Source organism: Sturnira hondurensis, unplaced genomic scaffold, assembly GCF_014824575.4.
Source record: "Sturnira hondurensis isolate 20B ecotype Veracruz unplaced genomic scaffold, ASM1482457v3 Scaffold0004091, whole genome shotgun sequence".
Classification (NCBI taxonomy): domain Eukaryota; kingdom Metazoa; phylum Chordata; class Mammalia; order Chiroptera; family Phyllostomidae; genus Sturnira; species Sturnira hondurensis.
Window position 1 is genome coordinate 154,971 of NW_028076722.1, and position 60,948 is coordinate 215,918.

The 60,948-nt window shown below is 38.4% G+C and overlaps 1 protein-coding gene across 1 annotated transcript; it reads right to left on the reverse strand.

The window, feature by feature from the left end:
• Positions 1-27,129: 27,129 nt before the first annotated feature.
• On the reverse strand, positions 27,130-57,070 carry TMEM47 (transmembrane protein 47). Its single transcript, XM_037043457.1, has 3 exons — positions 56,582-57,070; positions 40,034-40,174; positions 27,130-30,480 (listed from the first exon to the last, which is right to left on the reverse strand). Exons 1-3 carry the CDS (start codon positions 56,805-56,807, stop codon positions 30,302-30,304), a joined length of 546 nt encoding a protein of 181 aa, XP_036899352.1. The 5' UTR covers positions 56,808-57,070; the 3' UTR covers positions 27,130-30,301.
• Positions 57,071-60,948: the final 3,878 nt, after the last annotated feature.

The following is a 60,948-nucleotide window of genomic DNA, read 5'->3' on the forward strand; positions in this document are numbered from 1 at the left end:
AATAGAAGTGGTGAAAGTGGACAACGTTGTCTTGTTCCTGATCTTAGTGGAAAAGCTTTTAATTTTTGCCCATTGAGTATGATGTTGGCTGTAGGTCTTTCATATATGGCCTTTATTTTATTGAGGAATGCTCCCTCTATTCCCACTTTGCTGAGTACCTTTATCATAAATGGGTGTTGTACCTTATCAAAAGCTTTTTCCTTATCTATTGATATGACCATGTGGTTTTTGTGTTTACTTTTGTTTATGTGATGTATTACATTTACTGATTTGCCAATATTTAACCATCCTTGCATCCCTGGGATGAATCCCACTTGGTTGTGGTGTATGATCTTTTTGATGTGTTGTTGGATGCGATTTGCCAATATTTTGTTGAGGATTTTAGCATTTATGTTCATCAGGGATACTGGCCTGAAGTTTTCTTTCTTTGTTGTTTCTCTATCTGGTTTTGGAATTAGGATGATGCTGGCTTCCTAAAAAGAGTTTGGGACTTTTCCATCATTTTGGATTTTTTGGAATAGTCTGTGAAGAATAGGGGTTAGCTCTTCCTTAAAAGCTTTGTAGAGTTCTCCTGTGAAACCATCTGGTCCAGGGCTTTTGTGTGATGGGAGTTTTTTGATTACTGCTTCAATTTCATCTGCTGTTTCTGGTCTGTTCAGGCTTTCTAATTTTTCTTCATTGAGTTTTGGAAGATTATATTTTTGTAGAAATTTGTGCATTTCACCTAGGTTTTCAAATTTCTTGGCATGCAGTTCTTCATAGTAATTTCTTGCAATCCTTTCTATTTCTGTGGTATCAGTTGTAATTTCTCCTCTTTCATTTCTGATTGTGTTTATTTGGGTCCTATCTCTTCTTTTCTTAATGACCCTACTTAAAGGCTTGTCTATTTTATCTCTTCAGAAAACCAACTCTTGGATTCATTGATCCTTAGAATTGTGCTTTTAGTCTCTATGTCATTTAATTCTGCTCTGATCTTGGTTATTTCCTTCCTTCTACTTGCTCTGGGCTGTCTTTGTTGTTGTTCTTCGAGTTCTTGCAGGCATCGGGTTAGGTTGTTTGTTTGAAATGTTTCTTTTTTCTTTAGGTAAGCCTGTATTGCTATGAACTTCTCTCTCGGGGCTGCCTTGGCCATGTCCCATAAGTTTTGGGTTGTTGTGAGTTCATTTTCATTTGTTTCCAGAAACTTTCTGATTTCTTCCCTAATTTGAATCTTGACCCATTCGTTGTTTAATACCCTACCATTCAGCCTCCATGATTTTGGGTGTTATGGGTTTTTTCCTGTGGGGTTGGTTTCCAATTTCAGTCGCTTGTGGTCAGAGAAAATGCTTGGTATGATTTCTATTTTCTTGAATTTGTTGAGGCTCATTTTGTGTCCTATCATGTGATCTATCTTGGAAAATGTTCCATGTGCATTTGAAAAGCATGTGTATTTAGCTTCTTTGGGATGAAGGGCTCTATATATATCAGTCAAGTCCATTTTATCTAGGGTGTTGTTTAGGGCAGCTATATCTTTGTTAATATGTTGTTTGGAACATCTGTCCATTTTTGACAGTGGGATGTTAAAATCCTTTACTATGATTGTGTTGCTGTCAATATCTTTCTTGAAGTTTTCTAGGATTTTTCTTATATATTTGGGTGCTCCTATGTTGGGTGCATATATATTTATGATGTTAATGTCTTCTTGGTGGATTCTTCCCTTGAGTATTATGAAGTGACCTCTGGGTCTCTCTTTATGGCCCTTTTTTAAAAATCTATTTTGTCTGATATTAGAATTGCTACCCGGCTTTTTTTTTTCTTGACCATTTGCTTGGAAAATTTGTTTCCAGCCTTTTACTTTTATTCTGTGGTGGTCTTTTGACCTGATGTGGGTCTCCTGTAGGCAGAATATGTGTAGGTCATGCTTTCTTATCCATTCAGCTATTCTATGTCTTTTGATTGGTGCATTTAATCCATTTACATTTAAGGTTATTATTGATAGGTACTTATTCATTGCCATTTTTGTACCACAGTTCCTCTCTGTCTCTCTCTTTTCCTTCCTTTCCTTAAAGCAGTCCTTTTAGTATTTCTTGTAGAGCTGGTTTGGCGAAGGCGTATTCGTTTAGACTTCTTTTGTCTTGGAAGCTCTTTATTTGGCCTTCTATCTTGATTGAGAGCCTTGCTGGGTAAAGTAGCATTGGTTGNGGTCATGCTTTCTTATCCATTCAGCTATTCTATGTCTTTTGATTGGTGCATTTAATCCATTTACATTTAAGGTTATTATTGATAGGTACTTATTCATTGCCATTTTTGTACCACAGTTCCTCTCTGTCTCTCTCTTTTCCTTCCTTTCCTTAAAGCAGTCCTTTTAGTATTTCTTGTAGAGCTGGTTTGGCGAAGGCGTATTCGTTTAGACTTCTTTTGTCTTGGAAGCTCTTTATTTGGCCTTCTATCTTGATTGAGAGCCTTGCTGGGTAAAGTAGCATTGGTTGTAGGCCTCTGGTTCTCATTACTTGAAATATTTCTTGCCATTCTCTTCTTGCTTGGAGTGTTTCCTTGGAGAAGTCAGTAGCTAACCTTATTGGGGCTCCCTTGTACGTTACTTCCTTTTTCTCCCTTGCTGCCTTTAAGATTCTCTCTTTGTCTTGGAATTTTGGCATTTTAATGATGATGTGTCTTGAAGTGGGCCTCTTTGGGTTCCTCTTGAATGGGACTCTCCGTGATTCCTGGATTCGTGTAACTTTTTCTCTCATCAAATTAGGAAAATTTTCCATCATTACTCTTTCAAATAGGTTTTCTATCCCTCGTTCTTCTTCTTCTCCTTCTGGTATTCCTATTATTTGGATATTTTACGTTTCGTATTATCTTGCATTTCTCTTAGTCCCTCTTCATTCTTTTTGAGCCTCTTTTCCCTTTCTTGCTCTTTCTGGGAGATTCTTTCTACTGTGTCTGTCCTCCAACTCGCTGATCTGATCTTCTGCCTCATCGATCCTGCTTTTCATTCCTTCTACTGTGTTCTTCAGTTCCGAAATTGTATTCTTCATTTCCTCTTGGCCTTTGCCCATAGCTTCTATTTTCTTTTTCATGTTGATATAGTTTGCGGAGAGCTCATTGTAGCTCCCCTCTAGTTTCTGGTAGCTCATTGTGAGCTGTTTGAATTTCCTGATAACTAGTGCTTTGAAATCAGTATCTGATAGCTGACTTGCCTCTCTTTCATCTGACATTATTTCTGAGACTTCCACCTTTTCTTTCACTTGAGCATTGTTTTTTTGTCTTCCCATTGCTTATGAGACTCTTCTTGTTAGCTTCAGCTTCTTAAATTGATCTGTTCTGTTACTCTGGGTTTATGGTGTTAACTTCTGTGGTAGAATACCTGTGAAATTCAGTGGTGATCTCCTGCAGGTATCTTGATGTTCTCCGCTTCCACCTACTCCTTTCTTTGTGTGTGTGTGATCAGTTGGAGCAGGAGGCAAAATGGTTTATGACAGCAGGAGAGTACTTTATGATATTTACAGTCACAGCCGGTAGAGAAGAGATAGAAGATCTTTAGCCTCTATATAGTGTTAACTGTAATCTTCAACCCAATTTGTCACTTTTAAGAAAGGATAGACCAAAGATAAATCTCTTGTTGGGGAGGGAAGGCCTGTGAGTTGTATCTAGAAAGCAGTGAGTTTGCCAGTGGTCAGATTTTGAGGTAAGGTGAGAGTAAAGAATAGTAAATAGACGTAGCATGTTAGCAAGTAGAGTTAATCACTACAGTAATAGAATTCAGGAACCTGTAAAGTGGCTTACGACCCAAGAGATGTGTTGTGAAGTATTTTCAGTGGTATAGAAAGCAACAAACAAACAAACAAACACACAAAAAAAGGGCAAGAGAAGTGAGGAAAAAGCAGTAAGTTTGGGGTGAAAGGAAGAAGGACTAAAACAGGAAAAAAGAAAGGAGAGGAACAGAGTACTGAAAGATACAGCAACAATAAATTTGACAATATATGATTACTGAAAAAAAGTTTTAAAAAAAGTTAAAAAAAACACAAAACTCCTCCCTTGTTGGTTTCAAACTGTCCAATCCAGTTTTTCTGGTTTCGGCAGGACCCCTCTGTGGGCTGGCTTGTAGGCCCAGGCGCACACCGGCCCGCCAACCAGGCCACCAAACTGGGGTGCAGGCGCCCGCCCACCCGATAGGCTGCCTGGGTCCCACGGGATCTGGTACTGGTCCTTCCCAGTCCTGTCGCTGGGTGAGAAGCAAGTCAAGCTGCCTTCACAGGAGAACACCTCAGTCCACTTTCCAGTAAAAACTTCTCCAGAAAGCGTGCCTCTCAGCCCAGCCCAGTCCCCAACCTGACTGTTTAAGACAATGCTCCTCTCAAATTTCCTGGGCTGGCAGGCTGGTGGGCTTGTGACCACAGAGATCGCAACTGAACATGGCCCGCTGTCCTTGCCACCCTCCCTGTACATCTAGGCAGACAGGTCTCTGCCACCCAACCCCACCTAGATGGTGAAGGAGGGAGCCAGCTCTTCTAAGGACCCCACAGCCGGCCCAATGCTCCACTGGGTGCTGGGCTCCCTATGAGTCCTCCGTGGCACTGGCCGCATACGGAAGCCTCTATACCCTTAACATTGCGGCTCTGAGGTGTTACGGGCTGGCCAAGGGCAGCCGGCCTTGCCGCTGCCGCTTTTGTCTTTACTCACAGGTGCTGGGCACCGGATGAGTCCTCTGTGATAGACTCCTTGACGCTAGCAGTAGACAGAAGCCCCTGTGTCCTGGAACCTGGGGCAGCAGCAGCTCCGATGTCTTTATGCGCCGGCCAATGGCTGCTGGTCCCGCCTCTGCTGCTTTTGACTTTAATCTGGGGTGCCTGGCTCCTGAGGGCAGCCGGCCCTGCCACTGCTGCTTTTGTCTTTACTCACAGGTGCCAGGCTCCCAATGAGTCCTCTGTGGCAGACTCCCCTGTCGCTGGGCGCAGGGGGAAGCCTCTGGGCCCTGACTGCTATGGCAGCCTTGGCTCCAAGGCCATTATGCGCCATCCAAGGGCTGCCTCCGGCCTGGACGCCTCCATCCTTACTTGCGTCCCTGAGACCCCAACAACCTGTAGCTGTGTGGTTCGTCACTATCTCTGGTCTCTTATTTTCATAAATGCTGGGGAATTGTTGGTTGGGGAATTTTTTAAATATATTTTATTGATTATACCATTACAGTTGTTCTATTCCCCCCTTCATTCTCCTCCCCCCATGCACTCCGTCCCCCACCATTCTACCCCCTCAGTTTATAGCCACGTGTCTCAAGTTCTTTAGATTCTATATTTCCCCCACTATTCTTGCCCTCCCCCCTATTTTCTACCTACTGTCTATGCTATTTTCTGTACCTTCTCCCCCCTCTTCCTCATCCAACTCCCCTGTTGCTAACCCTCCATGTGTTCTTCATTTCTACGGTTCCACTCCTCATCTAGCTGTTCTCTTGGTTTGCTTTTGTTTTAGGTATGGTTGTTAATAACTGTGAGTTTGCTGTCCTTTCACTGTTCATATTTTTCATCTTCTTTTTCTTAGATAAGTCCCTTTAGCATTTCATATAATAAGGGCTTGGTGATGATGAACTCCTTGAACTTGACCCTATCTGAGAAGCACTTTATCTGTCCTTCCACTGTAAATGAAAGCTTTGCTGAATAGAGCAATCTTGACTGTAGGTCTTTGGATTTCATGACATGGAATACTTCTTTCCAGCCCCTTCTTGCCTGTAGGGTCTCTTTTGAGAAATCCGCCGACAGTCTGATGGGAACTCCTTTGTAGATGACTGTCCCCTTAGCTCTTCTTCAGTAAATCTGCCAGGATTTTCTCCCAGGGGTACGAGAACCAGAGTTGCTCCGTCCTACTCCACCGCCATTTTTTTACGTAATGAATTGTTGATATACACCCCAACATATATGAATCTCAGACATAATGTTGACTGAAAGATGATAGACTCAAAGCATTCCATGTTTTGATTTCAGTTAGATGAAGTGCTAGAACATACCAATCTAGCCCATGGCTACATAAATCAGAACACTGATTGCATAATAGGGGGTGGGATGTGATTAAAATATGAAGCCACCAGGGTCTTTTGATTTTTATCTTGAGTGGCTGTAGATTACGTGTATACACACTACACGTGAGTGTTTGTGTGTATACAATCAAATATCATTGGAGTGTATACTTCAAATATTGTTTATTTCACTATATTCAAATTTAACTTCAGGAATAAAAAATTTTCAAGTTAATTCTTTGAGATAAGATGTTTAGGATGAATAATGCTCAGGGAACTTTTTCCAGCATCCAAGTAATCACTTTTCTTTCATGATCTAGTTTGTTTGACCTACAAATATTTTATGATATGTGTTTGTGAAACTGGTGAAAATAGCTTTCTGTTCTGCAGCTATATTCTTAAAAGTTATTCAAAGTCACCAAAACACACATATCAATTTCATAGTCAACATTAACTAAAATATATATAACTGTCCTGGCTGGTGTGGCTCAGTAGATTGAGTGCCGGCCTGCAAAGCAAAGGATTGCCAGTTCGATTCCCAGTTGGGGCACATGCCTGGGTTGTAGGCCAGGTCTCCAGTGGGGGGGCACATTGGAGGTAACCACACATTGATCTTCTCTTCCTCTCTTTTTCCTTCCCTTTCCCTCTGTCTAAAAATAAGTAAAATCTTAAAAAAAATAAAATATACATAAACCATATAATTACTATTATTCCTGTCAATCTAAGCTATTGGGGTTTTGGGGGGTGGAATTCTTTCTTTTACTTAGAAATATTAAAGAATAAACTAGGAAGATTATTTAATAAGTGTTCCCTAAGATACCTTGTAATCTGTAGTGTTGGATAAAGATCAGAGAGAAATTCCTGAAGTACATTAGTGATTTGAGTAAAATAAATTCAAACTTACTTTTAAACTACGTGGTGTAGAATTACCACATTCCCCTACATTACCTGTCCTGATGGAAATATGATAATTTGCAAATGTGGCATTCACTGAAGGAAATATCAACTATTCACAACTATTTGCAGTACTTAGATACAGCAGATAAGAGGATTCTTGACACAAATAGTATAACCAGCATAACATCAATAATTCAGGATGGCAGGTTGCTAACAAGTTAAAGGGGGTAGCCTTTTTTGTCCTGATTAGAATGCCATCATTCATCTATTCTAGCTAATATCCACAAGGAAAGGTATGAGGAAATTCAAGTATCTATAGCTTTCAGAAATTGGTTCATCTCTTTCCAGGCTAAGTGAATTATTTATCAGTGACTCAGCACATCTGTGGTGTTTGAAGGCATATTGCATAAATTTAAAAAGAGTTTTTATTTATTTCTGTAGCCAACAAACATTCCAATTAAAATAAACAATTTGGAAAGATTTTTTATTTCTGAAAGTTATGGATAGTTTCTTCAATATAAAAATTCAGTGTCTGCATTTTATAAAGCACTTTGTACTTAGATGCCAATGCATTTTCAGTGCTTACCTGCTCACATGTTAAATGACATGAACTGCTATGAAATGTTCTTGTGCTGTAACTAAGATTTCAGGGATATTAGAGCACAAAATAAAACACAAAGGAAAACAGCTGAAGTGACACTTTCTCTTTCTTAACAGAACCTCAATTATGTCTAGGTATATATACTCTATTTCCAATTCCACAGAGAGTTTTCCTATTTGCCAGTCGAATAAGAGCATAGAATTCTCTTCGTTATTCCTTTTGTTCCACATAGGTTGTGTGACCTAAGTTGGTCAAAAGAGAATGAATTTCATTCTATGTTCTGCAGAGAAGTTACTCTATTTTGTCTTAGTGACCAAAAAGTTAAGCACTCCTAGTTGTGATTGACATTCTATTGAAAAGAAGTTATTGTTAAGGAGAGCAAGTAGAGAGGGTTGCATATTTCATTGAATCACTCAATCACTGATGTTCCTGTACTTGACCCTGCACTACTTCTAGTCTTCATGGTATGCAAGGAAATGCATTTTGTTATTGTCTAGGAAAGTTTAATTTAGTTTTTCTTATCAAAAATTATTTTCTAAGCAATATGGAGGCATGTCATCATTATCTATATTCAGGCCTTGATTCATAGTAAAACATTTTATTGTTAGACTGAGTGTTAGGCTAAAATAAGATACTCATGATAGTTCATGGTTCTTGTCTATAATGCAAGCAACAGAAAATAAGTGAATGTATTTTGATTCTTATGCTGCAATCCAATTTTGAAGGAGTTTACTAGACTATCTCCAGGAATACCAGCAGATAGCATTGTTGGTAGCTGAGAGACTCCAAAATACTCTAAATTATCGAAAACCTAAGGACTGACAAAAAGCCTCAAGTATAGAAATACAGAGACAAACAATAATGAATGAAACCCAAGAGTATTGGACTGATGTATAATGATTTTAGAATATTGAGATTCAAGGAGAAGTAATTTCCATTCTATCTGCTCTCTGACTATTGAATCGTCATAAATGGCAATAGCCTTATTGAAACTTTCTGGACTGTTGGAGAATTGTGGTTCAAGTTCATTGCAGATCATAAGATACTGATGAAAAGCAGGATGAAGATTATTTCTCTTAAATGTGAGAGGTAGAAAATATATGACCTGTGCTTAAACTATTGCCCATACAGAGATAATTTTACAATGTGAACTTAACCTTCACAAGTCAGGAAAATGAAAATCAATCATTATTAAATAGTAAAGGATTCAGAGTCCTAAGAGATAATCAGAAGAAAAAAATGGGAAATAAACAAAATTTTTAGACAAGCACAATCTTTATGATCCATGTAGCAGAATATCACTGTTATTGTTAAAGCCATAAGAAGGGTTCCAGTACAAGATGGTAACATAGGAGGCTTCTGAAGTCACCTCTTCCCATTGACACACTGAATCTACAGCTACACAAAAAGCAATCTCTCTGAAGGAAATTTAGAGACTTCCTGAGCAACTCTGACACTTGGGGTGAACGAGAAAATACGCACATTGCCCACATGGACATGGGTAGGAAAGGCTGACACCTTCTCACAATAAACCCCTCCCTCCACACAGAGCCCTACAATCTGGAGGGACCTCCCAGCTTTTTCCAAATCCAAGGGTGTGGATCCCACATCCAGCACCACGACTTTTAAGACTCCCACCTGTGAAATGGGCCTCCAAAACATCTAGCTCTGAAATCCGATGGGGCTTGCATCCACGAGATCCACAAGCCTACAGCAAACAAAAACAGTTCTTGACAGGTTTCTGAGGACTTACCATTGCTTAGGGCTCAGCACAGAGGGAGTCAGCAAAAAAATGTCCATTTCCAAGTCTTTCCCTCTAAGAGGCCTATTTTCATACTTTAACAACCGCTCGCTGAAGAGAGTTAGGCTTCTGATTTAGTAAACGCTAGTGGCTGGCTGTAATCCTTCAGTAAAGCTGACTAGAAATTGGCAATATCTCCTTGCAAAGAGCTTGAACACATCTGGTACCAAGTTTTTGTGCCTGCTGCCCAAGGAACAGACACCTGGATCACCTGGCCCTGATAGCCAAAGGTACTTTCATTCATGAATTCCAGAGAACTGTAGCAAACAAAGATACACTTATTAATGGGCGGCAGGGCGGGAGGGTGGGGGAGAACCCGCCTCCCACAGCTATATACCCATGCCTAGCACAGAGGGAGCAGGCAAAAAATGCCCATCTCCCAGTTTTTCCATGGACTTCACAATGGAGAACCCTGACAAACCCTAGCTCAGGGTGCAGCCAAGAGGGGGGGCCCCAAATAATGATTTGTAATGAGGTCCAGAAGAGCTTGGAGATGATTGGCTCCACACCACAGGGCCACACCTGCCTGGAATGCTGGCAGCTGTGACCAATTGTGGGAGGAGCCGGAAATGAGCCTGCAGAGGAAGATTGACATTGGGATTTAAACCCTGGTGTGGCAACCATTTGGTGTCTTTTGGGAGCCACGCAGCTTTGGTGTCTTTTCCGGGACCATGGGACTTTGGAATTGCTCCCTTTTTTCTCACGTGGATGGTGCGGGGAGCCTGAATCATGGACTTCTACTTCTTTCCTGAGATATGGTACCCCAGACTGGGCAGAGGGAGAAGGAAGGACTGTGTGTGTTTGTGGATATTCTGAAGAACTTTAGTCTGTATAACTTCAAGATAAATAATAATTCTTTTTCTTTTTACCAATCTCTGGCATTGAGAGACGTCTTTCCTCTGGTGGCAGGCAAAGCAAACCTTGTGCGGGGGAGGAACCCCTGGAGAAGAAGGGGGATCCTTTTAGTAATAGTATATTGTTCAGCTCCTGCACCCCGATCTGTGCTGTAACAGTAGGGGAGTAAGGTTAACACCAGCAGTGGTTAAATCATGTTGACAGTATGTCCCCTGAATATGATATGATGAGAATGACACTACCTCTGTGGTTTTTCTTGCAAAAACACAACCCCAGTCTAATCATAAGAAACATACAATAACAAAAATGTGCTACATTATCCTTTTATTTTTAAAGACATTTGAACTTAAATGAGTTTAGGTATCAAAAACCATGTTATTTTTAAAAACTTAACCTCTAAATCATGCATTCGTTATCAGCTATTTTCTTCACTTCTTTAAACATCTATGTTCCTCTCGTACTCACACTCTTAAAAACCTTGAAAGGCCTACTTAGGGATGCCTTCTCTTTCCTTTGCCTTCCAGTTGTTATTTCCACTATTTTACATTGTTTTCTTTTAACACTCTCCCAGCAACATGATCATCATCCCATCCTTTCTGCATTTAAGATGCTTTGCTGTCACCTATTATCTTTACTCTCATCCACAGATAATCATTTTCCTGCAGGCCAAGTCTAACTTAAGAGTTGGGCCACACATACTTTAAAATATAAGACAGAAAACTGGACTTGAACAAGAGTTAAATAAAAAAATTTGTTTAAATAATAAATTGAATATAATTCCACTGAGCAATGCAAACTAACAAACTACTGGTGAATGTAACAACATGGATGAATGTCAAAAATGTTACATTGACCAAAATGAACCAAGCCCAAATTGTCTGTCATTCCACTTATATTAAGTTCTAGAAAAGGCCTCTGTGGGTAGGGAATTTTCTGGGACTGAGAATAAGGGACATTTGGGGGGTAAAGGAAACATTCTATAATTTGTAGTAAAGAGCCTATGAATATGTACATTTGTCAAAATTTATTATACATTGTATTTTTAAAAGATTTTATATATTCTAGAGAGAGGGGAAGGATGGGAGAAAGAGGGAAACTTCAATGTGTGGTTGCCTCTTGAATGCCCCCTACTGGGGACCTGGCCCACAACCCAGGCACATGCCCTGACTGGGAATCAAACCAGCGACCCTTTGGTTCCCAGGCCAGCACTCAATCCACTGAGCCACACTAGCCAGGGCTAAATTATATATTTAAATCTACATGATTTATTTTATGTAAATTATGCCTAAAAATGGGAAGAATGAGAACTCCAAGGTAAAAAACTAACAAAAGTTATTATAAGTTAATATTTGGGTCATTTTCTAAATAGGTGCTATCATTTTCAATGTAGAAATCTGTTTCTGACATTTTATAGAAAATGTGAAGACCTGGAAACATTGAAACCACGTTTTCACATAAGCCTAGCAGTTGGGCTTTACACCAAATAAATCCTTCCATCTAAGCTGGACATAGACCCAACTACTCTCCAATGTATATTGCATCCAAGCAATTTCATTTATTTATGTTATCTCTAGTTATTTCTCTGGTTAGATAGATACCTTTCATCCATTTAGGGCTTCTTTTGTTTGGTCCTTTGGTCTAAATTCTAGTCCTTACTCCTTATGTCACTGTTGCCCTTATATTTGGGCAAACTGGGAACATCCTTAGATAACACATACATATAAACAGCATATTCATATTCTCATTGAAATGAGAGGCCTGGCCCTGGCTGGTGTAGCTCAGTGGATTGGTACATCTGAACCAAATCGGACGATTGTGGTTCGATTCCCAGTCAGGGCACATGCCTGGGTTGTAGGCCAGTTTTCAGCAGGGAACACACAAGAGGCAACCATACATTGATATTTCTCTCCCTCTCTCCTTCCCTTCCCCTCTAAAAATAAATGAATGAAATCTTTTTTAAAAAAAGAAACGAGAGACCTATAACTTTACCTGATCGAATATGCAGTGGACCTTAGCAGAGGCAGATCTTTACCATTGACCCAGATTTTCCAGAGCTAGACACTTTTTATAAAGGTACAGAGATGCAAGAAAATAATTTCTAAAAATTATAGAATGCCTATCCTCAGTGAAGACACAACTTTATGAATGATTAATTTTTCCTTTTTTTCTCCCTGAGTTTGAATTTATAACAATTTCAAATTCTGAAGCCTATATCATTAAAATCACTGAGTTTATCTCAGTGCACAGTGGCATTTTCCCCCGAAGGGCTTGCAGTTTAATGCAGAGTGAATAAGTGATTTTGTTAATGAAATTTCCTGTTAGCTTAAAGTTACTTCATTTTTAACACTGTCTGAACATTTTATAGGTCACAAAAATATTTTTAAAGATTTCTTAATGGAAAAGAGACTGAAATAGGTTAGATTAAAATAAACTTCACCTTCCATCAGAGACTAGGCATGAGACATTTCCATTCAGAAGGAGGATTTTTTGGCTTAGATTCACCTGCTGAATGGGGCATGAAGATCAGATTTCTAGCTTAGCTAGGGAACTTTATTCAGGAGACCATATTCTCAGTTTCATTCAGTGCCACATCCAGTGAAACACAAACACTGCAATTAAGTAATCATCCAGTTTCCTTGTAAAAACACATTATGTTTCACCCCTTGCTGGTGTTGGTTAGTGGATTGAGCACCTATGATTGGATTCCCAGTCAGGGCACATGCCTGGGTTGCAGGCAGGTCCCCAGTAGGGGGTGTGTGAGAGGCAACCACACATTGATGTTTCTCTCTTTTTTTCCTTCCTTTCCCTCTCTCTAACAATAAATACAAATTTTAAAGACAAAAAACCACACATATGTTCCAGATGATATCAAGAGGGTGTGATAAGCAATCCATAGGACATAGAAATGTAACATATTAGCAAAATGTTTTGAAAACCATTGTGAACAGTATTTACTAATCAGGGCAACAGAGGGTTGAGAAAAAAACTAATGACAGAAAAGCCCTGTTAGTGAACACCTGTAGATTGCAATTGGAAAAGTTTTATTACCATTATAAAAAATGAATTTTAAGTAAGCATTCATTTGCTTCCTTGTAAACATTTCCTCTGATTCACTTTTCTGGATCCCTAGCCAATAGGCTAGTTGTATTTTCATTGTAGTATCTATAATGTAAAATATAATAATTTACATTACTAAATTAGGGAGAAAATACAAATTGAACTAAGTTGAACTTCTGCTTCTCACACTAGTAGTAAACAGATCTGGTTTGAAAGATGAGATTTGATTTTGACCAAGTATTCTAAGCCCAAAGAGAAGTGACTAACAATAATACAATTTTCTTGGACATGCTTTGAAGGTTCAGATAAATTTAAAACTTTGAGTCAAGTTGGGGAAATGAAGTAGGGTGAGAAGGAGAAAGAGATTACAAGGTGACATTGCAATCAGTTGTGCACTGGTGTTTATTTACAAATGTTAACCTGGATTTAGAGCTTCTGGGGACAGAGTTAAATTTTACCAGGCCAGTGCCCTGAATGGCTTTGTGCAGAGAGAGGTAGTCGTCAAGGTCTAGAATGATGTTTCCAAAGCATTCATGGCCTTTTCCACCAAACTAGGTCAGCAGTGTTTGGATGTCAACTTTGTCAATTGTCATGAAATGTCCTAAAATAATCTTTAATTTCTCTCTACATGAAATAATTAAGGGAGAAATAAATAAGAATCTAAATTGTCTGGATTGTTGTCTTTTCTTGATTTGATAGAATACAGTCAAATATATTTTATCTCTAATGCAACTAAAGGTAGTGATTTGAAACCTCCAAGTAGTGAGTGTTACTATCCTTTGTGCTTTATATTAATAATCTGATGCAATTTTCACTATGCCTCTCTGAAGTAAGGTTTATTTCTATTATAATTCTCATTTTATAAATGAGGAAATAGATTTTAATTTCTTCACAGGCACTATACTAATCAGGGGATGATTTGGGATTTAAATTATGATCTGTCTTATTTAAAAAATATTTTAAACTACATTGTGACATGTTGCTGCTGGGATACTGACTAATGTTTTTTTTTAATAAACTGCAACAGAGTAAGGCAGAGTAGAAAATATTACTTGACAACACAGATAATGCTGGTTGATGAAAATTCTTTCAAACGTATGTGTATGTGTGCAGATGTGCATAGTGATCTAAAGATCACAGTGATCTTTCTTACTGAATCACAGTAAAAAAAGAAGGTTGAAAAAATACTGCACACTACTCTTTTGAATCAAAATAATTTGTGGCAATTATAATGTGCAAAAAAGAAAACCCCTGAAATAAAGTACTATAGCTGGAAGATTTGATTGGTAACATGCTCAGCTTTAAGAGGCTGTGTGGACTATTTTTCATTTTCTCTTTTGCTGGATATATAAGCAAGTATCTCTCAGATGACTCTCCAGATTCTGCAAGTCAGAGCTTGACCAACAACTGTGTGGTGCTTAGGTATACACACAAGGTCTCATTTGATGCCAAGTAACACTGTGAGCTAGGGCTTATCCAAATATTAGAGACAGAATACTGAGCTGAAATATCTTTTGCAAAGTCATCCAAGTAGTATGTGACAGAAATAGGACTCAACAATGGATCCCGTGATGTCATGTACCCCTCTCCTCACACTTCTTTAGATGTCATATGGCAGGTGTTTCATAAACACACAGCTTTCAGGTTCAGAGCAGAAAATAGGGCGCTTAAGAAGTGAGTCCTTAACCTAGTGCTGGTAAGATGTTATGGTTTTTTACACCAGCAATATATATGTCTTTCATGATTTGACAGCGCCAACAAAATCAATCAGTGCAATCACCCAATTTAAAAAGTGTTAAGTAACAGGAGTTCTGCTGTCGTGAAATTACCAGTTTGTTAGAAAAGTAAGAATCCTTTGATGTTCCTGACCTTAGTGAGTGTAGGAAGTGAGGAATGAAATTGGGTCTATGGTCAATTAGGTACTAACTGATGGATAAAGAAACTCAATTCAGCAGCAATATATAATAATGAGGAGATTCAATTGTTTATTGCTTTTTATGAATATTCTCTTGAGTTATATAAAATTATTTCTAAAAATAAAGTAGAAAAAACAAAACATTATTGCTAATTAGAAGAATCATTTGATCTGGATATTCATTGGATTGACTCTTCTGAATCCACACATAGAGAAACCAATTGTATTGTAACTATACAGCTATTTACCAATCTAGTTAATCTGTTGAGTAGAGGGCATCCGAAAGACAAAACAATACATAGGACATGTCTACAAATATTATGATGCATAGTTTAGTGCTAAATATGTAATATGCATGCATGTAAAAATAATCCAAATGTATATTTATATATAATGCATTTGTTTAACTGGCTAAAATATAATTAAATGTATAAACAAGAAAAATGTTAAAAATATCATAGTCACTATGCTTAGAAAAACACAAGTGACAGAAGCATGAAATACTGTATTTAGCTATAACTCAAAAATTCTCAAGTGCTTTCGACATGGCTATTCTGGGAATAGTGACAGAGCATTTAGCTACTACTAGCTTCAATTCTCTTTCTAGGAGGTAGTAACCAGGAGATGGAATGCTACAGGGTTATTTTTGGCAAAAGACATGGTGTTTCAGATGTCAGTACTCACTGGCAGTGCATGAGTTTTATGAGGATAAAGGGTTGGGAAATTGTCTCTGTGTAATATATAAAGTCATATCACAGTTAGAATCATCTATCACCAAACAATTTCAAAATGCAGCTGTAATATAAGAAAAGACAGCTAGATTTAGAGTCAGAAGACTACATTAAAATAAAAAGCTAAAATTTAGTATCTGAGTAACCTTGGAAATTAATACAGGCTTCAGTTTCTTTCACTGAAAATTATAGATGATAATTCTTTTATACAGGATGTCATGATAGTGATTTTAGGTTGAATCATATAAAATTGCTGATATTTGATCATTTTTGTTCACAAAAATGTATTGAATCCTTTGTCTTATGTTTTACATGTTATGAGATTACAGTGATGACTTCAAATACTACCCTCCCTATATCTGTGCAATTTGCAATATACTTTTTTTTTTAGTGTCTTCCAATCACAAGTGGAGTGACCTACCTTGTCCCTTGAGTCTCGCTCACCAACTTGACTTACTTTTTGTCAGTGGGATGTTAACATGGGTGAGCAAGCATAGAGGCTTGAAGTAATCTTCAGCAACGGGGCTTGTCCTCTTGTAGTATGAAATAGACTACTAGAAAATAAGATACACCTGTGGAACAGCATCAAGGAGGTTTAGTCATCCCATCCTGGGCCATCTTAGATCAAATGTCATCCAGCCAACTCTCAGACTTTCTCAAACCAGGTATAATTTGTGTAAGACAACCTCCAGCTATAACCACTGTCTATAACCTCCAGCTTTTTTTCTTGTAAACCACTGAGGATTTACATCAGTGTGTGTGTTATTGTGGCAACTGACAGATACAAGTTGTTATCTCATTTTATTTACATAACAAATCTATAGATACTGTTATCATCTTCACTGGACAAAAGAAGACACTGTGACCCAGAGAGGAGTTCAGTAAATCACCCTGGGTCATAATAACAGACAGTCAATGATAGAGGAAGGGTTTGGAATTAGGAAGCCTGATTCCAGAGGCCACATGCTATTCAGTAAACTATACAACTTTGTTCTTATGAAGATGAAATGAGATTTTTTTTGAAAGTGCTTTGTCAGTGTTAAAACACATTAAAATATGTCATTTTATGAAGGTTCAATTCCTTTACAAAAAATGCTGTAAAATTCCAACTAAGTTTTTTCTTTGTCTCATGAAAAAGGAACCCCAGGCAAACACTAGATGATTTAAAATGCACCATTCTTTGATATACCAGTTACATAGGGAAAACTGATAAATGGTGAAATTTCACATGCCATCTTCCTTCCAAGTTGGTGATAGACTGCTGAATTTGCTAGGCAACTAAGAAGTAAACAGAAAAATAAAGCCATGGTTTTCTTGGCAAGTGTCATTAAAAATAAATTAAGTTTATAGTAAATGTAATCTGTAGCATTGATCATATGGGCCAAAAAAAACCTGAAGGGGAAATGAAGGCATTAATAAGACATTTGTTAATTTTATGAAGTCTTGCATACATCAGACCACTGAGCCAAATTAAGCTAGGGGAATAGTAATGAAACAAGGTGTTTATTCATCAGCTTTGAGGAGGCATGCAAATACAAATGTTGCAAAACAAGATGCTGCTTATGCCTGGAAATTGGAATAAACTTAAAAAAGAAAAGTCTGGAGATGCTAATAGGCATTAAGTTTATGAGGTGTGACTTTATTTACATGGAATATTCTCTATGGGCATGAATTTTTTAAATTCCATTTGGTTTTGCATTTTTACATATATTGAACCCCCTCCCTCAAAAGTTATTATCTTTTTCAAAAAATAAAACTGAAAAGCTGCATTGGGTGAAATGAATGACGGGTAGAACTGTAGGGAAACAGCACTCTGTGGGAGTGGGCACTCATGCTGAGCAAGGTGTGACCTGTAGAGAGACTTCTTGATTTGAGAGGATTTTGTCTGCAAGAGTCTGGTTTTCTTTTTCGGGGGGGGGGGTGTAAAATGCAGAAATGACACTTTAAAAAATAGAAAAAAATGAACTTAGAAAAAAAACAAAAAGGAACCCAAAAGAAGTGGATTAAATAGATTCAGAAAATAGACTTCTGCTTTGGAAAGCACAACTAAGACTTAAATGATTTATACAAAACCTGTTGTTTTATAAACAACTCCCAAAATGCTAGGTTTGATTTAACTGGTTCTTAGTTTATTTATTTGTTTTCTCTTTGATAATTGTCAGCTAATTTTCTCTGTCCTTTGGCTAAAAAGAAAATTTAGAGGGAAAAAGAAAACAGATGAGTTTTGCTTCTGAGTGTCTTTACTTCTTCTACTATTCATTTTTGAACACAAACTATTCAACCATTCATTCATTCACTTATTAACAAACATCTACTGAGTGAAATGATAACTCCTCCTTAGGAGGTTGGCATACATAATTTCTGCTTAGGGAAAATTTGTAGATTTGTAGCACTTATTTTTGTAGCACTTACTTTTCCTGACATTTGTAGCACTTATTTTTCCTGACAGCTATACCTGAGTAACATCCAACCATCTTTTTTCATGTGAAATTCTGGGATACTTAACTTCATCATACTGTACTTGGTCAAATGATGTAGGTTTGGATAATTCCTGCTGAATTGCACCTTATTGTTCTTGCTTTATTGTCCTAGCCTATCAGTAGTTTTGAATCCTGACAGTATAATCCTACAATGGTATCTGCAAAATTTTAGGTATTTTTAAAAGTTATTGAAAAAAGTTTCCACAGGCCAAATGACTTAAAGCAGTAGAAACAACAAAACATATTGGTATTCTATTACATGACTCCTGGACATGCAAACGGATATCATTGCTTTGGAAAACTGCTTGGAAATACTTACAAATTGAACACATGAACTCCCTATAACCCATCAATTATATTCCAAGTAACAAACACACAACACAACTGTGTGCCTCATTTTAATCAAGGGGCCTATACAAGAATAATCATGTCATCAATACCTATAATAATCCAAACTGAGAGTGAACTATATGTCCAGCCCTTGTAGAATACACAAATAAAGTTTGACATCTTCATAAAATACCATATAGCACTTAGAATGAATGAACTATGTAGTTTATAGGAAACAAATATGTATAACTCTCAAGAACATAAAGTTGAGCAAAGACAGAAGTCCAACAAATATGGCATAAATTAATTTTCTGAGTTCAAAAAGCACACTAAATAAAACTATAATGTAGAGAGATGAATAATTACATAGTCAAGCTAGTTTTTAAAAGATAAAATAAGACAATTATCTCTATGAAGGGGAAGGGAGGATAATGATGGGAATGGCATGGAAGATCCCTGAAGGGCTAGCAATTTTTTGTTTCTTGATCTCGGTTATGGTTATATACATGTTCACTTTGTGATAAATTACCGAGTTCTTCTTAGGTTTTTGTGTGCTTTTGTGTGCATTTTATTTTATAATAAGATTAAAAATAAATGATACTAATGAAAAATTATGTGTGGAAGCACCCATACAAAATTATCTTCAGGTTCATCCATATTCCTTAGCCTAAGCTGCTGTTAAGCATCATACTTTTTAAAATGGTTGTTTTTATATAGAGCAAACCTTTCAAATAAACTACTTAAAGTATGACCTTATATCTATCACCATTATTATTTTGGGAATAAGTGACATTAACTTAGAATTGCTAGGCTGGAAGCATACTTCAGAAGATAATATAGATCAGTCTCCTAAAGTTAAAGACACTGGAAAATAATGACTACGATATATAAAAATGAACTTTTCTTGAATCTCAAATATTTTAATCATAACCAAGAGGTAGTTCTGAGGTGGTCTTTTAATCACATACAAATAGCTAATAACATATTTAATTAATCCTGAAAAATATTTTCTCACACCTATGAAATCAGGATACAGCTTGTAATCAACTGCATTCTCAATCTTTGTCAGCCATGGATCAAAGTTAAGGTCTTGCAGAAAAAAATTTCATTTGCTTTTGCCAGCCAACTTCAGGCACTACCCATCTGAGACCATTTTAAATTAAATTCTCTGCTTGAGCTTTTTGGACCACACTGAAAGTGTGAATTCAGACCTTAGACCTGCGTGAGTACTGACTAGTTCAAATTCTCTACCCAGTGAGTGCCAAGGTTTAGACATTAAGGTCCCTTGCTGTGCCTTTCTCTGTAGCCACTCTATTGAGTCACTGAGTTTTGCACTGATGCTATAACCTTTGGTGACCCAGTTGTATTTAGAGGACTCCTGTTAGAACACCCCTCTTCTCAGTCTTGGTTGTATTTTCCCTTCCTTAGTAGTACATAAAATCAGTCAGAGGTGCATTCAGTTATACAAAATACAGGACACAGATAGACATTTGCTCTTTTTTTCAAAAGAAAATATTACCTACAATTAGACAGGAAAACTCAGACTGATTCTTACATGCACCACTTTGTTTAACTACATATTAGTTTTGGTCAAAATCTTGCTACATACTCTATATTGTTAGTAAAAGTATCAGGCAGCAATAAAATTAGTGGATTTCCTTTGAGAACTGTAAGTCATTCCACAACATAAGGCAGAATTATTGTTTCTATATGCATACTTTGTGTTTTGTACTTGAAATATAAGACCCATGAAATCTCAGATTATACTTTAGTAATGTCCCATATAGCCTTGTACAGTATTAGACCTATATTAATGATGCAATAAAACTTAGTGAACATTTGGAGGGTTGATAAACAAGCATATGAGGTTTGCAAGAAACAAAGTTCTCTCCCAAGGAGAGAGATGGACAGACAAACAGATGGACAGAAAACTGGAAAGCAAAGGAAAGGTCAATATCTGGGCACAGAAGCCAAGAGAGCTTCTTGGTTGGTCTTCATTATGAACATATTTTGACCTTGTCAGGATTAGATATTATGAAAGAGTGGTTGGGAGGGGATTAGAAATCCTATCTACAAAAATGCTTGCTTCAACAGATTCAATTCACAGCCTTAGCAGGTAATAAAAGAAGCCTCTGGACCATGTAAAGGATTGCCCAGGCATAGCTAGGTACATTGACCATTTTACGTATTAATGCCCACCACAAATAAATCACTTTTCTGGCCGCCTGTGGAAGGAAAGAAATTTCTGTCAGGAAGTGAATGGGGGATTACTGACTTCCTGACCTTTCCTGACTGTGATAAAAGATGACTTCTTTCCTTTCAGCAATACCTCAAAAATGGAAATTGCTCTTTTAAACATCCAATGTGAGATGGAGTAAGGAGCCCACTATTATTCCTTAAATAGATGGTGGCAGACGGCACCCCTGGGGAAAGGGAGAAATTCTTATTAGGGTTATTTTTCTGAGAGCTGTCAGTATGCATGTGTTTGCATTTAAAGACTGCAAAAGGGGAAGCAAGTTCTGACCAGATGTGTTAAGACACTATTCTTATTCCTGCAGCATTTAACTACACTGTACACAATGCAGCACTCCTGAATGCCTCACACTATGTTTGTGATGTGGATTCTTATGTCATTTTCCTGATGAAGGAGGAAGGAATTCAAAATTATTTTGCCTTGCCTTGTTAGATCCAAATTAGAATGGAAAATAACAAGGCATGCATTTTCCCTTGACCCAGGAAATGTGACAGTGGCCTGGTATTTCAAATGACTATTGCTGCTCGGGCCACAGGAAAAGACAATGTGCTAAGAATTGGGCTTTTTGTCAAATGTCTTCAAGGATTTTTCGACAGCCTGAGAAGCTTAAAATGTAAAAATGATAATGTAGAGTATTAGTGATATTAAATACTGATACACCTAATATGGTCCAGAGGAAGTACCAACATATCCTTGAAGTCATCTATAAATTAAGTCTTAATGGAACCTTCTTTCAGTAGTACCAGTTGTCAGAACCACTCTCTGTTTCATGTTCTGTGGGTATGTGGCTTCTCTGAGCAATTTGAAGATATTGTTCACAAAAAGCAGGGATCATTTATTGTATCAGTGGATGCTTCTGGTGATGAATCAGTTTTTCTTAAGGGCCTGAGGCCATGAACTGTCATACAGAATCACAGAAAAATGACAGTCAAAGCTGAAATTCACACAAATCAATATAACTTTATTTTTAAATTAAATAGAAATAAAAGCTTTCTAAACCTTTTAGAGTGGATGACTTAGATCCTAGATGAAAGCTGGAGATGACATCACCTGGAGATGACAGGTGATTTGAATGTACAATACTTTGCACTAAAAGCTTAAAAAGTCATCCTTGCATGTCATTTAAACACACAAATATTTTTAGTCTCATTGCAAGAAAAAAAACCCAATCCTTCTTTTGAAGGTGTTTATGTCACAGTGTATCTGATATTAAAATACATCAGTGGATTATCATGAACAAGTAATGATCTTTAATTTACTTCACACACACATACACATTTGCCTTGAAGAGGACACATTAGAAAGAAAGGGAGGGGTGACTTCCCATCCCTTACTTAATTCCAGGTTGAGTTTGGAGCATAAATGTAGTGGAGACTACATCTTTGACCTTGGCTTCAGTTGTTTGTGCTTGTGTATTCTTGTGATCCAAGAAAAACTATAACTATTAAATTGACTTGCCTAAGCACATATGCAGATCAGTCTCCAAGAAGTTGGATGAGTAGACTTTTTTCTGAAATACAATTAACGGGTCTGCTCTGACACACTTCGTTCACCTTGGGCTTGATTTACCTGAGTCCAAAGCAGCATTAGAGTGAAAGCAATCAAAACCATGATGGCATTATATGTGAGAGGTACTAATCTGAACTCAAAAGAAGCCATAAGTACAAAGAAATAGGCAATGTCAGCAGCACTAACATTCTTGGCGAACACTTGCAAGTGGCCCTCTCTAGAGCTGTGCAGCACAACAGCTAATGTAAATTGCCAGTGGAGTCGATATTAGATGGGGGAGAAATTACCGTGAATGACTTCAGAGATTCCAGGGCAGCTTCCATCCCATCTGATCATTACTGATCTTTCCCTCTTAGTGTATGATTTCGATCTTGGAAAAAACATACATACAGAAGGGAGAGTTTACATGAAAATATTTTTACTTAGTTCCCTTTTACTGTGAATGAGAGAACTGGGAGGGATTTTTGTCAAGAAAATTGAGTGTTGAGCACCCTGGGGTAAGATGGAAATGTGTCAAGAAATTTTCACAGACTTTCCGATCCTATTTTAGAGATTTAGCACAACCTGAATACTGAACCCTTTAATGAAGGGTGCTTTGTCTAACAAAAGGTTCTATTGGTTCCAACTAAAGCTGGATAATCAGAACAGGAAATATTGGAAGGACACGTGAGTGTTTCATAGAACACAAGGCAGCTTGACCTTAGTAGGGTCTGGGACCACCCACTCTTTCATTCCCTCTGGGCCTTTCACAGTCCCTCTTGACTTCTTTTCTCTGAATACCTATTTCATTATTCTCTGCAGTTTTCCTTTGTATCCCTGCATACCACCCCCCAAGACCCCATAGTTCATGCATTTTATTACTAAGTACATGCAGAGACCAATTCCAAATTAATGGGCAAGTGAAACAGAGGAAGCTAGCCTAAGGCAGCAACCGTCAAGCTGTAATCACCTCTGACCAGGGGCACAGGGTCATGTGGTGCAATAACATGGCTATCTGCCAAGTCCTCTATTGTTGTCAGAAAAATCACTAGTGTGGAGCAGACTCCAAAGCTAACCAATCACATGAAGCTTTCAGGTTTCTACTCTCATACCTGCACAGTTTTATACCACAGTTATGACTAAATGGTAAAACTTGAAAGATTCAAACTGTTTAATCTCCTTTTCCTTGTAGGTATCCCCCTCAGTCCTTACTGAGTTTAACTTTATATTTCCATACATTGTAAATAATTCTAAAAATGTGGCTGTTGTAATGTAGATAAATATGCAAAGCATTCAAAGTATATAAATGCATGGTGTTTGCATATTTATACCAATAAATCAAACCACCCTAACTTTAGAAAAACAGCATATTACATGTACTCCCCCACCCATTGAAATGGTGTAATAATATTAAAATAAGCCTAACTGAAGCCAAACAGTGCTTCTGATTTGAATGGACATAAGTCTTAATTGTTGCCTCAACTTTTAGAGCATTTCTTGATCAAAGATATGATGCAAAGATAGCAGCAGCAGGACGTAAATGTGTTTAGGATCATACTTGAACTTCCTATTCCTAAAGCTCAAATGTCTGGCTAAATATGTACTGTGTTTATCAGCTCTCTGATACAGTTAGGGGAAAATAATTTTATCAATGATTGAAAATATGAGGGACAATAACTCAAAGAATTCCATGTCCTGAAAGCTGGCTGGAAAGAAATGTGCTAAATATTGAGGTTTGCAAAAAAATATTCTGGGAATGGATTTTTCCAAAATTCTGCTTCATTAAGAAACACTTAGAAATATCAAGGTCATCAGAAAATATAACTGGGAATTTTACATGAAATATTATGCTCACATAAGGATTTCTATGTCCAATTTATGCCAAACTTCCTCCAACAGTGACCAGCACTCACAGCTTGGAGTTGAATGAAAAAATACTTGTCATGATCATAAGCATTAACTGTTTTATTATAATTTATTTTCTTTCAGACCCACCACCATTCAAATAATTAACACAACCATAATAGCTAGAAGAATCACCCCAAAGTTAAAAATTCTAAAACATGTTCTTGATGTTAGTTGTTACATTGCTACTGATCCGTGATATGGCCACAAAGGTCTTATTCACCAAAGCCACTTTGATACAGAAGTTTGCCCGAGAGAGGTTGCCTATCTGTCTTTTCAGTTAAAGCACAGCAGAGTGTTTCTCCTCCATTTAAGCCTTCAATCTCATGCATATTTTTAAATGTCTTCTGTGCAGGTATAAAACAATTTCTTTGAACTCTTCCTTGTGAACTATTTTCATTAAAAAAATTAAATAGGCTGTGTGTGCTCCTTCCATTTACCTATCAAAACTCTTGCTTTTCTCTCTCTCTCTATGACAGGGCCCCCTCCCAAATAAAAAGGTTTCTATTGGTAATTGTTACCCAGTGACTGCAAATCTGTAAGTTTAAGTTCCTTTGTTATTTTCTTGGGGGAGTGGGCAGTGCATACATGGAAGAAGCAGTGAAATATAATAAAGACAGCAAGCTTTGAAGCCTGAAAAAATTTAAATAGGCTGTATGACATTCATTTCTTATCTTACCTTTATGACAATAAATTCAAAGCAACCATGGGCAGTCTTCAGAATGATTATCACGTATATGTAATGTTTTCAGTTTAACTCCGTCTCTTCTGTAGTATGAGAAATGCCTTTGGGTCAACCAGACACATCCCCACACATGCCAAAATTAGTGTATGTGTAAATATAAATTGGTTAGATACTATTTTTTCATCAATCTTTGTCACATGCAGAAATTGAAGTATTCAAGATTTTTGCTGCTTTGATGGCATGATTTTCCAGTACTCATTCCAAGCTTCTTTTATAATCATTATTCGTATGAAGTCATTCAACTTGGAAATAATTGCTTGCCAAAACTGAGTTTCTCTGGTGAACCACTCAACACAGCTTTAGTTTTACAAAGAACACCATTCTTTGTGTGCTGTTAATCTTGGCTTAGAAACACCACACATTATCCTTTCCACGTGAACAGTTCAGCTCCTGTTCTCTTAGTTATACTTTGGGACCATTAGACTTACTGCTGGAATATAAATGTGAGTCACCTAGCTGGTGACTCTTCGAAAATTGTCCATGTATAGATATATGAACTCTCTGCTCACAGCAACATTTAATGGTTGTTAAAAATAAATGTGAGGACTTCGCAGTCTGAAAACCTGCCTCATATAGGAAAAAATTGTTGGCATTTTATTACATGGAATCTTGTTAATCTCATTTTAACCCTGACATTAGTAGCTATGAGACCATGTTCTAATACTTGAATAGAAGTTAAATTATTCAAATAAATCAGTGCTTCCTGAGAAAATACTAAGTACTTAATTCTAATCTTTATTTGCTCTTTTTTAGTTCACACTTCTGACAAGCTATTAACAGGTCACAACATGAAAATCTGATAAATTATAAATCCAGGTATTCAGTGGATTATGCTACAGAATACAAAATAATTTCACTATCAAGTCATTTTCTAACCAAAGTTACATAGAAACCATCACAATGGAACACTACGTTGACATAATATGGACCTAACTTAATAACACAAACTGCTAACGAGCTACATTGCCATTATGACAAAGCAAATTGAAAATGCTTTCCCATTCCATATTCACAATGAAATCTCCAAGGGCAGAGTATTTTCCTCTGTCAAATCCTAGTGAAGTTATGTCTCCATATCTTCCAAATTCAGGGAAACTGGGTCATGGATAATTACCAGGCAGGACATGTTTGTAAAGGTGTCCTGCTCATGAGAATTCTGTATAAAAATGAAATTATTTTATGCTGAAAATATAACACATCAAGTGAATGACATGGTACTCCATCAAATTAGAATAAGGTCATTGAAACAAAATTATGATAAAAAATTTGCAAGAATTTGAGAATTTATAACTTTTAAGTATATTTTTGAAAGTTTGATGTTAAAAATACCATAACTTGCAGATAACTTACACTATTTTTAGCAGAAAAATATACTGTGAACCTATTAAATTTTGAGGGTTTATGAGGTATGAATGGATAGATATTTTTGTGACAAAAATATATTTTATGTTCAAACTGATTTACCGACAGGAAAATTGCTCAATCATATGTGGTCTTATTATAACCTTAAGAAAATTTTCTGACAATCAGACAAGTGAATTTCATTGTCTAATTTGTTTCTTTCCAAGTATGCTCACAATTTTATATGCACAAAAAGTGGTGGGAAATTCTGACTTTAAACTTATGAATTTATTCACATATATACGAATACACACCCATGTGTGTACTGCAAATTTAGAGTGCCTCTCTAAAACATACACATGATGCAGGAATGCCTGCTTTAACGTACCTTGCAAACACTGAAAACTAAACAAAAATGCTTTTACTACTGCTGTTTCTTATTGTGTGATGAGAGAGTAGGAAAAACGATAGCACACACTATCTTCTTCCCCTTAAAATAGAAAGTTTAAAAAGGCATTTCCCTTCTTTTATTGTTCAGATGACTCAGGTGCAGAAGAGAGAATCTTGAGAATTGGAAATAAAATGTAGTTTTTAAAGGAGTTGGACACAAAATGAGCATGTCGTATTAAGCTGTGTTTTCAAAATGATACATAAAGGACAAAATGAACTGAACACATGCAATTTGGGAAACTGTTAGAGGATCCACACAGTAGAGAAGATACAGAGTCAAACCACATCAGTGAAACCACTTTTATTTTTATTTTTTCCACATAGATAACTTCGTGTCAGCTACAAAAATCATGAAATGAAGAACTGATCCTGAAACTGCAAACTCAAAATCACTGGAGTGATAAACAGGGTTCCCCCAGAGGACTGTTAGAAAAAATAACCTGTATACCATGAATTGATATTTAAGTCGTAAACATGTCATATATTTTAAAATAATAAATATAGAACAGCATAGAGAAACTAATCGCATAAACAGCATGAAGTATGTTTTATTTTTAAGACAGATGAAATTTCTAGGCACAGTTTTAGGCATTAAAGAGGACACAGAGGCATAGGTTAGTGTGCGCTGCTCTGTACAAAAATACAGTCTGAATAAATTACATTGCTAGCCATACAATTAGACGTCACTTACCAGTCAGTTCATTTGCATGTTTAATATACAGGTACATGCTAATCCATATATATCATTTATATTTCAAACACATAGGTCTCTCTATATTTGTCTTTAAAATTTACATGTTGAACTTACAAAAAGCTAAATAGTTGTGCAAGAAATCCAAATAACTAGCCCTGCTGAGTACTTTTTTGCTATACGTGTATCTCTCTCTCTAAGATAAACAGTGGGTTTATAGTTAACAATTTTGCTTGTAAGACAACATCAAACAAACCTAAAGCTGCAAAGACATAGTGTTAATGCAGGTGAAAATTCACTTGTGTTTACTCTGAAAGACAAAACAGTATTTTAGATGAGCAATGACAACTCATGTTGTACTGAGCTTGTTAGTAATGATGAAACACTTCCAAACATTAGTGATGGTAGAAATTAGAAATATAGCACAGGGCTTTTCACTGGGAAGGGGAAAGGTTATATAAGATATCAACTTTTTAGTAAACTGCAAATTGTGTGCCTTAGCTGATAACATAGTCTTGTCATATTGACAGAGAATGGAAACTTGAGAAAGAAGACTTGAGATGTGATATTCCAAGAGCACACTGCATCCTCTACCAGGACTAAGAAAAGTGCCTCATTGATGTCAGCACCAAAGTACTGTTCTTTCATTATTCAGGAATAAAGAGGTTCTCTCACAATAGAGAGGGCTTAGTAGCCAAAAATCCCTTTCCAACAAATATCGTATTTCTCATGCTGCTCTGACAATATGTAATTAACTGTGAGACAGTCTGGCCCAGATTTTACTATGTATATTTCTCAAGAAAATTGCTTCAAAAGATTCTATAATACTAACATCTTTCTGGAAAATTTTCACTCATAGTTTCGTAGGATTCTACATAGAAACATACATTTTTATAAAGGTTTCTCTCTAGAATGTATTTAATCACTTTTTTCCTGTCATTGCTAAAATAAGAATAAGCCTGGTACTTCATATTTACTTTGTGATTCTATAGAAAAGTCAAAAGATACGAGATTTTTTAAGCATTTGAATAATAAAATATGGTATTTTTTCTGTTGTTTTGGCAACAGTTTTAAGACAAGCTGAAAGCGGACCTCTGCTTCGGGAGGTAAAGTAAATTATTAAATACTATTGATGTGGTACTGCTCTTAACAAATTTTGCAATAGAAGAGAACATAGGTACGTTTTAAATGATTTTTCCAATGCTTCTTTCTCCAAGAGGGCCAAAACCAGGACATACTGTTTTAGTGTCTTTGTTAACAAAAATAATTATTTATAACTTTTATATTAGAACTGTATATTTGATATAAAAATATGTTTATAATTAAACTATCCAAATTTGTATATTAAACAGGATGGACAAGTTTGCAGTGTGAGATTAGTTGCACACTTATCCCCTATTATTGGTATTTCCTTCCCTCTGAACAGTCAACAAATGATTCTCTTAACACAAACCCATCATAATTGTGTGCACAAAACAGTTAGCCCATTATTTAACATCAGAGGACCAGGTGATAACCAGATGAATTCCACTCCTCTACTGAGACATTTAGACATTTATATACTCTATTACTACTCCTGTATTTTTTAATAAAGACATTGAAAATACTTGAAAAAAGCAGCCTTCTATTTTTAACAAAATAATCATCCTAATTGCTACTCTCTTTTGAACTACGGTGCTTACAGAAGAATCATTAACTTTCAGATTAATACCACTTCAATTTTTCTTCTTATACAATTCTATTGAAACTTTCCAGGGAAACAGTAGAGAACATAGAGCAAAAGCTTTAATGTGTACTTTTGTACGGTAAATAAGTGTGCATACCGATCTAAGCCTCTTAACAACGTGTACAAGGTTAGTGTTCAAATCACACCACTAGAGCAAATATTAACCTTATGTGTAATAGGCAAATGCAAGTGTAGGACTAGGGAACAACTTATTACCATTTATGGCCCATCTATAAAAGTATTTAAGCTTGTTACATATGCACAATTATTTGCTGTAATGTTTGGTGAGTGATTTAACGGGTACTTAGGACAAAAGCAACTCATGCATTTTTCTTTCTAGTTGCCCCAGGGAAAGCAGAGACTCCCAATTTTCCTCATTCTAGATATGGCTGAGGTACAATTTCTAACCACATAATGAAAAGCACATTGTCTCCAAGTCTTGACTCCCTTCCCAGGGAAATGCTGATTGCCAAAGCATAACCTCCCATTAAAATGAGTACTCTTGAAGATGGAATATGTACCATTAACCACTTACATTCAGAACTCCCATTAGATGCTGATGGGTAGTTCACTATTCAAGAGCTCACTCAAGCAAAAAACCAATGGCAACGTAGTCACTGGGTGGGAAAAGCAGGTGATAAGGACTCTAACAGTAGAATCCTTGTCAGCACAAAGGGGCTTCTAAATATTGCTTATGCCAGCTGCTCCCCTGCAGGCAATAGGAGATTCAGGCATTTCTCTTTCCAACTAGTTTCTCACAATGGTTGCTGCCATATATACCCTTCGCTTGTCAAGAAAAATGACATGAACATACTGGAAGTTTGCAGCATTTGCCTATGTCTAATCAGCTCTCTTAATTTGTGCAGGTCCCTAAAATGGATGTAAAAGCTGGTTATGATATTGACAGCCAAAAGGCAAAAGATATTAAATCAACTTAGCAAACTGCTTCACACTCCACAAGTGTTTTAGAAAATAGTGAGTTAGAAAAGATGCAGATGCAATCCTTGTTGGATATTCTTTCCCAACTTTGAGACTATTGGTTCTAGTAGTAGTCTTCGTAGTTCTTAGGGTTCAGGCAATAGAGGATGGCACCCCCAAATGAGAATATAGTTGCACCCCATGCCAGGCCATAACCCCAATTGAACTCATGGTAAATTTTCAAGCTCACAGTTTCAATGAACTTGATGGGGTAAAGCACCAGGCTGCAAACCTGTAAAACAACTGAAAGAAAAGCAAATCAGAATTAGAGAAATGCACTTATAGGAAATAATATAACATATAAACACACATAGGTATGAGAATTGTTTTTAACCAAATAAACATAAAAGGTAAAACATCTGAAGCACTGATTATTCTAGAGGGCATATACTTTAAAATAGTAATAATGTTTCTTTGTTTAACACTATTTTCACACTATACTAAGAATTACTCTATTAATAATTAGTAAATTGCCATAATAGTTTTTGACAAAATAATTACTGCAATATAGTAATTTATATGGGCACACAAAGTAGTAATTCTCCCATCACATACACTTACAGGGGTGGGCAAAAGTAGGTTTACAGCTGTACAAATAAATAATACAATAATGAATAAATAATATAAGAATAAAGTCTTGTGTTTCGTGTACTCACAACTGTGAACCTACTTTTGAGCACTCCTGTATATAATTATTAGCATTACAGCAAGTGGGATGCTAGTTAAGTGTTCACTTACATAAAACCTATAAATAGGTCCCCAAGGATAGTGGCTCTAAGTATGGGCTAAAACTCTTATTATTTATTTATGCTCGAGGAACTGGGGAGTTCAAATTCATTTGTACTTATGAAACTGGTCAACTTGTGATTCAAGATGTGCTTTTGTTATTGTTGCTTCTCAATATCATCTACCTCAGCCTGATATTGCAGTGAGTCCTATTTTGATGAAACTATTTTCATTCTTTTCCTCTTATTCAGTCCATGCTCCTCATCTTTAAAAGGGGGTTCATCTTTGTCAAGAAGCCACACTCAGTTATACCCTTTCTATTAATACAACAGGTAACATTTAGATATTTAATCCTTAGTCATTTTCTAAAAAGAATTAAGTTGAAGGCAGGGGATATAATGGCACCGGAAAACCTAAGCTAATAATGGCTACTACTATAGAGCACAAAATTTGGCCCTCAATTCTTAGTTCATTCTCAGTTAGAGCTAAAGAGGAAATGTGATGAGTCATAGATAATAAAATAAAATGAGCTTATTAATCAGGAAGGAGGGCTTTAAAATATCTAAATAAAGTGGTATTGTTCTGTGGATATTTTTATACGAGGCATGGGATTACATAAGAGATGATGTCTTCCATCCAAAATCATAACTTCCTTTTGAGTCAACTATTATATCATTTCCATTTTATAAATCAATTTACTAACTGTAATAGAATTTATGAGATATATCTGCCTCATTCTCTACTATATGAAACAGATAATCTCCTCCCTGATATATCTGGGACACAGTCCTATGTGACAGGAATTGGCAAACTACCAAATCTGGTCTGCTGTTTGTTTTTGAAAAAAGTTTTCTTGAAACACAGCTGGGCGTACTCATTCATGTACTCGAGGAATTGCAGTAGAATCCATGTGTCCCACAAAGCCTTAAATAGTTACTATCTGGCCCCTACTTTTAAAAAGTTGGCCAACCCCTGATATAGAAAATACATTTATGGTTCAAGTGATTATTATTTAACTCATCCTAAAAGTACTGTTAAATTCCAAAAGCACAACAATGAAAATGTAAACAATTAAGAAGTAGAAGAATAAAGTTTGATAAAATACAAAAAATACAGTTTATTACATTTTTAAAATGAGCAATAAGGTGAATAGTATGCTTAAGTAAACTGGAATTTTGTGCTTTAAAGCTTACTCTCATCTGTTCTCACTACCCATAAAAGATCATTATTATCAATATGATTATATGTTCCTAGAAAGTCTGTATAATAGTCATCTATCTCTGATATAAAACTGATGAAGTACAGAAAATTGATGAGGGCATGATTCCTCAAAATAATTACTTTCTATAAAGCTCTAACTATGAGTCGGTGACCTTTCTGGAACCTGATATAAGAACTCTAGACATTTCTGTCACGCAGGTCAGTAGTTCCACATTAACTATTGAAAGTGAATGGATAAATGGAATGGATAAGTCTCTTTTTTTATGGACAGGTCCATAAACGGAGACTCAGCATCTGAAATAGAAATCACACCTTGCTAGTAACTTAAAAATCTCAGAAAAAAAGGGTTAAGTCACTGTTAGGACAACTGATAGAATATTATATAACCCATAATATTTTCAGCCAGTAACTACTAAATGTGTATAAATTTACAAAATTCAGCTGGCTTATGTCTATGTGAAAGGGTGTCTTCACGTTTTTCAATGTCTTAATACTCACAAGAAGTTAACTACTATCAACTGTGAATTATAGGAGAAAAAAATTCCAAAGTTATTAGGTAAATTTGAAAAAAAACCCGTATTTCTCCTTAAGGTTTCTGTACTCTGGTCAGTAGCCAAATTGTGACCGATCCTGGCAGGATAGGACTGAAATATGAATGCGAATTAAGAATAACAATTCATCTACTCATTCAACAAGTTCATTCAATCAATAAATATCTGAATGTTTCTAAAGTGATATAGTTTAAGACATTGGTAACATAAGTGCTACCACCATGGGTAGGCAGTCCGTTGTAACTAAATGCAGAATATGGCAGGTATTGCACAGGGACATACAACTACAAGAAAATAAGTAAACAAGACAGGATGCTATACTCTTGGATAGAGAGTTGAAAAGATCTTCCCGAGGAGGAGACATTAGAGCTCAGACCTGAATGAAGTGGGGGGTATAGGTGAATAGAGTGGGGAGTGACCAATATGGGGGGGGAAGAGGCAGTGCGAAGCTCCTGCCGTAGGAGCACACTGGGTGAAGTGAAACCTCAGTAAGGATGCTGTGGTTGCAGTACAAAAAACAAGGAAGGGAGTGAGTGGCATGAGATGATGAAAAAGACAGCCAGGCATGGACCTGTGAATTACGGTCAGGGGTCTGGATTTTATTCTAAGTGTGACAGGCAGCTGCTAGAGGAGTTTGAGTAGAGAAGTAGTAACCAATCTGAGATATATTCTAAAAGGATTATACGGATTCTTTGGTGAACCTACCAGTCCCTGGAGTGAGGTGTTTAGCTAGACTGCTTTTAATATTCATTTCAGTGTGTTTTATTTAGCAACTATTTGGCCTCCATGGTATAATATAAAAACTTAATGTTCCTCTAGTGGAAAAGTAGAAATATAACTCCATTAGGCCCCACGGGCATACTCTCCAGAGCAGCTTTCTTAGAGATAAAACTTTATTGTGTTGTAGCCAGATGAAAATTATCCTAAAATGCTTTATGCCTGTGAATTATTTTACTCTCTTTGGAATCACTGAGAGAAATGCATGCAATAGCAAAATTGAGAACAGATATATATATATATAATCCTGCACTTGCAAATAAATTTCTCCACCTAATAAAATACATATATGGAAGCAAAAATGCCTCCCTGTCTTTTGGAGATTCTGCAAAGGAAACAAACCTAAAGGGCTGAGAACTCAATAAAATACCACCATACTACCATCCTGTCTTACTTTACCATCAATAGGCTCTGGCTGTGGTGATCTCTATACTGTAATTCAGAAACCACAAATGTGAAGTTTTATAATATTTTAGAATGTGAAGGGAATTTGAGGTTCATTTTAATCCCCCATCTCACTTTTTTAAAAAGAGGCAGCAAAACTACTGACTGTGAAATTGTGCCGATAGGAGCAGGAGCAGAAATTACAGGTGATAATTCCTTTGCTATGGCTAGTTTTCTTTATGGGGATGTTCTGCTATGTTTTCAATACTGAAATACCCAAAATATTCCATATTGGAATGTTCAATATTTTCTTAAAGGACATATTTCAATGTTTCAACAAACATTTATTGGATGCCCACTGTGTTTAAGGGAAAGAGAGTAAGTCAGATTGGCCATGGGTCTTGCCCTTTGATATTTCTCACTGTACGTATGTTCACTTATAAGCCACTCGTCACATGTTTACTGACTTTTAACAATATTCTAATCACCACTTGTGCCTGGGGACAGGAGGAAAGGCTTTAGGGATGAAGCATCAGTTGAACTGGTTCTTGAAGGACAGACAGGACTTGATCAGAAGAGAGAGATGACTTTTAAGAAGAAGCAGCAGTTTGTATGCAGCTGAGAGGCATAAGAAGGTGTGCCTATGGAAAATTCACATTGGTGGAATGAATGGTACATTTGTATGGAGATGTTTGGCTCAAGCTACAACAGGCTTAATGTGTCATGAAAATAATAAACTGGTTTCTATAGGAAGGCACCTCACAAGTTAGTTTAGTTGAAGATGCTGTTGGTGCTCTGTCCATATAGTCCCATCATCATCGTCACTCCAGCGTATATCAACCTGACTTGTACTTGTCAGTACCTGCACTTCGTTGCCTGACCATTGATTGGGCAGGCCTGGCTACTCATCATCAATAGCCCCCCCCCCAGTGATTCTCAGAACTTGGTTTATTAATCTCACCCCTACGCCCCTAAGTCCTTCCAGTGAGATAACCCTGAAGTGTGTGTTCTACAGTGGTTTTCAGACTTTTTTCCCCAGGAAGATTAAGCTCCAGCTGCTTACAGTGACAACTGGTTTGATAATGTACTCTTTATTGGCTGCCTTCCCTTCCCTTTCTCACTTTCATTATTTCTTTTACCTTCCAGATAAAGTACTTGCACTTGAATCCTTGTCTCAGGTTCCACCTCTGGGAAAACCAAGGGGACAAGGGACAAGAGCAGATTTGTATTTTAGAACTACCCTTCACCTGTTTGCATGTATGACACACTATACGTGGAAGGGACTGGAGATGGACAGGCCCCTAGGAGGTTAGGCAATGAATGGATACCTGTGTGCAGTGATGAATGACTAAGATGGCATCAGTGTGAAAGGAAGAACTGGGAATGTAAAGAAATGACTGGATTCTAGGAGAGGGAAAGAAAGAAGTCACATAGCATTTTAAGTCAGATGTTATCACAGAAAAAGAAAACAAAGTAGGGGAAGTAAAAATTTGGGGACGGAGATTATTCAATTCATGAACAGTTATGTCTTCAACTGAGGCAGTGATGGTGGTTTATGAGAGGCTACAGATTTACAAGATAATTTAAAGAGAGAATTGATAGGACTTAGTAGCTGATCCCTAAATATACCGTGTACATAAAGAAAATGATAATTTGGAGGATAAAAACATTTGCCCATGAAGGGTTAATATGAAGTTATCACCTTCTTTTTCTTTATAAAATTTATTCTATAACTGCTAAAAGTCATCATACATGTGAAATTAATTATTGGCAGTGATACTGTTAATTGTTCTGGCCAAAGGGTAGTTTAAAATTGGTAAGGTTCTGTGAATGAAAGAACATCTCTTTAGTTTGAAATTTAAGCTGGACATTAATTTTCCTACCAAAATCTAGACTCATAATACCTCTAACCATCTCACTTTGTTACAGGGTGCTGAGGAGGCTACAAAACACAAGTGTCTAAGCAGAGATAGCTGACAGACTCAAAGGGGTTGCAGGACGCTGAAAAAAATTATCATTTCACATGAAGTCATTCACAGGTGGCTATTTGCAGCTATAAGAAAAGAAACATCATTAATGATACAATCAGTGGGAATTCTGTTACTTAAAATCCAAGTTATGAAAGAAAGACTGGGAATTTTCTGGCATTTCTATTAAAGGCCTTAGAAAAAGAAAAGAAAAAACATACTCCTAACTCCCAGCCGGACATAAAAAGATCTGCAAAGCCAGACAGTAAAAGACTCAGGAAGACATAACCCCTCTAATTTCAAGGAGTCTTACATGAGAAGGGGATGCCAGTTATCAGAATCTTATCATATATTATCTATCACTATTAGTCACATGATAAGAAATATCGTGTGGTCAACTCTACTGGAAATGTGCACAGCGTTTACCATGTGCTACGGTTTGATCATGCTGCACTGATCAGTTTGTGGTCTTTATGACATCTCAAGCTGCTGACTTCCTTCAGGTGTTGCTCCTAAGAAGAGATGGAGTAACTGGAGTTACAGGATGGGTTCCAACTGCAGCACACAACCGGCAGCTGAATTCAAAATTCAAGGATGATTCTGCACCTTTCTCTAAATGTTATATGTACCCAAGTAAAGATGACTCGTGAATCCTCACTTGGGTTAAGGAAGATAGGTACCCTGAATTGAAACCCTGACTCTGCGTCTCTTACCAGTCAGATAACCCTGGGGGAAGTACTTAACCTTTCTGAACCTATTTCTTCACTGATAATAGGGGAAAAGAAATACCTAATCTTAAGATTGTTATTATCAAAGATTGGGTATGCTAAGCATTAGCAGTGTGACCTATGGTAGGTGCTGAGTTACTTATTATCAACATTATAGATAACATCTCATTCTGAAGTCTAGACTTCTAGGACTACTGACTGAGAGACATGTGGAACATGGGACAATATTTTGGATGGGCTCTTAGCTCTCCCAGCAACTATTCAGGCAGGTAACAAGCCCATCCTAAATTAAAGACTTCGAAGAAAAAGAAGATTTACAAGACTAGTGCTCTAACCCCTGAACTATGGAGCCCTCACCTGAAAAAGAGATTAAAAAAAAAACCTCTAAAACCTCTTTGGCTGGCTTTATAATACTTAATCACCAGCTTTTAGTAAAAACCCTTAGAGTATGTTATCTAACACCAAGTATAGTTACATACTGTAGGTACCCAACATATATATGTTAATGAATGAAAACAAGCAAAACTGAAAAAATGAGCTTTGTAACTATTCTTTTTTGAGCTTTGTTGGTCTTAGCTATGTGGTCCCATGAAACTTGCTGCTTCATAAATTGCGAAGAGAGAAATCGGTTAACAAAAAGAGAATTACAGTTAGCTAGCTATTTACATGGCTTTTTTTTTACCCTATCAGATGATAAGCCATGTAACGTAGTCATCTTTCCATCATTCATTCAACCATTTCTTGAGTGACTCAGTACTGGGCACAGCACATGCTACTGAATTAATGAAGTAAATATGCAGTCTTATGCAGAGATCTTTCCAAGTGGCAGTGCTATATGTGTTTTGATTTTATGTGCTGCATGTCCCAGCAGAAGAAAAACAGTATTTCTTTGTTGAGAAAGACAGCACTCTATGTGTGTTAACACCATGATAAGGCTTGGTATTATTTGCAGAAGAAAACATTTTGAGAAAAGAGGAGAAATATGGACCATTTTAAAGCAGATCACAATGAATACAAAGGGGAAATAGGCCCAAATACATATTTACGAAGAATCAGTAAACTGAATTACAAGTGAGACAAGTCAACCACTAGAATAAGTATGTTTACTACGAAGCAAGTAACATAAATGGCCATGATTTTAAGCTATCATTATTTCAAGTAGGCAGATTTTCCAACTTTGTGAATCTTAGGCCCAAATCAATAATGGGTTGTTATGTGTAATGAATATCTTTTCCAGAAATCAGCTGCGGGTAACTTCTTAATGGCTTTTGTAAATGGAAGAGAGAAACCTTTTCATGACATGTTTCAAATAACCAGCAAGTTTTACTTTGCTTATATGCAAAGTGAACACTAAACTAATGGTTGTTTAAAAAGAAAAGCTTCCATACATGCAGTGTCAAAAGAGAATAAGCCAAAGTAAATCTAGCACATGGCCATTTTTTAAATGTGGCAGTACAATGCTCATTTTAGGTCTCAGTGGATAGAAGAACACTGCATGAATATTGCTGTAGGAATTCCTTTCATTATTTTATAATTTGCTAATGTTTGTGATAGCTAGGGCTCAATCAAAGTCTGTTTTGAACAAATCCAATACCTTTGACTTATTTTCATTTAAAGTATTTTTTCTATCACAACCAGTAGTTATTTTTACATTTTCATAAATTTTGCTATACTTGGGAAAATGTACAGAACTTTTTTGAGAGAAAAACAACATCACAAAATTGAAAATGTCCAGTTACTTTTGTAAGCATGTTTGAAATAGATGCTGTATACAATAACGTTCTTTATAGAGTCTGCATGTGCCATTATGTGGTAAATTAAAGACTAAATGGGATAATTAACTGGTAGCACAATAATATTAAGATTATTTTTATGAGAATGCTTCTAATATCTCTATGTTGTCCTAAAATTAGAAACACCTGAGTATTCTAAAAATTATTTGAAACTTAATTCCAGTTTTAAAGAATGGCATATCCCTTCTGAACAATTTATCAAGGCATTCTATTACAACAGATTAATCACTATGTTAATAAATCCTAGCTGCAAAGATAAACTTCTAGTACAATTAAAATATTTAAATTGTTCAATTGAGGAAACAAAAAGAGCCATGGTAAATCCATAAAGCAAGAAATAAACTAGAGAATAGTGATGGAATCTTCAGAAGAATCTTCATGTTGTACTATGTTTCACAATAGAGACCTTCTATTATTACATAGGAGATTAACAAAATATTAATACTATGGTCACCACCTAAGACTTTAAAATATTTTTTTTTGTAATGGTGTTTTACTGGGTCCGGAATAGGCACCTAACAAACAACTGAATGAATGAGTGAGGGAGTTAGTAGTGATAAACCACTAGATCCACCACTATAACTAATATGTGACCTTGAGCAAGTCACTGAAGAGATCTGAATTAGTCATACTTCCACATTCCTTCAGCCCTATGGACCTTCATTTTTACAATACTTAACATTCTAATCAGTCTTCCTGGATGGGTATAAGAAGATAAACACAAACAGCAGGGGGCAGCAGAACACTTCTGACTTTACATTTTTAGCTTAAACTACCCTTCAAATCCTCAGACATCTCATCTATTCCTGTCTTTAAACAGCTTTAAAAAAAATCCACCTAATAGCCTAGAAGGTTCTGTCAGTGTCTTCATTATTGACAGTCACAGGGGCTTCTTTTACAGTCTTCAAATAAGATATGACTGACAGGATACATTGAAGGCGCTTCAAGAATATTTTGGTTTGAGTCAAAAAGGAAAATGCATTCAAGGTCACCCTTATAAATGGAAATTGAAAACACACAAAATAATGCACTGGGCATTTAGTCTTATTAGGCCCTTTTAACAATAGCTCTATGACTTTTAGTTGAATGTCCCTTTTACCTTGGTTGATATTTTTAATCACAGAGTGCTTCATAAAATGATGGTTGTTAAATTAATGAGTATGCCACTGACCTCATACAATCCAACTGTCTGATGGATCAAGTTATACATTCTAATTTTTCACTAGAACCATGTTTATGTCCAAGTAGAGTTATACCTTTAAGGGTACATATACTGGAATTTTCTTTCAGTTTCATGCCAGAAATAGTAACATTACCTTAAGATCACCTAAGGGTCACTCAAAGGAGTGAGGGGATACTGGATGTGAGAAAACACTTGGTAAATACATCTGTTGTAATTCCTAAGGCAACATTCCTGTCAAGAACTATTATTTATTCACCTTTAAGAAGTTAGAAATTACCATTGTGCTCTGCAAAATGCTTAACACACTAAAAACTGATACCATCATAAACCTTTAGCTAATTTACCTTCACATACAATAAATGCCTCTCAATTTGTATGTAATGCAGCAACTACATACTGCTTCTGCACGAGGATAGAACTGTTCATGCAACGTTAATGCCAGTTTGGAAGTAATGAATATATTTACCTGCTGCAAAAAGCATGACAGCAACAGGTCTGTAGAAGCGCCTTCGTGATCCCACGCAGATTGAAATCAAACCCACCAGGAATGCAATGAGAATGATGGCAGCACCGCCCAAGAGTAAAGCCAGAGTAGCAATCTGCCAATCTAGAAAGAAAAAAGAAAAATGTTGCTTTTAAGCAGCAAGTCCTCAAGGAATCGAGAGAACTAGGCTCAGGAGCCTGCACCTCGCTGCTGCTAAATATGATGTGAATTTACTGCATGCTAAGCATCCAGTGGGGTTTGAGATGTTTTGCAACAAAAATTACTATCAATGTCCTCATTCATAAATTTCCTATATTAAACTCATCAGTTTTTAAACCAGGGGTGTGCTATGCTTTCCTTCCAAAGACATTCTTTTAAGCATTCATGTTCAATTTAATCCCCCCTCCATGACCTATTTTCTTTATTATTATTATTATTATTATTATTTAATTTGCAATTGAGCTATGGTATATACAGTTCACAAATCTTAAGTAGAGATCTGTGAACTTTAGAAAGTAGAGAACTTGATGAATTTTAATATATAGCATATGCCTAAGTAACTGCCATCCAGATTAAGGTACAGAATATTTCCATCACTGGCTACTGATGGGCATCTATCACATGGAGTCATTTCTCCTGTTCTTAAACTATATAAAAATGCTTTGAACTCTTTTGTGCCTGGCTTTTATGTTTCTCATATTCATCCATGTTGTTGCTTGTGGCAACAATTTTTTTTAACTGCCATCTTTTCTTGGAAAGCGGAACTTCTTGGAAAGCGCACGTGCATGCGCATGCACACACAACAAAAGCAAAAACAAAACAAAAACCCAAGTTCTCATTTGCCTTTTCCCCTCCTCCCCTTCACTAACCTCCCCCCCCAAAGCAAATTAGCACCAGGGGTATTTGTTGTCCCTTAGTTTTCCTCCCCTCTTTCACTTCATTCTAACCTTACTGTTATATTCACCAGCACAGGGAGCCCAAATGAACTCTAGCTGATTAGTGCCTTTCTTCATTTATGCATGGAGACAGTAAGCATAGACTGACCCCTTCCCAGCTGCAGGCCTCTGTACATGGATACTTTAAGAGTCTCCCACTCCCTGAGTAAAACATAAACCTCACTGAAATGCATTTGTGATTCATTTTAAAATAAAGGTGTAGGCATAGCATGACAGAAAATTGGCCCATTTTCCATTCCACACGAAGAGTAACATGTTCTCTAACAACAAGCAAAGTGAATATATGAAAGCACTATCCAGCTTCTCAGAAAGCATCACGTAAAATGATACTGGGGAGAACATTCCCAGGATGCCTCTTCTGGCTCTCACTTTAATGTATGTGCAGGAAATGAAAACAGACTTAATCCATGATTAAATTGCAATATAGTCTATCCAAAGTCAAGAACTCATGATATGTGGATGCTGCACGCTGAAATTATCTCTCCAGAAACCTTCCAAAGTGCACTCTCTGCCGCAGGAGGATAAGAGATGAGTGGAGGAACATACAATACCCTATATTTTCTTCTTTTATTTATATTTGTTTATCCCTGCCTCAATGGTCCTCTTGTATACCCTCTCCTAATCAATTCTAGATATATAGCTGGCACTGAACTAGAACTCACACTGCATTTAGGAAGCAAACAAACAAGGGGAAAAACTGAAGAAATCCATGGTTCTTAAAATATAAAGGTGAATCACAAGAAAGTGGAGAACATTTTTTTCCTACCTTCTATTTGTAACAAAGCCATATAACTTCAAACAAATGTGTTACCTGGCTTTCAACCAGAGTTTAAAAGGATACCCATACTATGGCTTTTTATTTCATAACAGCATGTAGCTTTGAATTTAAAAAAACCAAAAGAATAATCTTTACTTTTGGAAGTCTCTAAATGGCTTTGAAAAAGTTTATACATAGCACAATTATACTGTACTTTAACATAACAGGAATACTTCTAAAAACTTTTAAGCTGAAATTTCTGAATAATAAATCAAATTTTCATTATATCAAAGTGGGGTACAAAGAAAATAATAAAATCCATTCATCCATCCATCCAGTTCCTGGAGACTTTGTTTAATAGAGAGCCCATGCTGAACACTTTCTAGTTGTACTATTACTTTTATCAAATGATAATTACTTTCAACACCTTCCTACAAATTATTTTCAATAAACAAGGATTTTAAAGTATCTATTTTACTTAAATCAAGATACAACAAAATATTTAATCATTTAAAAATCTTATAATGCAATCCTTTTTTTTCCTGATAAGCCCTTTTACTTAGCCCAATATGGGCTATTTTCACTTTCAACCCAAAAGAAACCGGGAATTAATTTTGATCACTTCCTCTACTTTAAATCTTCTAAAAAATAGCTAAAATACATATATTTGTTTGCATTTTGTAAAGACAGACTAAGAAAAAACTGGCAAACTTTCTCTATAAAGGGCCAGATAGTAAATATTCTTCCCTTCCTGGGTCATGACCTCTGTTGCAATTGCTCAGTTGTGCTATATAGTGTGAAAAGAGCCACAGACAATACATAAATGAATGAGTATGGCAACATCCCAATAAAACTTGATATACAAAAACAGGTGGCGGACTGGATTTGGCCCTCCAGATGCAATTGCTGATGCCTGGTCTAGATTTTATGTACCATTTTAAATGTTGAAATTTTTTGTAAGTAAAGGCCTCTCAGACAATGATAAATTCATAATGAAGTCAATTTGATAAATGAGTGATATAGGAGTACAAAGTGATGGTTATCCAATTTAGCAAAAGAAAACTGCAAAAGGTCCTAATCTCACATAATGTTGAACTTCCTTAAAATAGTAATACTTTATTCCATATAGAACACTATATGAAATGTAATAGAAGCCACCAGGAGACTAACAGTTATTAAAAGGGTCCAGAACTTAATTAGGAAGGGAACCTCTTACAACATAGGAAATAGTTCTAAAAAGTAAATGAATACAACCAGTTCTGATTTTCTTCCAAATGTCCTCTATTTATCTTTAGTACTGAGGATTATGGCTAATGAGAAAGTCACTCTAGACCTTAACTCAAAAAGGCCCATCACCAGCACCACCACTCATGTGATATTGCTACCCTTCCCTCTGATCCACAAGCATAGACATGCCTGCTCAAACAGAAAAGCCATTTTATTTTCCAAGAGAGACTAGAATTGGGCCATATCTGCTACTGTCCTGGCCAGAGCCTGGGGCTCAGACTGAAGTATTGAGGCTTTATCTCTGGTACATGGTGCCAAATTTGGGGATTGTTGTTATGGTATCCACTTGCAATGATTCACTCAGGCAGGCTGCCCAGAGCCAAAGCTGTAACCCGCTGACCAGTGGAGCATCAATCAGGAAGCTGAAAGAATGGTTCAATAAGGCTACTACAGTCAAAGAAGCTCAGGGCACTTTTCAATGTTCAGCACTATGCACTTGAGCTGAGAACATGCTTATGGTGTTGTGCCTCTTTCAGCAAACAGCTAGAATCCATTGTCCAAATACTAGGGCCTGCTTTGCAGGTCAGATAAAGTCAGGGACTATGCAGATTGGTCTGATACCATTTCCTTCCTTTTTTTAACTCAAACTTTTCTTCTTTATTGAGGAATAATTTACATACAGTAAAATAGATCTTAAGTTCAACGACTTCTGATAAATATATACACTGGGGTTATTAACGTTCAAATTGAGATACAGAACATTTTTATCATCCTCGCAAATTTCTACGTGCCCCCCTTTGAATCAAATCCTCCTCTTCCAGACAACTGCTGTAGATGCATTTTTTGCCTATTCCTCAACTTCCTGTAAATGCAATAATTAGGCAACATATTGTTTTGAGATTCATCCATTTTTTACATGTTTTCATAGTGTTTCCTTTTTTAAAAGATTTTTATTGTTATTCTATTACAGCTGTCTCAAGGTTTCCCGTTGCCCTCCTCTGCTCATCCACCCCCCCTCCAGTCAATTCCCACACTGTTGTCCATGTCTGTGGGGGGTCATCCATACATGTTCTTTGTCTAGTCCCCTCCTCTTCTTTCAACACATTTTCATCTTTCTTACTGAATAACATTAGAATATGGGGAATTTTAAAAAATGAAAAATACTTTTACAGATACCTATTAACAGCCATTAAAATAATAGGCTGGGCTTTATGTTTACACACGTATTTACTTATTTAGCACACGCAGATTTGAAAAGTATACATATAAAATATTTGTTGTAGACTATAGGATAGGCAATTTACAGTAATGTAATAAAGGCCAGAAAACTTGTCTCTACACTAATAGTTTTTCCATTAAAAGGTCTGCATGCTAAAAATACTTGTTATCCCACATTCAGTGCTTGCAAAACAAATTAAAGTGTCATAAAATTCTTAATTTTCAACTGCATTTCTTCAAAAAATTGTCTATTTTGTTTCCATAATTGGTGAATTTCTATATCAATGTTAGTTCCCTAATTTTATAACCCTCATATTTAGTCATATGAAGTGTTCAAAGTCCTTAGAGAGATCTATTACTCTGTATTAATTTTACACTTCTGTATAAATGATATACTGATGGTGAAGTGGAGCAGTGAACAGAAAGCAGCTCTGCAGAATGGCCGTGGTGGTGTTTTACAAATTGCATTGCTCTGCACAATTAAAGATGGTCATTGTTCAATGCTAGGCCAGCTGACATGAAATCTGAGTCTGGTTTCTAAGACCCAAGCAAACAAGTGATAATTAGTTTTGAGGAAGTAATGTATATCTTTGGTCTATAAACCTGTGAGGGCTCAGCGGGGCTGGGAGGAATGCTTTGGATCTGGAAATCAAACCAGAAAAGAGGCTGTCATAGTATATGTCAGGTTCCACTTCAGAGAATTTTGGCTACATGAACCAGTGACACATGGAGGCCTATGAGAACTACACCTATGGAAGCCACGGCCCAAGTTAACTGTGTACTTCTCCACTAGTGCTTTCTAACAGGAAAAAAAAGGGGGGGGGGAAGAACAGGAATGAATATCTATTTATACTGAATGTATATAAATATATAACGTTATCCTTTGCCCTGTAGTCAGAGAAAATTGGGCAGTCCTTGTGTTGTAATGTGGGGGAGCAGAGACTGTCACCACAAAAACAGACTTTGGGGGATAGTGATTATTTAAGTTGGTTATTTTGAAGGAACAAAAGACTGAGGAAGACATGCATGCTGATGTTCCCCCTAAGTGTCTACAAGAATTTAGAGAGAGGACCTGCCTCCGGAAGTGAGCTATCATCACAGACAGCTATAGTTTGACACGAACAAGTTGTGACACACAGGGAGGAGCCTAACAAGGCCCTTTGCTGATCAGAGCCCTCTGTGTTCCATTGTCAAAGATGGCCCGGCAAGCATTTGTTTCCCAAGCATTTGCTTTCCATCGCCTAGTGAACGGCCTTCTACACATTGATGTCCGGCCACTACTCTCCTTTTTCCTTCCCTCCAGGATGGCATGTACACCTCAACTGCCTGCCTGGTTTGTCCCAGGGCCCCATATTCTTATGGAACCCCACAAGTACATAGGTAATGATTTTGGTTCTTTTCTCCTGTTAATCTGTCTCATGTCTATTTAATTCTTAGGCCAGTCTGAAGAATCAAGAGGGGAAAAGGGGGAAATTTCAATTTGCAGCCTCTCCCACATCCCACAATGACATCAAGTCCAAAATTAATATGGAACTAAATTCAAGTCCTCTTTGAAGGTATTTTGATGAGCTGGCACCAGAGCTTCCAACGTCTCCAAGTGCTTTAGTATTCTGCAGAATTGTGCTGGCTTATGTTACAGTCTAAAACAACACAGTTCTGAAATTGCCACCACATTATGAAAATTCCACGGGCCATGTTGTAACTGCCGAATCAGAGAATTCCCATTCCCTTAGGGAACTGATGGTGAAAACTCACCTCTGATTTTCAGGAAAGGCAAAATCTTAATGATAATACATTTTCCACACTTTTGAGCCAAGGTTGATGTACCACGCCAGTACCTAAAGCTTTCCTCAATCCACCTCATTTCAAAATCTTTAATTTGTCAAACACTGGCTAACATTTATCACTGTAGGTATTGTTCATAAGATGGAATTAGTTCTACTGTCTGTAAATCCCTAATCACACAACTGCCACTTCTAGGAAATTAGGCATAACTAAAAAGCAATAAAGAGACAGACTTTTAAAAAGATTTTATTTATTTATCTTTAGAGGGGAAGGGAAGGAGGGAGGGAGAGAAATATCAATGTATGGTTGCCTCTTGTGTGTCCCCTGCTGGGAACTGTCCGGCAACACAGGCATGTGCCCTGACTGGAAGAAACAGATTTTTAACCTTAAAATTCAACCCCCAGTTTAGGTGGGGTAATATATCCCTAAATGTACTCTAATGTTTTAATGAGTGATTCTCACTTTACTGTAATTCTCAGCACAAATTAAAATACTGATTTTAAAAAATGTTTGTAATTACATTCAAATTTGCCAGACACTTATATTTTCACTTCTGAATTCTCCAAAAGAAAATTATATGAACCAAAATGACATCCATGATTGCAATCAATCAAACTCATCCGATAGCCCTGGCTAGTGTGGCTCAGTGGATTGAGCCCTGGCCTGTAAACAGAAAGGTTACTAGTTCGATTCCCAGTCAGGGCACATGCTTGGGTTGCAGCCAGGTCCCCAGTTAGGGGTGTGGGAGAGATAACCAATCAACGTTTCTCTCACACATGGATATTTCTTTCTCCATCCCTTCCCTTCTCTCTAAAAATAAATTAAAATTTTTTTTAAAAGGCTCTGCCATCCCTATTTAAAGAACAAAACCAAACTCATTCACTATTCTACCCATCCTCCTGACACCACCTCACAGGTCACCCACAGGTTCTCCCTAATTCACCCAAATGAGCCGGGTCACTTCACTCACTGCCCAGCAAGCGTTCGGTTCTAAATACCTGTATTCATGGGGAGGAACACTTTAGCAAAACATTTGAATTTATTTTACATGTATTGGTGAGAACTCAGAAAGCGAATTCAGTATTGCTGATTCTATTTTGTTGTCAGACACTGGAAGCACTGGGATGGCTTACCTTTGTTTAAGGAAAACAAGCTCAGCTACAGAATCATATTTCAAACCCACATTCCCCAAGATAATCCATCTCTTCACGGAAAACTGTCTTTTTCCCAGCTAGCTTCTATTGTCAGAAATTGTGGCCTTCAATTATTTTCATCAAGTGTAATGTAAGAATTTATTTTGAGGTTAATACTGCATACGTCTGAGTTTGGAGAGTAAGGCCATGTCCTTGTATATGGAGAATGCCCCAAAATGGTGCTGTTCTTTTTTGCAGGATCAACACCAAAACATTTCCAGAGGTATCAAATGATATATTTAACTTCTTAGAGTTAGTCTGCATGTGGCAAACGAACTGGGTCACTGAAACCATTACTGAGGGAGTTGAAAGTGTTTTCTTGGCTCCATTGCATTTTGACCTAAATCCATCAGTGTGGGATGAGTTTTCCACTACTCCATGAGATGGAGACACAAACAACGGCAGCAAAAAGAATTCAGAGTCTAATTTCAATCACGAAAATGACTACCTCTTTTTCAAACAACGAATATCAAAACTAGCATTCTTCACGTGCAAACAAATATTTAAGGCAAACAGCGCTGTCCTTTACAAAACGAACAACAGTGTAGACAGATGCGTGCTGCGCAGCACAAAGGGAAGTGCTGCACAAGAGAAGCACCTATTGTACAGACGCATCGTAATCACACTGGAAACAATACAAAAATTTTTACAGATTTTATTTATTCATTTCTAGAGGGGGGAAGGGAGAAAAAAGAGAGGGAGAGAAACATGATCACTGCCTCTCTCAATGCCCCCCACTGGGGACCTGGCCCACAACCCAGACATGTGCCCTGACTGGGAATCGAACTGGTGACCTTTCGGTTCACAGGCCAACACTCAACCCACTGAGCCATACCAGCCAGGCCTGGAAGCAACACAACTTAGAACCCTGCTCTTTAGGCCATTTATGAATTTAAAAAGTACAGTCGCATCCTAATTTTAAGCACATAAATGACCCAAGGTAACCATCCAAATTAGTGATGCAACAAACTCTAATGACCAAAGTGCAGATCAATTTTGCCAGAACCTTGGAAAATTCTGGTTGCCTCTAAGTATCAGATAGGGTACTGATTTTCAATCCATGACAGTTTTGTTCAAGTCTTTTGAGTAGCTTTGTGTTGATGTTAGAAGAATATGCACCCTTTTCTCACTAACAAATAAAGGGGCACTTTAGCTGCTTCACTGAATTCTATCTTAGAAATTTGGTGGAAATGCAATGTATCGTCTAAATACCATAAAATATGGCATTTCTTTTCCACAAAAATAAAACCATGGTATACAGTGCTTAGCAAACAGCGTTGCTATTACAGCATGTTTCAGTTTTTAGAAAAATGGAAAGACCACATCACTCCTAGTAACTGCAGTTTCTTACCATATGCTATGTTAAAAAGCTTTCATTAGCATTTGGTGATGTCCGATATATCTAACAGACACAGGTATTTCTCAATAGTAATCTCTAACTATAGTACTTCTATAAAGTTGTGATGAGTTTGTTACACTGAACATTGTTCCTTCCCCATTCTTTGGGTAAAACCTAAAAATGTTACAATTTGGAAAACTTGGCTACTTGGAAAAGCAGGAGAAAGGAAACCCACACTAGGACTAACTGGGGTGATCTTCCTCTAAGCAACTAAAAAGCTTTTCATGGGTTTATGGTAGCTAATCATAATCCAAGAGAAGATCAGCCAGTCACCCATGATCGGTATTGAAACACCCCCTCAGGAAATAAATATGGAGAGATACCACTGGCAATCCAGTGCTCGCCCACCAGTTCCCTGTTAGCCAGCTTCTTAAATGAGATCCCTTTTGTCCCCCCACAGAAGTCCAAGTTCCATTTCCTCCTTTACAGAACTTGGCACATTTTGATTGTTTCATCCATTTGTTTCACAGAAAGGATTTCTTTCATCACTTTACCCTCACCATCTCTCAGCCCAGTGCCTGGCATACTGACTGGCCAATTTTAGACCAGTTTCACGCCTACTCCCTGCTAGGAAACCAATGAGTATGCTTCAGGGAAGTTAACTCCTTGGGTACATGTGAGAAGACAGGTAAGAGGACAGAGGTCATTTGTACCTCTGTGTAAGTCACCTAATGGTGCTAGGAACAGACTCCAGGTTGCGTTCACAATGCAGCATGGCAGCATTTGGATGAACATTTGGTTTAGGGACCCTCAAACATGATGGCAATAACATCCTCTTGGATGGAAACTTAAATTCTTTTGTGGGGGTTCCTTCCTATGCATAGATAGGACCCAGAGGTCCCAACTTCTACTTTTTAACATCTTTTTGCCTAATAAACATATTTGGAAAAGACAGAAATCAGTATTTGTGACATCATCTTGAAACATTGCTCATTAAATGATCATTTCAAACCGCATAAGTTAATAACCTGGTAAAGACAAAAATAGTCTCCTGGGAAATTTCCCTTATTCTGTGGGAAACATGACGCCACATTTTTATAGGATGTTTTGTTTTGTTTTCTTAATGGGAGTCTTTGGTGCCAAAGGCAAGACTGAAATAGATGAAAAAATTGATCATCTACTAGTATCTCAAAATCCCACACAAATATAGGAACAATAGGGGTAAGAAAAGGTGTCCTTGTCTAATTCTCACGGGAGATGATCAGGCACTTTGTCAAGACTGGTAAAGATTTAAATGTCAGTGGCTATGACATGTGAGGGTGAAATTCTGCTTAGGGAAAAGTCAGTCTCTTTTGGTAAAGAAATATTTAAAAAAAAATAAAGCCAGGATGCAGTAATAAGTTGACCTAGTGAAATTTATATTCATTTAATCTACGTAAGAAGCTTATATGGCTGGCTCCCACATACTTTTGGGATTATTTTTCAACTTAAAATTAAGTAGTTGCTTTGAATGCTCTACCACAAAGAAACCGAAAGAAAAAAATCTTTGTTGATTTTTAAGGACCAGCAATGGTAACACCATAAATTTGATGATAATAAACATGTAAAACTTAACTAGCTTATCAACATGAGTCTATTTGAAGACTCACAATTCTGTGTGAAATCTAATTTTGGATGATGACATCATAAAAAGTGGACATCTATTTCATGTGTAGGCCTTAACCTCTTCATCTAAAATTCCATGACAGTATTCAACAATCCTGCAAACACTAACAGATTATTTTCTGAAATATTACAGGAAATTTTTGAAAACTCACCCTGCAAAAATACTGTGACTAAATACAATCTACCAACATTGTGCCTTGCCTCCGTTTTCTTAATCCATGCAATAAATTAGGTTGGGCAGGGTAATTTTTAAAATCTTTCCTGTTCCAAATGTGCTATAATTCTGCAATTCGGTATATGGGCAGTTATCAGGTAAAGAATTATTTTATTTTTTTAAAGTGGACAAAAACTACTCTGAAAGTCCAATTCTCTCTAGAGCTACAAGACTTGGCTCCTGTCTGGAATTTCAATATTTTAGCATTTGTGTACAAGGCATCTCATCAGGCTCACAAAACTTTTAAAAAACACTAAAATTTTATCAAGCAATATGAAGCAGCAAATTACAGTCCAGACTCTTATAATCAGTTTGATCCTTGGTCATTTGAGTCTGTCAGTCAAAGATGAGAGAAGAAAGTTATTTGTGGACAGGTTAGGTTTTTGAGTTCATTTGATTTCAAATCCAAAGTAACTGCATAGAAGTGACCAATCATTAAAGCCATGTGTCGGTTGAGGGTAGTTTTTGCCCTAGCCATACAATATTTATATAATCTATTCCAAGTCCTTAAAGAAAGAAGCCATGTAGTTAGTTGACTTTGTTCTTTGGAGGCAATAGTGTAAGAAAGCAAGATATGCAGCTAGATTCCAGTGTCAAAATGTATGCTGTAAATGTGGCCCCAAAGCATCTCCTAGCATGCATGCTCATCTACAATGTGGCAGTGTCACTGATCCATCAAGAGGTGGAGTCCAATTGTCTGCCCCCCTCTGGAATCTGGGCTGGCTATACGGCTCCCCTGTGATTTTCCAGGCTAGTTCAGACACAGCCTGTTTCTCTTAGGACCCTGGCTCTGGACAAAGCCACTCATCCTGTTAAGAAATCCAACAACCCTGAGACCACCATGCTAGAAGAGCCAGTCCCAGCTTATCCAGTCTCCCAGCCATTCCCACCAAGGTGCCAAACCCAGGCAAACCATTTGGAAGAGGACCCTGTACTCCCAGACATTCCAGTCACTAGACATTCAAGTCACCCCTGGCTATGGCCCCACACAGCCTGGGGCAGAGACAAGCCCTTATGCCTTCTCTGAATTCCTGACCCACAGAAGACATGAGCACAATGAAATAACTGTGATTTTACCCTACTAACTTTTGTGGGGGGTTGTTTCCCAGCATTAATAACTGGAACTCCTGGATAAATCCTGTCTTTACCACTGATTGAGAACTTAGTAAGCTTACGAAAACCCCTGGTCTCTTCAAAAGTATGTAGGGATAACGTTTGCTACTTCGCAAATTTATCGTGACATTGGGAATACTCAACGTGTCTGGCCCGTACGAGTAGTGAATAAAAAGTAGCTTTATTTGTGGTCATGATCTGTCAATGCCGAGAACACTGTTAAATGCTATATAACGCATATCAAACGTTGAATTTGAAACTAACGGTGCACTTCATTGTTCAATGCAAAGAAAGTATGCCATTTAAGGGGGGAAAGAATCCTCAATTATTGAAAAAAATCACTTTGGTCTTGTTCTTGGAATATATAATAAGAGATACAACCTTAAGGAGCATGTACTTTTGTATATTTAATCTTCATAAGAAACCATTTGAAGAGTTAAGTTGTGTGAGGTCACATGGCTGGTATAAGTGGCCAGTTTCAGGGCACTTTGAATCCAAAGCCTCATGCATTTATTTACAAGGCTCCTCTACCGTCCTAGAGGACTATGTTATAGTCTAGCGTAGTTCACGCAGAAGTTTACGGCGGTGTTTAGGTAATGTATTCCAGGGATTTATTCTGAAGCATGATAATCCTTCTCACTAATATATCTAGTAGCACCAGATGTGTATCTAGGGTCTTGCTAAGTGGCTTTACTATTAAACACAAACTTGAAGGAAATTCCTAAAGAGCATTCCTAACAGCAGACAAAATCTGTTGCTTAAGACATGTTTCTGTTTGTTTTGAAATGTCTTAGGAAAGCCTGGGTTTCTCACACACCCTTCAAATCCCTTAGCTGACAAGGATTGACCTAAACGGCTCCCTGGAGATTACAATCATTCTGTAAATGTGAGTGAAAGAGGAATCATATCTGCCCACAAACTAAAATGTCCTTTGTAAAAGTAAATTTAGGGAACTTGACAATCTTAGAAGCTGTGAAAAGAAAATCATCATGAAGATCTTGAAATAAGTTATCCTTGGTTTTCTCTGGTTTATTACTTCAGAAACTTTTGGTGCTAAGTGCTACTCTTTGTATAATTTTCCCACCCATCTAAGCTGTGTAGGTTAAAAGAAACACACACAGCACTTGTTCTACTTATGTTTCTTCGCAGGAAGCCAGAAGAGCGTATAACTGTTATGACTTCCAGGCTCGCTGAGCTATTTGTAAACTTGCATCAATATCGACTCATTTTAAGCAACAAGCTGAACCTTCCCTGGAGCAAACTATGCTGTGAACTTTCCCAATGAAATGCCATTTCTCAATTAAGGTATGGGTTTAAAATATGCACAAATGATCTCAGAATTACTGTATTTCAGATTTTCTAAGATTTTCAGGTGTTTAGGCAGTTCGGTTTATTTTAAACTACCACCCAAGACAGGTTTTCTTATAACGCCTTTTAAAGTGGATTTTTATACTACCACTTAAAAAAGGAGCTACATATAAATCACTCTTAAAAGAACCTCTTGTCAACTGAAAATAATAATATTCACCTGTTATTAGCATACGGCACACTGCCATTTCAAAACTGCCAGTGACTCATGTTACAAATGCAGCTATTTTTAGGACAGTGCAGGGATGATGTTAACAATATTCCTTGAAAAGGCACTAACTACTTGATCAAGTATTTTGTGGATGGAAAAATGGATGAACACACTTGTTACATCCCAACCCAAAATTACTCAGTAAAATTTTTTTCATTTGGCCACCTGCACTCCTTGCTTTTTGTTAGTCAGTAAGTCACAAACATTAAAACAAGCAATCTGCTTTATATAAAAGAGCTCCATATTTATAAATCTTAAAGAATAAACGTAAAATCACCCCAGAGGTTATACAGCACATTTGATGTCAAGTTCAGGGCAGCAGACTGTATACACCTGAGTAATCCTATTTGCATGAAGGGTTCTCCTGTAATTGCTATGGTTGTGAAACCCTAACAAATATATTCTTTTAAAAAGTTATCACAACTGAATGTCACTAAGCAAAAGTCTAAAACATTACTATCGTTTAAAAAATAGGACTGAACATGAATTAAAAGGATTTATGAAAAGCCAAAGTCAGTACTGGGGAAAACTACCCTTAGAAATTCTATGGCCAGCAGCCATGGAAGTACAATGGCTTCTAAACTTCCTAAGCACATTCTTATTTTTTGTTTGTTTGTTTCCACTGCAAATGGCAGTCATTTAGTAATTTTCTCATTTGTCTCTTTTGGAGAACTAAAATTTTAAGATAAATGCCTGGACTGCCCGCCCCCTGCACACACTGAATTGGGACATGGGAGAAAAGCATGATGACTGACTGACACCGGGATTTGTGGTTCCTACCAGAAGTGCTGACGCAACCTTCAATGCACCAGGACACAAAAGGCACGGTTCTGCTTTGGCCTAGAAGCATAAAGCAGGTTATGAGCAGCACACAATGCATATGTGCTACCAACATTAAAATGCAGCTTTAAAAATAATGGCTATGGGGAAAGTTTCTGTAGGAAGTGGGCCCAAGTAGGACAGATTGTCGTCCGCGTCAGTAGAAACATTCCTGAAATTTCCCTTCTCTAAATACAAGCTGGCCTCTTCTGGGCAGTTTAATTCTAATTAAGACAAAGGTTTTTAATAAGCCCTGAAAATCCTGGTGAATGGCCTTCTGTAAAACTGCCCTTGCTGGTTCCTCCAGTGATAATTCGTTTTGAGAAACAGTGAAGTGGAGCTCTTAAAATCTTCAAGAATACATTTCTTTCCCTGCTTTCTGCTACTACACAGCAAACGGACTGAGAAAAGCTGCTGGCCCTTTGGAACAGGCTACTCGTTTTCAATTCAAGCTGACCCCTTCGTTTCAAAACACTGGTGGATAGAAGCTTCAAGTCCACAGAACATTTGAAGAAAACTGATTTTGCAAAGTGGGGAGCGTTAGCAATTTTCCATAGCGTTCCCCTTCCAACCCCACCACACACCACCCTGGGGAGGCAAGAGTGAACTGCTGCTAAATTAAGAAAGCCAACCACTTGTCCCAGATACCCTCAAAAATACCATCTCCACTCCCCACCCTATTCCCATTTGCTTATGAAGTATACTTTTTCTAGCATATAAATTATTTGGAAAGCAAAAGGAAACTAAAGCTGATTTTCAAGAACCCAAATAGAAGTCAATGCTGGGATACGAGTTTCAGCAAGAAGGCACAAAAACAGGTTGAGAGAAAACATCAGAAATTGTGCCTGCCTCAGATTTGTACCTTGCCCAGTCCCATTATCAACACCTTTGCATTAAGCTGGTGTCTCGCTACTTCCTGGCCTAGAGAAGTTGGGGAGTGGGGAGCCGAGATAAATGGGTATGGAGGCAATTAAGGAGAGATTAGCAAGTGCTGCACACTGCTCAACAAACCCAAGCTGGCTTATCCCCATACCCCACATTCCTGGCCAAGAGAACAGGATCCAGGCCTGAAAAGAAAATGGGAGTTGAGGCTGGTTTCTCTAACCTAGCTGGAAAGTCTTCATGCAATCAGGGGCTATTATTTCAGGAGACAGTGGGAAAGGGGCAAAAGACTCACGTTGCTAAGGAGACATGCTGAAGCTGGCATTCCTACATAAATTTCCATTTCTATTGGACAGGGGAAAGAAAAGATATTTTCCCCAAAGTTTATTTGGATCCCCTGGTTACTGAAGAAAGGCATTTTACCGAATTTATTTCATCTTTAGTTGTAAACAACCAACCCTTAAAGAATTAAAAGACCTAAATGTTGACCCCCTGCTGCCAACCAGTCCCCTCCACAGTGAATTAAGCAACAAAGCCGAAACCCTTCAATGGGAATTTTGAGGAAATATCAAAGAAAAAGCCTTTGTAAATAGAAAAATCAAATTTATGAAAGAAACTTAAGCAACTGAACTAATCTCTCTTATACCAAGAAACTGAAGACAAAAGTCAGTCAGATACTTGTGAATTGTGTGCCATTTCAACTTTCCTGGAACTGGAAACATTTCCAGTAAAGCTTTATAAGTAGTCCCAAGGCCATGAAACTGCACGAAGGAATTTAATGAGTTTCTCAGGGGGGTGTGTAAAATCACGGGCAGCTCCTCTCCCTTTATTCCCCTTTCTCTGTATTGACAGCAGCTAAAGAATCAACATTAGCAAGGGAAAGGGTTTGCAGCAGGAAATGGGAAGTTGGCATTTCTGCCATGGGCACAAGTGGGGCGCAGGAGAAGGCAAATGGGGTCAAGGAGAGAGGAAGGCAGTATGGTAGCCCCAGTGACTACCTTCTTCCCCACCCCCACCCTACCCATTTGCAGCTTTCAGTGCTGGCTGAAAATGGTACGAGGTTCCAGGCTTCTGTGAGTAGTTCGTGAAGAGAAAGAAAGGTCTGAAGGACGGAGAAGGTACTTGGGCTGGGAGAGAAAGACAACTCACAAGCAACGACAGTGTCACCAAAAAAAGGAAAAGGAAATTAAGCCTGTCCCTCTCCTAACTCTCCATATCTCTCAAATATGTTAGAAAATAAAGTCCGAGCCTAAACTCATTGTGGGGGAAGCCAGGCAAAGTGGAGTAGAAGAGGCAGGAACGCGGGCACTAAGAGGTAAACTCAGGCGGATGCCCGCGGAGAGATGAGGGAGAAGAGGGCGCGGAAGACCCAGAGAGCCCCTGGCATCCTGCTGGAGTTGGCGCGTTTTTGCTTTCTCTTTTAAAGGGGATGGGGAAGCCGTTGCGTTTTTAACACAGACATATGGTCTTCACCTTAAATGATAACAATTACCCAGAAAGAGCATCCGTGTTACTCTAGAGCCCGAGGAAATGCCACGGGAGGAGGGGGAGAGGGCGCGGGATGTCACACCGGGTTTGGTTGGGGACTAGAACCGGGGAGAGGGGAGGGATGGGCAGCAGGGAGGTGGCTGGGGCCCGAGGATCTCGGAAAGGCCAGGACGGAGAGGGGCAGACAAGGGTAGGGGACACAGAAGGTGCGGGGGAGTGGTAGTGGCTGTCCTGGCAGTGGGGCGCGGGGCAGTCCCGGGTGGGAGGCAGGGGTCGCGGCGCGCCGGGCCCTCACCGCTGCTGAGCGTGGACTCGCAGTGCCAGATGTCCCAGCTGGCGGGTTTCCGGCAGGACTCCCACAGGGACAGGTAGTACTGGTGGTCGGCCGTGACCCAAGCCGGGCTCAGCACGGCACCCAGGTCCAGACACAGCGCCAGAAAGATGCACACCAGCCCGACCAGCTTCAGCGGGGTCAGCACCGACACGCGCACCTCCTCCATGCCGCTGCCCGCCGAAGCCATGCCCGGGGCGCCTCAGTCAGCCCGCCCGCGGGAGGCGAGGACGCCAGGCGGGTCGGGAGAGCTGGGAGCCCGACCTCCCTCGAAGGAAAGCAGCCGCGGTGCGGCACGCGGAGCTCGCTCCCTCCGGGATCCTCGTCCCCCGCCGCCGCAAAATTGGTCTGCGGAGGTGGCCGGCCCAGGCAGCAACACCGATCCCACCACGGACCTTCGCCACTGATCCCGCGCCGCGATCAACCCGCGCCGGCGCCCGCTCCGCCCCAGCGCAGCCCTGCTCGCTCCGCCCCGACCCCTCCCCAGGCTGTGGGAGGCAGCGCCGAGTGGGGCGGGGCGGCGGTCGGCGCCTAGGCGGTGTCAGGCTTCAGCTCCTGACTCCAAGTGCGCTAGGCTTGCTCCCGCCCCGCCCCAGCCCGCCCCAGCCCGCCCCAGCCCGCCCCACCCCGCCCCACCCCGCCCCTGTCCAGTGCTTCCCTCTAGGGTTGCTACTCTACCCCTCGCCAGCAGCGCGCGCAGAGCGAGTCTTCTGGCCCCGTGCTCCGCGCGCGAGGAACGCAGTGGGAGCCCCGAGCCCCCGACTGGCTGCACGGGGCAATTCCTCAAAACTGCCGGGTGCCCGCCCCCGCCCCAGGCAGCAGGACTTGGAGGTCCCCTTGTTTCCCACCCCTACGCCCAGCCATCACGTGGGTTTCCTTTTCTTAGCAAGCTGGAGTGGGTCCTTGTCTAGAAGGCGTCGGCTGTGGACTCCTAGGTTTCCAGGGCTGTAGCCATTGGAGTAAGAAGTGATGGAACACCATCCGCCCAGTGCTACCGCCCCGTTAGTTTCTTATGCTGGGGGATTTGGAGAAAGGAGAAGCGAAGTGACAACAGGTGTTACGTCCTCTCTTTTCAAACCCAGGATGGACCCAGTCTCGGACTCAGGAATCCCTTAGTTTTTACTATTTCCTAACTTTCCCTCTGAAACTGCTTCTAGTCTCTGGGCTCGCCTCCTTTCACGCCCCTTGTGAAAGGCGATTACTTGGGGAATGCAGGCGCTAAAATGGTATTGAAAGCTCCTGCAAAACGTGAAGTAAGCCTTACTTGCTTCCCCGCTGCTCTCTTCTTGGATTGGGTGTTGACTAAAACTGATATTCTTTTGCTTTACCTTGTGCCAAGTTGGATCTGAATTCCTGCGGGGGCGTTAACCTGTTCCTGTCCCCGCAAGACGTAGCCCACGGCCTGACATAGGAAAAGTGGCATATCTTTAAGTAATCAATCTACACATCTGTATCGAACACCTATACTATATAGTACGCTCGGGGCTAAGGATTCAACCAGATATGACCTTGCTCCTGTTCTTAAGGAGACGCTCTATTTTTTAAAACCTATACCTGAGAAATAAACACCCCCTGAAATTGAATTTGCAGTTTTGTAATTAACTAGGTCAGCTTGTGATTGGTGGGTCATCTGGAAAATTTGATGAGAAACTCAAAATAGTGGTTAAGATCAGAAGGATGGAAGAAATGCCTCCTCTCTTTGAATGAAAGCAGGGTCCTTGACACTTCAGGATTTCATAGATTTGTGAATAACCATTTCCTTCCTTCTAACCACATCTTTCCTTGGGGCTAACTACATTTTGACCCAAGCAACATTTCTTTAAATCCTCACCAGAGGATATGTTTATTGATTTTAAAGAGAAAGGAAAGGAGAGAGGTTGACAGAGAGAGAGACAGAGACAGTGACAGAGAGAGCCATCCATGGGAGAGAGAAACAGATCAGAGCCTCCTGGACTGCCCCAACCAGGGATTAAACTGGCAACCTATGTATGTGCCCTGGCTGGGACTCGAACCCACAACCTTTTTGTGTACGGAGTCACGTTCCAACCAACCCAGGCACCTGGCCAGGGCCCCAGGCAGCATTTCAAATGTAAGAAACATTCAGTTAGTGTCAAATGACTTGAGAAGAAGAACCAACCCAATGTGAAATTAAAACGGTCATTTTCTTACATTTGGAAATTAGAGAACTGGTAGCTTTCCCCTTAATTACAGTGTTTATTGCCATTAATAAAGAATGAGCCCTCTGAGCTCCTTAACCTCTAACCTCTAACATGTTTCTTGGCCTCCCAACCTCCCAAAGAGGAAGAAGCCTAAGTGCTTCTCCTTATAAATGGTTCCTAATGGAACACTGAAAAATTAAAAACCAGGATGACTGATAGGGATGGCCGGGCTTGTGATAGTTTTCTGTTACCTGGTTTTATGTTCACGAGCTTGTAATGTTCTTTTGAAAATAATATTTAAAAATTTTTCTTGACCATGCCCTTGAAGTTATAAAGAAATGTTTTTTTCCTCAAGTTCTATCACCTGCCCTTTAAAGTCCATTTCTAGTCAGCTGTCTTTTCTTTGTCTTTATCTGTTCTAAATTGGGCTTTCTTCCTCCTCCACCACCACTCGTGCCACCCCACCCTCCCTTTGCTTCATTTTTCTGGCTTTTTCTGAACTGCTCACTGGAGTGCCTCCATTCTTCTTTGTACTACCTATAAACGTGTCTCTGCACTGTTTCCAAAATTAGGAAAATAAGCCATTCTAACAACAAAAAGCCAATTCTCCAAAAATGCTCCATTCCTCTGTTAACCATTTGTAGAATTTGTACTACATAATATGGGTCAACCATCCTTAATCCTAACTTTCAAAAAATGAAAAGCTCTCAAGACAAAGGGTTTTATTTTTCATGAGTCTATTGAAAAAATCATTTGGTTGGAAACCCAGTTTCCAATTGATCCGAGGCTATTTATTTTTTATTTATCCCACTTAGTGTGAATAGATATGTAGCCACATTCCCTGTTGGGCATTGTCTAGTTTACAGAATGTGCACCATAGTATCCTTCAAAAATCTGAAAAAGTCTGAATTCCTTGATACAACTAGCCCCAAAGGTTTCAGATGAGAGATGGTGAACCTGCATTTACCCTAAGGATGGAAAAAGTAGAGTGGGGGATTTCAGCAATTAGTAAACAGGGAATGAAACCTACAAAAAAAGTTACCTGGCAGGAAGTGGAATTAGAGGCGACAACTAAGGTATGTGTGTGTGTGTGTGTGTGCAGGAGAAAGGTAGAAACAAGGATTGAAATAGAATCTTGTCTGAGAAATAAGTGAAGTATGAGTGAAATAAGTGAAATGAGAAATAAGTGAAAAAGAGTCTTTGACTCCAGAGAACTTGCTGGAGATCTCTTAGAAGCAGTGACTTTGTTGGCCCTGCACTATAGTGGCACACAAAGGCCAGAGGCGCCCTCTTTCACATGACCTTAACCTACGACACCATGTCACAATAGTTACCCTTAGCCCTGGACTTCAATGGGGGCAGAGTCTAAAGGCCTTAACTTTCTCCTCTTGCAGTGTAAGAGGTTCATGAAACTTGCCCTGGCTGATGTGGCTGGCTCAGTGGATTGAGTGCCAGCCTGTGAACCAAACAGTCACTGGTTCGATTCCCGGTCAGGGCACATGCTTGGGTTGTGAGTCAGGTCCCCAGTAGGGGAACGCTCGAAGGGCAGCCACACACTGATGTTTCTCTCCCTGTCTATCTCCCTCCCTTACCCTCTCTAAAAATAAATAAATAAACTCTTAAAAAAAGAGCTTCTTGAAAATTGGAGTCACAGACTCTGATGCGTGACTCTCTAAGTTGTACAGCCAGGGAAAGGCAGGAAGGAGTCATTCTGTAGACCCTGAAGTAAAGGAAGAGATCAGCCTCGCACTCCAGTCAGTCAGGCCAGAAAAATGGGGACAGCAGTGTGAGGGGTGAGGTTGGATGCATAGATTGGGAAATTCATCAGAGAAGTAGAAATGTGTCCTGGTGGGAGGCAGAGGGTGTGGAGGAGATGGGGAGGGGAAGCATGTTCCAGACTTTGAACGTCTCCTAAGAAAATAAAGAGGGGTAAATGTCATGTTGTCTGTTACTGTCTGTCAGCAAGGGCACCCTCTCTACATATGCTTAACAGCTGAAATGTCCACCAACTAAAGTTCTCGGTTTGGGATAAACCAGAGGGGACTTAATCCATTAGGGACTAAGCAGGAATAATGGACTGTTTTCAGGAATGAGCCCAGCAAATCTCATACATGGTTCAAGTCACCAGTCTTGTCATTGTCATAGCAGCCCCTTCTACTCCTTTAGGCAGGC

Coding starts and splice junctions, on each gene's coding strand:
- TMEM47 (XM_037043457.1), bottom strand. CDS start 56,807: ATGGCTTCGGCGGGCAGCGGCATGGAGGAGGTGCGCGTGTCGGTGCTG. Junction 40,175..56,581: donor CGAGTCCACGCTCAGCAGCG/GTGAGGGCCCGG, acceptor TTTTCTTTCTAG/ATTGGCAGATTGCTACTCTG. Junction 30,481..40,033: donor TGTCATGCTTTTTGCAGCAG/GTAAATATATTC, acceptor CTTTTCTTTCAG/TTGTTTTACAGGTTTGCAGC.